Source organism: Pleurodeles waltl, chromosome 12 (assembly GCF_031143425.1).
Source record: "Pleurodeles waltl isolate 20211129_DDA chromosome 12, aPleWal1.hap1.20221129, whole genome shotgun sequence".
NCBI classification, from domain to species: domain Eukaryota; kingdom Metazoa; phylum Chordata; class Amphibia; order Caudata; family Salamandridae; genus Pleurodeles; species Pleurodeles waltl.
Genome location: NC_090451.1, coordinates 134,299,922 through 134,372,010, shown reverse-complemented (window position 1 = coordinate 134,372,010; position 72,089 = coordinate 134,299,922). Strand labels below are relative to the sequence as shown.

At 46.3% G+C, this 72,089-nt stretch overlaps 1 non-coding gene across 1 annotated transcript; it reads right to left on the bottom strand.

Annotated features, from left to right (window-relative positions):
* Nucleotides 1-48,062: 48,062 nt before the first annotated feature.
* TRNAI-AAU (transfer RNA isoleucine (anticodon AAU)) lies at nt 48,063-48,136 on the bottom strand. Its single transcript has one exon. It is a non-coding gene; the product is annotated as a tRNA-Ile (tRNA).
* Between the last annotated feature and the right edge of the window lie 23,953 nt (nt 48,137-72,089).

The window sequence follows — 72,089 nt, the reverse complement described above, 5'->3', positions numbered from 1 at the left end:
ATCTTCCAAGACGTTCCTTGGGGGGAAAGTCTCCATATGAGGTTCTCTTTGGGACAACTATGTATGTCCCCGATCTTGATGCCCCTGGTATGGTGGCAGCAGAAACACCATTTGACACAAAAGAACGTCTCGCTGTTTTACAGGAGCTTCAACAATTCCGTGATGATAAATCATCTGCAAGTGCTGCCACCTTGGGAATAAGGGAATTGGTGAAAACTTCGACTGGCTGGATTCCTAACGTTGGGGATCTGGTTTGTGAGAAGATCGCTGTGAAAAAAGAGTTTGGTCCATCATACAGAGCACCTGTACCGGTCTTGGGGATAAAAGGCACCAGGACTGTCATCCTTCCACCGTTGTCTGGTTCCAAATCAAACAGATTCATCTCCATTGATGACATCAAATTACACCATGTGGCCGATTATTCACAGTAGACCAGGAGGTCCCTTGGGTAGTTCCCGATCCCCTCTCACTACCCAACAGGACATCCATCTACATAGTAAGATGAATATCACTACTACTGACTATGCAACTATGTCGACTGCTGTTCCGGACACTTCCTCGACCAAGGGGAGGGCGGAAAATGAACTTTTGTTGGTTCCAGTAACAACTTCGGAGAACACCCCGCTTCAGGATTTGGCTGTATTTTACACGAACACTTCCACGACTAATAACGTTGTCTATCAAGAACTTCCACGAGCAGTGGATGAGAATTCGATGGGTCCTGTGTTTGCGGAGACTTCCTCTGGCTATTTTGTAGACATTGATGATTTTTCTTCAGATTCATCCTCAACTGAGGCTGACAAACTTTCAAGAGGTAGCAAATTTTATTGATGGCTTAAGAAGAACTATTTGATATATCCATGGAACTATCTCTGGTTCTGTTTGACATTTATTGCATTGTTTTTATGGATTGGTTTTGTGACTGTTTTCTTTTTACTAATTAATGGTCACTATATCGCTGATCGCTCCTATGTGGAGCCTGTTGATGTAATTTTAACTCCACATCATTCATCACATAATGTCCGACGTGATTTGTCCCCTGTCAATATTACAGCTATTCCGATTCCTGATGGGATTGTATGGGACAAAGTTCTGTTCGATATATACGGGCCTACAGAGATAATTCAAATACCATACGTGTTCAAAATTTCAATGTCTGATGTTATTACACCTAATGTTGTCTCTGATGATTAGGATGTCCAAACAGTTGATTCAATGCTAACTGAAATGAAGGACTACTCTGCTTTTGGAAGTGATGATGTATATGATTATACAATGAATTATGGGGAAATGTTCTGCTATAACAATTGGGGACAACACTACCTACACCGTGCAACTAGATATAGGCCTCTCATTAACTACACACAATGGGAACACTGTTCAACACCACAGGGGGGGGTCCAAAGTATTACAGTGACAAATTCACATACTTTTCTGTGCATGATACAAAGAAAGCTGAATCATATTATTTTTAATTACCTACAGCACAATTTAGAAAACTTTTGCTAACAGATACAAAACTGATTTATTCAGATCCCTTTGTTTCCCGACTCTCGATTGAGGGTTACGAATATTGGAAGAACACTATCGATTTGAAGAGTGTATGGGGAACACAAGATTGGCAAATACAGGGTAGGGAGGCTTTGTTTCGAGCTTGCTTAATTCCTGTGCAAATGATTTTTTTGAATGAAACTGTTGAGCAGACATCATGTCTGGGGTTAGCAAAAATCAAAGATCTAAACACGCCCAATATCCCTACACCGACGAAATTCAGGGATTGGCAACACTTTCTTAATGTTTCAGAGGACAGGCTAGATGAAATGGTTAAGGCTGGTGCTTATAATTCTTCACTTTCCCGTCCCGGGGGATGGTTGGTATGGCTCACCGACACTGATGAGTGTCAGAGGCGTTTTTTTAACTCTTCAGGGGATTTTTCCATTCATAGGCCAGACCCTCACTTTCTATCAGGTCAACATACTGGTATAATTACAATATACAGTGTGGGTAAGCTGTGCCAGCAATGGGTGCAGACAAACACTTTAACAGCGGTTAAACAACACCTGAACATTCTTTCTGACTGTATAGACTTACAAGATTTCCTATTAGGTCCTAGGAAACAACGCTCAAAACGGTTTTTATATGCTATGTATAATGAAATTTGGAAGCTTTCTCAAATTGAGGCTGCTGCACGTTTAAGGCAACTTGATAAGGAGAATTTGGAAAAAACATTGGCTGTTGTCGACAATGGCATGAACACGCTATCCAACAGGATTTATTCACTGTCGAATATAGTGTCATCTGCTATTGATATCACTCAGACTGATTTGTCCCGGTTATATCATGGACAAACACAGCTCCGTTCCATCATGCAGCTGGGTTGGGCATTGCAGACACTGAGAAGTGGCAACATTCCATGGAAATATATTAATGGGAGTGAACTATTTGCTGCTTTTAATTTTTCCAGGGAACAAGAGACAATGGCTAAAAGGGAGGCTCGTTTCACCTTGCTTCAAGTAGAGAAATTAGATAAGTTGCCCTTCACGGTAGCAGAGAGTCCTTCAACTATCTGACTCTTACACGGCATTATTAATTTACAGTTTTCGACCTTTCGTTTCTCGAGCTGCCTGAAACATCTTGCAGTGGGACGATATGAACGGCTAGGAGATAGCTTTATTAAGGAAGAGTGGGAGTTGCCCTTTGAGTATCGAAGTCTGAACGGTGAACATGAGGTCTTTCTTAGCGGAAGTGAATGTGAGACTACTGTTCGTCATTCCATGATATGCAAACAGATGTCTCTTCACGGTCTTTGCAATGCGGGGGTCGCGAATTTGGCCTGTTTTCTGAAGGGTACTCCCGCCCCCTTGATTCGTTCAGTGTTTCATGTACTTTCTAATGGGAGTTATGTTCTACTGACTGATGACAGCTGTTGCGGCTTGCGACCTGGAATTGCCTATGCAATCTCAGTCACGAAGGTCATTACGTGTTGTGGCCATGTTTTGTTTCCCCCCACACGAGAGATACAAGTATCTGAAATGTGGCCCCACATTGATACTATTAATGTGAACTATGACAAGTTGAGTAGACTAAAGGCGCTATTGTTTCAAAAACAGGTCGCCTTGACATCCACAAAAGAGACGTATGCTCTCCAGATTGCACGATCATCAGCCAAGATACAATCCCTTTTAAATACCGATTTCCCCAAACACTTTGGAGAGTTGGTATCCAGAATATTCAATGCTTCAAGCACAAATGGGATTGTTCATTTCTTTAAGGCTGTCGGGTCTAGTTTCGTGTCCATCTTCCAGACTGTCTTCAGAGTCATCCTATCAGCCATCCATTCTCTCTTTTCCAGTGTGTTTGGTGGCTTTCCAATTATTTTGGCTTTAATTGGCAGACTGCTACTGCTGTTTTTTCTGATTCACGGTGGTTGTTTTTTTCCAGCGACACAGAGCAATGGAGCCGCTCCCGTCAACCCCGCTGTGCCGTGAACGCATGGTTCGGATCTTCGGTACACCTTTGCTGGTGGAACTGGAGTTTGACTGGTCATTGTCATTCCGGCCTCTACTCTGGTGTGTACAACCGGTGTTCCGCTGCATATGGTGTCTCTTTGAACATCTGCCTATGGTCTGTCTTGCTGTTGCACCAACATCTCCTGTGGACCACGAACTGCTGATGTCCCCGATGAGGGTTCATACACGGTCATGCCCCTTGAGACTGAGGTTGCTCCACGAGGCCACCTATGAGCCTTCTGTTATACGATCTAACATGGATGAGGACGCTGCAGCGAGTGTCGATACACCGATGAATGTGGCTCACTTCTGCTCTGTGGATCCGTTTGTCCGTCAAGCTCTCGATTTCACTTCAGATGATGTTGACTCGTTTTTAAGATCCTTGAATGGTGATTACGATGACATTCTTCAAGATCCTGCATATAGCACATAATTTGATGAATTTGCTTGCCAGTTCCCGGTTCTAAAAAACTAACGATTATACTAAAAGTTTGCTATACTTGTCATGGTTGATATTAACATCTCTTTATGTTTTTTTTTAAACGAATTTTAACACACAGCATTTATTTTTGTCATTAAGTACATATTTTTAGCTTGAGTTTTCGTTTTTGTTTTTTGGCTTTTAGTTCAGTAGCAGCTTTTTTAGCGATTGGGTTTCTTTACCTTCATCATACCTGTTACGGCAATGGGGAGGGTGTAGTAAATCCTAGTTTGTTTTAACGGGATAACAGGAGTTAGCTTAGCCGTAGGCTTGTAAACTCGTGCCCCCGTCACCCAGTGACTTTTAGCCTACTTAGCTTGCTCTGTCTTAGTCCATTTAATTATTTATTTCCGTTAAGATGGCGGCCTTGTTTATAGTTAGGCCACTTGTTATGGGTACAATTATCAGTGTCACTGCGCCAAGGCGTCAAGATCAAGCACGAAAGACAAACATACAGTAGGCATTCACACTTAGGGATTTTCCCTCTCTATACTTTCGAGGGATTGTTGATATTAATTGCCGTCCCAAGCATGCCTGTTATCTATTGTTATGAATAACACTTATGTCAGGAGACCTTGTAGATCTGTATAAATACAACAAACTTTTAGACAGATAATCAGAGGGATTCCGACCAGAGGGCATCGCCACCATCGCTGATAACGCTGCAGTCATATTGACACTGACCCAGTCTTCGTGTCCCTGCGGAGTCTGAGATAGAGACCTCATTCCAAGGTAACAAGGGTTGGGGGATCCTCTCATGGACACGGCTTTGGCAGATTAGGTTTAACGAACCCAGCTCTCCTTTTAGGTAGGAGGTTAGACCTATTCTCCTTAGGGTATTAGGGCTTATTCCATCTTATACATATACATATATTTCTTTCATATATTGCACAATGGTGGGGGTCTTTATAACAATGACTCTCTTCTTCACAATACTGTTGCTTGGTATATTCATTATCCTAATCATTGCAGTTCATGCAACTTATCACAAATTGCAGTTATGTTGAATAAAAACTACTATAACTTCACTGCATCTGTGTTATTGCCTTTGTTTGTATGAGACATAATAAATCTGTGATAAAAGGGTAATTTCCGTTTAACCATGACAACCCTGAGAGATCTTACTTTGAGTCCATGCGTAAGCGACTGCTACAAATCACCTTTTACTATTTTGTTTCTGGTGAGGTACTGCTAGTAAGCCGGTAAGGTTTGGACAACAGTTACAACTAGTTGTAGGAAGAGACTTAGGGGGTCATTCTGACCCTGGCGGTCATTGACCGCCAGGGTCAACGACCGCGAGAGCACGGCCAACAGGCTGGCGGTGCTCTCAAGGGCATTCTGACCGCGGCGGTTTGGCCGCGTTCAGAAAGGGAAAACCAGCGGTCTCCCGCCGGTTTTCCGCTGCCCCCATACCGCCATCCTTTTCCTGGCGGTTCGGCCGCCAGGAACAGGATGGCGGTATGGGGTGTCGTGGGGCCCCTGGGGGCCCCTGCAGTGCCCATGCCAATGGCATGGGCACTGCAGGGGCCCCCGTAAGAGGGCCCCACAAAGAATTTCAGTGTCTGCTTAGCAGACACTGAAATTCGCGACGGGTGCAACTGCACCCGTCGCACCCTTCCCACTCCGCCGGCTCCATTCGGAGCCGGCTTCCTCGTGGGAAGGGGTTTCCCGCTGGGCTGGCGGGCGGCCTTCTGGCGGTCGCCCGCCAGCCCAGCGGGAGACACAGAATCACCGCGGCGGTCTTCGGACCGCGGAGCGGGCCGCCCGCCAGAGTTAGAATTACCCCCTTAGTCACCTACAAACTAAAGTACTGTCATCCTGAGACCAGCAGTCTTGCTCAGAGCAAGAGTCCAAACTACGACACGGTAGGCCCTATTACAGGTGACATGGCATACTAAGTACATATGATACAGTTGATGGTTTGGACTTAACATTGGTAAGTTGGTTCAATTACCAAATGATGATAAACATCTTGTCCAAAGGACTGGAAATGTGAGTATAATGGCACCTTTCCTCATCAAAAACATGTTAAAGATATGTTTACAAAACAAGATTCAAGTCAGTTCATGATGACAGCAGATAGGCATGTAGCCTTACTCCTTCACAAATGTGCATGGAAGCCAGTCTGTTTCAACCAGTATGAATTCAGTAGGAAAATGGTGCTGTTGAAACAGACAGGAATTTATCCACATTGTTGGCAGGGTCACATGTACCTCAAAGAACATTTTAGTGCTCTTAGTTATGCCCAGATGAGAAATGTATAATGTGGAAAAATGTGATGCTTAAAGGGACGTTTGCAGAGGGAAGGTTACATCACGTATATGTTGGAGTATCTCATCTTGAAAAGTCAATATCAGTAGCAAAACATGACTCTTTTAGAAATGTGAAAATATTTTTGGTCTCTACTGTAGTGGCTTAAAAGAGGAATAGAAGGAATACATCTGCCCCGGCATTTGTAAGATGTTCAGTTATGCCATTAATGTATATCAAGAATAAAAATGGGGCTAAAAAATAACCCTATCCTATGTATTTACTCATGCTGTTGAATCTATTTGTCAAGTCACCATAAAAGCACTTTACAAAATATTTTCAACATCAACAGTAGGTACATCATGCGTAATACATTGCTAAGCTACTTCATTGCAGACTCCATATAATACTTAGTATATTTGAAATATACTTTGATTACTTGACTTAAGTGTTACCATTGTGCAATGGTCAAACAAAGGAAACAGGCTTCCAGTTTATAGATATATTAGTACAACATTGCAGTATTTGTGGACACACATTTTTTAACATTTTACTGTTTGTGAACACAAACAATGCTGATTATTTGACCTAGTGAACACACTGTACAAATGTATTTCTGATTGATGTAATTTTGGGGACATAAGTCCACTGTTCTAATCCTCAAAACACTAGCAATCAGAGGTGTGAAACAGTTCCTGCAGAGAAATTACAATGGAGAAGAGACAAGGGCATACAAGATATAGGAGCTAGTGTGGTGAATTACAAAGCTGTGACAAAATGGTTTCAGAAAATGTTTCCTTCATGCATGAGAAACTAATGATAAAGAAGCAATGTTTGAGAGCCTTGAAGCTCGTGAAATATGTAGACTTGGCAATTGTTTTGTGAACAAAGTTCATGTCTAGGTCTATTTATACAGATACACTCAAACTGTTGTATCTGTCATTTCAGCATCATCACGGACCGGCAGAGGAGACACTGGTCACATTGGCGGGGAAGCAAATAGCCACTGTAGTCCCTGTGCTGACACCACTGACACCAAGAGACCCAGTGCCGTGGAAGGTGAGGGGACGGGCACTGAGGCCACAACTTCATCATCACCATCATTAGATGCCTCCACCAAAGACCAGTCCCTAGTGGTGGCAGATTCTACTGGGAATTTACCTTCTGCATCCTTGTCTGCTACACACATTCAAATCTCCACTCTCCCACTTGCTCCTCCCCAGTTGGCCAAACAAGCACGCCTAAAAGGGGTAGTGTTTCCTTCGCTTGCAGGTACCCCTTTGCTTCATCCCCTCTGCTGCTCTGAGAGAGGAGGATATTGACCTCTTGCAGACTATAGTGGTCATTCCAACCCTGGCGATCCATGACTGCCGGGTTGGAGGACCACGGGAGCACCGCCGACAGGCCGGCGGTGCTCCAATGGGCATTCCGACCGCGGCGGTAAAGCCGCGGTCGGACCGGCAACACTGGCGGTCACCCGCCAGTGTACCGCCGCCCATTGGAATCCTCCAAGGCGGCGCAGCTAGCTGCGCCGCCGAGGGGATTCCGACCCCCCCTACTGCCATCCAGTTCCCGGCGGTCCGCCCGCCGGGAACCGGATGGCGGTAGGAGGGGCCGCGGGGCCCCTGGGGGCCCCTGCAGTGCCCATGCCAATGGCATGGGCACTGCAGGGGCCCCCGTAAGAGGGCCCCTAAATGTATTTCACTGTCTGCTGCGCAGACAGTGAAATACGCGACGGGTGCAACTGCACCCGTCGCACAGCTTTCACTCCGCCGGCTCGATTCCGAGCCGGCTTCATCGTGGAAGCCTCTTTCCCGCTGGGCTGGCGGGCGGCCTGAAGGCGGCCGCCCGCCAGCCCAGCGGGAATGTCAGAATTACCGCCGCGGTCTTTCGACCGCGGAACGGTAACCTGACGGCGGGACTTTGGCGGGCGGCCTCCGCCGCCCGCCAAGGTCAGAATGAGGGCCTATCTCTGTAGAACACACTGCACTCTTGAAGGCCATTCAGGAACTTAATTGCCAGATGTAACAAATGTTGGTTTACCTGGAAGACATTCATAGTGCAACATCTGGCCTACAGAGGTCATTTCAAGGTCTGGCCTCCTCACTGACCACAGTCTCCTAACCTTCCCAACCTCATGCCCCAATTCCTGCCCTTCCCCATTCCAATTTCCTATTCCCAGTCCTGTCCAAAGCACACTCATTAATTTCCATTATCACACACACTAGCAGCACATCCACATGTAAACAGCAAAAAACACAGGCATACACAAACGTACAGACATCAAAGCTACCCACCACATCCACCGCCTCCAACAGACCTGCAGACACCATAACCACCACCACACCCACAAGCACCACTAGCACACAAGCTGACACCACAACCACCATCATAGCCACATGCACCACCACCACCAGCACACCAGCAGACACCGTACCCACCACTCCAACCACATGCACCACCAACACACCTGCAGACATCACTCCCACCACCACAACCACATGCACTACCACCAGCACACCTGTAGACACCACACCCCCATTCACCACCACATCTGCAAGCAACACATCCACACCCACAGGACACAAATGCCCACACTTACCTGAACAACAGACACCCAGTAAAAGCACACACTCAAACATACACCACTTACACCATACCCACAAGCAACTGCACCCTCAAAGGAGGTCCCACTAGGTCAGATCTGCTGATTTGGTAAATAATAAAGAGCTACAGGGATCTCTAGTCCAGCGGGAATGTACCTTCATTGGATCAGCTTAGCATATAGGTCTGCTCCCTTGTCAATTGTCAGAGCAAAATGTAGCCAAAATGTTTTTAAGTCCCAGATTTCAGGATTTGTTAGAATGAATATGATTTAATACAAGGCAAGGGTTCATGACCTTAAAGAAAGCACTTCTGTGGAAGGCAATGTGGGTCCCACATTTTGCCTGGCACCAGCCTGTGGGTGGGGGTGACTACTGACCCTCCCTAACTGATTGTGTTAAAGTTCACAGGGGCAATCCTACTCAAGAATTTCAACACTTCCTGTGTGTCCCAATGAAAACAATCTCACAGTGCCCTTCTCTGCTCAAAACCAATATGGTAGAAAATGTATTCCCTTGTGTCAAACATATGTACCCACCCAGGGAAGTGGCCATCGAAATGAGCAACCCCTCCCCTTTGGCCACTCTAAACAAGTTCTGGGGCAGCTCCTCTTATGTTGGGCATAGTACCTGACTGGCTAAGGGGACAAACTAAGGGGGAAGCCCCAGGTGTTACCTACATCTGCCTGCGACAGGGGAGGCCCCTTTGAAGCAAATTAAATTCATAGGCACAGCACAGATGGCCAGCCTGCCAAAGGAACAGAACACCTTGCCACATCCAAGACCTTTGTCTTAGCTGTGGGAGAAAGTTCACACCTCATCAAAGGTGCTATTCAGATTCTGGGTGACTACTGCAGTTTAAGCTATTGGGCTTCTAGAGGCTTTCGGCAGGAAACAGGCAACTTTCTAATAGTACATGTTCTAAAATATGTATAACACCATACAACTTTACCAATAAATTGATGCTGTAATAACTATTTTAAAAAGTCCAAGAATTACCTTTGTTGGTGTTTCCTAGGCAGAGATAACATTATTTAATTTTATTTTAATATCACAATGCTTTTCTGTGGACCAGCCAAACTTGCTAATGTGAAAATAGATCGTAGGGCCTTTTCGCTGTAAGGACATGTGTAACAGTAAACTTTTACATGTCCTATTTATAAAAAACATGCACCCTGCCTTAAGAGCAGTAACACCTACTTAGGGATCAAGTTAATATTTAAAAGGAATGTTTCAGCCTGTCAAAAGGGTTTTTGATAGGTCAGATTTTCAGTTTAAACCTGCACAGTGGTGCTACACTTGGCAGGCCTGCAGTCATGTTTGCATAGTCAATGCTGTGCACAATGAGTGCCACAGCCCACTGGTGACATTTAATTTACAGGCCCTTTTTACATTTTGGGCACATTATTATAAGCACTTATAGGTAAGGTAGATATAGAAATTAGGGATATGCCAATTTTATCATGTTTAAAGAAGAGGTACAGGAGCTTTGCCACTGGTTAATGGGGGGATACAAATCTATGGGAACACTTGCAAGAGATGGTCTTAACATTGAAGTACAGCTGAAGTCATATGTGACAGCGTTCTTGGAAACCATGGCCCTCATTATGAACTTGGCTACAATCACCACCGACCGCCGTGCTGATGGTGAACAAAAGACCGCCAGTAGTGGTGAACTGCACACCACCATATAATGATGCCAAAAGGACAAACCTCCAAATATCTTGCAACCTCCACCCACCCCCAGGGCCAACAACAGCGGATAAGCAGTACACATCACCCCACCACTGCCATGCAGACAAATCCCCCACCCACCAAATAATGATGCACAAATCAGCTCGGCGGACAGTGAATGTCGAACGACAATTGGCAGTACGGAACGCCACGGCCAGCAATGGGATCTGCCAACAACAAATGCACACATTGGCAAGTTCGAAAATCACACACACACAACACTTCAAAACACACACAAACACACCCCAAAATCCTTTGCAATGCCAATGGCACAACAGATATTGACCCCACCACATGCATACACTGAACTAACCGTCACATAAGTCACACACACAAAAACAACACCAAAACTCAGACATTGCACAGCCACCATCGCAAGCCTTCACCCCACCACACAACAGCACCCTCACAAACACACCTACAACACATCACCCACAACACACACCATGGCACCCCTTAAGCACCCCTGCGTCACCAACAGGGATTTAAGGACTACGGTGGCCGAAATACTCAGGTTCGAGCCACACCTATTCGGGGAACAGGTGCAGCAGGCACCCTTGGCCAGGAAGATGGAGCTATGGCAGAAGATAGTCAACAAGGTCAATGCAGTGGGAAACCATCCACGCACAAGGGACGACATCAGGAAGAAATGGAATGACCTTCGGGGGAAGGTGCGTTCCATGGATCCAGGCACAACATCACCGTAGAGATGACTGGTGGTGTCCCACTCCTTCCCCCGAATACACCGACTGGAAGGAGAAGGTCTTGGCTATCCTACACCCGAAGGGCCTCACTGGGCTCACTGGTGGACTGGATTCGGATAAGTCAAATACAATACCCCAACAGTCACCACATCTGGAATGCATGTATCACCCCATCCCTCTCACTACCACCAGGACCCCATCCCCTACCCAGACCACAACACCCACACACTCATATCCATGTCACCTGCATGCCCACAATCCCCCATGCAAATCACCATCCAGCCTCCCATGCACAGTCACCAACCCGTGCATGTAGTCTCAGGAGCACCACAACACCCATGATGCACCACCTTCCCACAATAAGTGCATCAAAGAGAACACAAAGGGACCCTGCATGCAACTACATGGGAATCCAACCACCAATTACTGCTGACCAGTGCTGCAAGTGACAAGAATGTGCAGGATACCCACATCTCTATTCTCTCACACACAGGCACCCCCTCCCATGCCACCCGGACGGAGACGTTAAGAAGTGCCAGTCCTCCACCTGAAGATGAAGGGCCTACTCAGGAGAGTGAAGTTGGATGTCTGGACACAGAGGAAATCCCTGGCCCATCCTACACCCCTGGACAGTCACCCTCCAGAAGCCCCACCCCGGACACCCCTGGTACCCATACCAACCAGCCACCACCATCAGCTCTGATCCAACGCCCCCACACCAGTGTCTCCAGGCCACGGACTGGCTGCCCACATGTACAGAGGCCTGAGTCCCCATCCACCACCACGCAGGATGATGAAGGGCCCATTTCAAGTGGGACTGCCAGACCTGAGCAGGGGACACAGGCACAGGTATCAGTGGCCCAGGGGGTTGGCCCAAGGAGGGATGCTGCTTCCCAGGAGGCCATTTCATAGGTACTGGAAGCATACCACCATACTTAGGACAAGATAGGCCAGATCCTGGCCACCTTGAAGGAGAATCAGAGGCTGCTGGTAGCACACCACCAGGTGGCCATGGAGCAATTGAAACAGCTCAATACTACCATGGCCACCATTGCAGGGGTGCTGCAGCACCAGACAAACATTCAGCCTGAGTCCTCCACCCACGTGCAGGCCCCTTGCACTAGCCAGGACACTGCCCTGCCATCTACATCTGCAGCAGCTACTGGACTCCTGGCACTGCCAGAGGACTCACAGGACAATCGCACCCCTTACCCTGTAGCCCAGCTTCACCCTTGCAAATGTGGCCTCAGACCTAGACAACCCACTGAAACACCAGCCAAGACCAAGCCCACTGCCAGGAATTGACACTGCTCTGAACTGTCTCCCTTTGTTGCCACTGATCTACCTTCTTGACATGCCACTGCCATTTCACCATCTTCCAATGGCCCTATGGACTGTGCCCCTGTGCTACCAACAGCTGTGCAAATGTACCTGAGAATGTTGTTCACCATGTGTCCACTCCCTTCCACTGTCCCATCACTCATGGATGTTTTGACTTGGAATAAATACACTTGTGCATCCTAAATCTGTGTCCTTATTTGTTATGAGCAATCAAATGTGATTGTGTGTGCAATAGCCAGTTACCATCATGATGCGGCTTGCATTGCAGGAGGAGGTCTAACAGACTGTAGTGTCTGAAGTATGTCACAATGTACATTCCATTGCACTAACTGACATCTGCCACTTCAGTCATGAATTTACTACGTCACTGGTAAGGGACACCACAGCACTTACCACATGAGTCACCCTGAAACAATGCAGTGAAGCATCACCATCATAGGAAATGTACCTGAGAGTCACTGGAAGTATAGCTGGATTAGCTGGGTCCTAGAGTTAATATCTTCCCCCTCTTCTCCACCATCACTCTCATCCCTCCTCTGAGGTGGCAGGGCTGGTTAGACAGCATCCTTCTCTTCCAGAAGTGGGATAGCTTTCCTCACAGCCAAGTTGTGCAGCATGCAGCAGGCCACCACTATCTTACACACCTTGCCAGGGACATTGCAAAGGGATCCTTTAGAGAGAAGCATGCAACAAAACCTTGCCTTCAGGAGTCCTATAGTCCGCTCAATCACCCTCCTAGTTTGACCATGTGCCTCATTACAATGCCTTTCTGCATCTGTCCTGGGATTTCTCACAGGTGTCAGGAGCCATTGCATATTTAAGTAGTCAGAATCCCCTGCAAAAGTGGGTGAAAGAGGGTTGAAACACACACTATCTAGTTGCATACAGCGTGCCTGTCAGCTATGTAACTGATCCATTGTTATGCACACTCACCTATGAGCCAAGCTCTGTCCCCATGGAGTTGTCCCATCATGTGTGGCGCACTGCTGTTTCTCAGAACAAATGAATCATGGACTGATCCTGGAAACCTTGCATTGATGTGAAATGTACTGATCAGCAGTACACACCAATTCAACATTCATGGTGTGATAGTTTTTACGATTCCAAAACGCCTGTTCTTTTAATCTTGGGGGTATGAGGGCTATGTGGGTACCATCAATGGCACCTATCACATGGGGGATATTTGCAAAAGCATAGAATACAGATTTGATGGCAGTGAGATCAGCCCTTCGTGAAACTGGACATAACTTTGCAGGTGTTGCATGAATACATTCAGGAAATTAGACAGGATGTGGCTGAACATTGGCTGAGATACCCCGGCAGGCATGCCTACTGTCACTTGAAATGAGCCTGTGGCCAAAAAATGGAGCATAGATAGTACCTGCACAGTTGTAGGTATGGCATGGTGATTCCGGTTAGCTGGCTTCAGAACAGGCTCCATTTCTGCACAGAGTTCCAGGATTGTAGCTAGATTCAGGCAGTAATTTATGATGATGTGACATTCCTCCATGGTGGCAGGATCTGCCAGGGGTCTGTAAACAGACGGGGCTCTCCCTCGTCACATGGGTGTACCTACGGGGGAGGAATGAAGATACATTGAATTGAGACATACACTTGCATCACATGGTGACAGGATTCATGTTTTCCATGCCACACAAATATACCCCACTCAGACACAAAGAAGGAAGTAATCCTGTCAGGCTAATGTGTGGTGAGGTGTCTCAGTCATAATGGCATCACAGTGTAGACACACTTGTGTATGGGGCACCCACACTGATGTATTTTTCTTTACTCTGTGTGTCCCATGCAGGTCAGCTCCCATCAGATGAGGGGGACTGTGGCACGCCATTGCCAAGGAATTGTGGACCCTGGGGGTCTACAACGGCAGAGCACCCACTACAGGAAGCAGTGGGAGGACCTGAGGCGGTGGGCCAGGAAGACGGGAGAAGCCCAGTTGGGGAAGGCCTCCCAATGAGGGAGGGATGCCCATCAGACATTGACCGCCCCTAATGGCCCAAATTCTGGCAGTGGCCTATCCAGATTTGGATGGGCGCTTGAAGGCAGCACAGCAGCCAGAAGGGGTTGAGTACCAATACTGTTGTGATGCCACTACGATGAATGTAGTTAGGTGCTAAGGGGTGCATGCATAGTGGTGCCAGGCACATAGACAGGTGTGCCCTGCAGTCCTGCCCCATCCACATCTGTGGGATTGTGTCCTAGGTATTTTTGTCTGGGTCTGTAGGCCTCATGAGGGTCCCCTGTTTGGGCCATTGTATTCAATGTAGCCTCATGGACTTGCAGATGTGTTGGCTTGGCATTGTCTTTCATTGGTTCACTTTACAAAGTGTATCAGAGTAGTGGGGCAGGATGGGAATGTAGTGTACTGTGGGGGCATGCCTACCAATAAGGGGCACATTCATAACGTGTTATGTCTGCTGAGGGTTAGTGCCTGAGCTGGGTGGGAGTGTATGTCGCCCAACATGTACATGTTTCCTGAAATTGACATACATCTTTCTTGTTTTGTTCCCCCGTGCTCTGGTGTCCTTCTGTACTTTAGCATCATCTGGCGAGGGAGCTGCGGAACCAGCAAGTGGCGATGCTTCAGCCCAAGGGACCCATGTGGCAGAGTTCACTGATGCCAAGGGGACCAGTGGGTTGGAGGGCAAGGGGAGTACCACTGGGGAGGCAACTACCACTTGAGGTAGTGACTCCGATACCTCCTCTGATGGCAGCTCACTGGTGATGGCGGACCCTACTGGGCCCACCCATTCTTTGCATTCTTCCGCCACCCCCATACCATCACCGCCATCCCAGTAGCTCGCCACTGAGTTGCCTATGCCCGTTCACCCAGGAGGGTGGGCGTCTCATCGCCATTGGCACCTCATCTCGACCTCAGTCAGCCTTACTGCCCTCACGGAGGAGACTATTGACCTCCTGAGAACCATTTCTGTAGGGCAGACAACCATTGTGAATGCCATCCAGGGGCTAGCATCCCAGATGCAGCAATGCAATACATACCTGAAAGGCATTCACGGTGCTATGTCTGGCCAACAGAAATCTTTTCAGGATCTTGCCTCCTCTTTGACGGCAGCCAGTGTCCCTGGTTTTTCCATCCCCCCCTCACCACCTCTACCCCTTCCAGCACCCCACTCCCTTCACCCATTCCAAGCATACATACAGACAGCCATGCACACAGATCAACACACAAGAAGCACACAGAGAAACACAAGCACCACACTTACCACCACATGCAGGCACACACCCAACAAACCAAAGCACACACAACAACATCCACCTCCCCCACTTTGTCAACCTCCCCGCCTCCCTGTCTGCAACTTAACCATGCATACCCACATGCACTGCACCCTCAGTCACTGCTGCTGCCCCATTCTTGCAGTCACCACAACAGCTGACATCCAGTCATGCACCCTAGGCACCACACCTGCACTCCTCATGGCTACATTCGCAGACACTTGCAGCACACTCACCAGACCTGCAGACACCCACACATCATCCATATACACTGACAGCTTGTCTTCTCCCATTGTGTCCACCCCCCTCCTCCCAAAACACTCAAATGCTCACACTCAAACACACAGCACACATCCACCATACATAAGAAGACTAAACAGGCACCTACATCCACGTCCAGCATACCTACACCTCGTACCACGACTCCTTCAACCTCCACTCCCAGACCTGGCTCCAAAACCCCTCCAAATGCACCTAAAAAGCTTTTCCTCTCTGTATTGACCTGTTTGAACCCACTGGCCCAACCTGTCTTGTCCCTAAAGGTTCCCATGCCCTCTCAGTCCACTCCTTCCTCTTCAAAGTCCTCAACGGTCCGTCCTTCCCATTCCTGAATCTTTCCCTAGGGAGGAAGAAGCACCGTTCTAACCCAGGTCCCTCTGCCGCCCCCGGTCCAGGCCCACTCCCCCTCCTTCATAGGGCAAGCCCAAACCCTCTCCACCTTAACCTCCTAAACCTAAGCCCAAGCCTCCCCCTTCCAAACATAACTCACCACCCCCACTACCCTCTGCCCCTGAGGTGCCTGGCAGCCCCATAGATGTCCCTTCTCAGTGGAGTTTCCTTTGCCATAGTAGGAGTCAAGTGTACCCTATATTTCCCCTTCAGGGACTTGTAGATATGGAGTGGCATATGGCCTTGTTTGTACATTTATATTTAATCTAGTTGGAGTAAATTTTATTGTGCAGTAGTCCTGTTGGCACAGTATTGCCCCGTTGTGCAGCATTTCACTGTGGGGGTGTGGTGTGCACAGGTGTGTGCATTGGTGCAGGTATTTGTTGGCTTGTGTCTGGTAAGTACATCTTGTTATGGTATGTATGGCTTGGAATGGTGGGAGGGGTTGGGAGTGCGTTGAGGTGTGGGTGGGGGGGTTGTGTAACTGTGCCCTTTCCTCTCATGTGTACTAGGCTGTGGTACTTACTGTTGTCGTCTTGGTCAGGGTCCTAGAGAAATAAACCAAGGAGAAGTACTAGGATTATTTCCAACTCTCGCTTCATGTCGGTATTTTCGTGTTCTGTATTCCTCCGGTGAGTGTTTCCCTTTATATGGGTTGTTTCCGCCAAGCTTTGCGTGGCAGTGGTTCCCTCCCCGGAACTCATGGTGCTTCATTATTTGGTGGGCGGGTAGGGCCTTTCCCCTGAGCTGAAGATGGCCTCCCCAGATGTCGGCAGGACTTCCAAAATGGCAGTAGGTGGATGGCATGCTGCCTGTTTCTCATGGGCTTCATTATTTGGCGGTCCGGACCGCCAGCATGTTGGTAGTAGTTACTGCCCCCACCGGCGGTGTGGTGTTTACCACCATGTTCATACTGACCACCTATGTCTAGGTACAACCTCTTCATATAGGGCACATTACTACAATTGCTAACATGTGTGAACACAGACATATATGAAATTGTGCTGGCTATTTGTGGCTCATTTCTATTCAAGCAGCTTATTTCAATGCTTTCTATGACTGTGCTCTGAAGTATAGTCCCCTAAATTGCAGTGCCATGAAGCAGGTTACACAGTGATATGACACAAATACTCTGTGAATATTTGAGCATGCCTGTCTTTGCCAAGGTTAGCACATTAAGGCCTCTATGAATGCTCAAGTTTCCCTGGTCTATGTATGAGTAGCTCACCCAGTCTAGGTTTCACTTTGCATTCTCTGACCTGTAGTCTTGTTTGCCCCATTATAAAATCAGGACTTCAAGTTCCAGAGTGAAAAGTAAAAATACTTGTACTGGCTAGACCACTTATACATGGACCTGGGAAAATTGAGAACACTGTAAGTACAGGCTTTGCCAATACTTGTTTTTAAGTGAACTGGGACCAACGTGTCCAGGAGGTGGAGCTCATAGTGCAGTTCTGGTACCTTCTCTGGTGTACTCTGAGTTCATTATAAGTACTCTCCTGGATCTTAGCTATTCAATCACAAACTGACTTACAAAGCCATTTAGGGCGTAAGGTCGACTTACATATGAGACGTTAAAGCCATTTGTGATTTATAGAACATAGTTTTCCCACTAAAAATATTTACTAACACATTCTCTTTCTTGGAAGTAAAATGTCTGAGGGAAGTGGGTGTTCTACGGACAGATAGTCTTGATAAGTTTGAAAACACCTACAACTTACTTGTTTGTGAGTGTTCACATACTTTTACTTTTCCGTTACATGTTGCAGCCTCCTGGTAAGGATGAGAGTAAACCTGTTTCTTGAGAGGGAATGGGAAAGGAGCACCCCAAGCTGGCAGCACTGCTGGGTAGAGGAGATCGGCAAGGGCAAAAAATATCTACCCCTTGAAGAATAAAAGAAAGTTATGAAGTGCAGTTGCACTCATGATAGACTTTTCCATTGTGTAAATAACGAATATGACATTGAAGCATGTGCAAACACTTTCAAATTGTGCAAACATATTCCAAGGCTGCACCTGTGAAACCTTGACTTTCTCATTTTGCCAGGTGTGCGCCTAGAAAAAAAAAAAAGAAATCTATTGCCAACTTTAAAGAAAGGGCGAAAAGGTTCGTTTTTTGTTACTAGGACGCCATGTGCTTAGAAAGCAAGATTGGGATGAGCAGGGAAGCTGTTAGCAAGTGAGAAACAGTTCCATTCATCGGGGACCCTTGTGGACAGCTCCTGGAAGCAGATACGAGCTGGACCGTTCCATGACGTCAAATCCACTAACGAAATGTAACCAACGAATCCACTAACGAAATTTAACCAACAGATGCATCTTTTACTCTTGCATCATTTTAGATGCTACATCTAGACCAGATATTAGAAAAGCACAATGCACATACAATCCACATTCCACAGTGAGTGGCTTTGTTTTTACGTTTTCAAAACGCCAGGTGTGGGTCCTGATACACTATTGAAAACCTCTCCATCCGAGAGAGAATTAACAGGTTGGGGTCTTGACACTGTGCCTTGAAGGTCCCACAGCGCTTTTGTGTATTAGAGTGACTGACACAATGGAAGAGAGTCATTTACGTTTCACCTACAGCTTTCTGCTGTCAAAACACCTACTGTGTACAATACCAATTCTTGCAGTGAGCTTTTAGTGACTCTGCTGCTGATCATTATTTTGCTTCCTGACCAGTCTCATCTGCTCGTTTCTCAGCTTTCCTTCCTATTCTTGTCTCTCCGGAGCACAGCTTTGTCATCATCCTTTGGATTGGATGACCTGTGTCCTTCTACAGCTGACATCAAAGAGATACGAGTTTCCTTTCGTTGCAGATGTGTGTTCGAGTGAATATGTTTTCTTGCTCACTCCATCGTGTGCTGCTTCTCTCCTCACGTCACCCACCTGTTCACCATTTTGCACCCCCCAAGCTCAACTAGAGCTTTCCCACCCCATCTATCTTGCTCCGCTTTTTTCTAGCACATACCACTCCAGCTCCTCCATTGCTCCTCTGTCGCGTGTCATGATTTCTCTACACCCCAACCTCCGTTTCTCCACTGTTGCCCTTCCAGACGCTGCCCAGTATATGGCAGTAGTTATTTCATGTTGGTCTTTGCCTTTGCCTACTGTGCTCTATTGCGCATCTTTTATATCTGCCACACCAAGGTTGTCATATGCAATTTTGAAGGGTAAATGGAATGTAAACATAATGGCTCCTGCAGTGTTATTACATGTACCTCTACATGCATGCTGGCGCACGCACATCTGTAGCCATGACAATGGGACCAGCCATCTTGCCTTTATAGGGCGGATGCTAACCAAGATTTTCGCTTTTACTAAAATATTATGGTGGTCATTCCGACCTAGGCGGGCGGCGGTTGCCGCCCGCCCGTCGGAAGCCGCCTGAATACCGCCCCGCGGTCAATAGACCGCGAGGGGTATTCTGACTTTCCCGCTGGGCCGGCGGGCGATCTGAATCAGATCGCCCGCCGGCCCAGCGGGAAAGCGCCTTCCACAAGGAAGCCGGCTCGGAATCGAGCCGGCGGTGTGGAAGGCGTGCGACGGGTGCAGCAGCACCCGTCGCGCTTTTCAGTGTCTGCATCGCAGACACTGAAAAGCCTAGTTGGGCCCTGTTAGGGGGCCCCTGCAGTGCCCATGCCATGGGCATGGGCACTGCAGGGGCCCCCAGGGGCCCCAAGACGCCCGTTCCCGCCGGCCAGGTTCTGGCGGTAAGAACCGCCAGAGCCAGGCCGGCGGGAAGGGGGTCGGAATCCCCATGGCGGCGCAGCATGCTGCGCCGCCATGGAGGATTCCCCAGGGCAGCGGGAAACTGGCGGGAGACCGCCAGTTTTCCCTGTCTGACCGCGGCGTTAGCGCCGCGGTCAGAATGCCCTTAGGGGCACCGCCGGCCTGTCGGCGGTGCTCCCACGCCCCTTGGCCCTGGCGGATTGTATCCGCCAGGGTCAGAATGAGGGCCTATGTGTGATATTCTTACTTAAATGGATTATCAGCCCTCTCTTCAACCATTGCGCTGTTTTATTTCTTTCATTCCTTCTATTCTTTCTTTCTTTCTCTTCTTGGTTTCTTTATATCCTGATTTTTTTTTTCCTTTTCATTTTCCTTCTTTCTTGGCTTCCTTCTTTCCTTTCTGTCTTCCTTATTTATTTCATTCTTTCTTTTTCTTTCCTCCTTCTTTCATCCTCTTTTTCTCTCCTTCTTTCATTTCTCTTTCCTTCTTTTTTCTTTCTTTCCTTCTTTTTTGATCACTTTTACTTTTTTCTTTCATTCTTTTGTTTTTTCTTTCTTCCTTTCTTTGTTTCTTTTCTTTTTCTTGCATTTCCTCCTTTCTAACACACCAGAGAATGCCAGAACAATTGACTTGTTTAGGTCTGTTAGCCAACACACATTGATTATATTAGAATTATTTATATAAATTAATTATTTATAAAGCTTATTAGCAGTACTTCACCCATTTGACTGTGGTTGTGTCAGTCACATATTTCTTCCACCCACTAAAGCATACATCAATGGACAATACGTCAGGCCTCTTCATCCATTTGAATGAATTACGTCATGCTGCCCTTTTACAAGGAGCACATCCCCTTACAAAGTATTTCCCTTCAGTGCCAGGGAGAACTACGGTAATTAGTAATGTATGCGTTCTTGAGACTGAAAAACATTTTTGCCTTTAGCCATTTTTAGGACTTGCTTGCAAAAGTGCATGGGCTACATGCCCTCTTGCATGAAAAAGATACTCTATCCAATAAGAGTCTTTCAGCTGGAGCATAGCTCAAGTACTGATTGCTCCAGTTTGATTGCTATCCTTCTGTTGATTGCACTGTGGCTGAGGTACTACTTTTAGTTTTTCTGCTTCCATGTCATTCTTGTTGAACCTCCTACCATTTGTAGCTGTTTTACTGTGCCACACACACCTCAAAGTAATTTTTAGGTTGAAGCCTACCAGAGAGCGCAGCTGTCTGGTTTTCTAAAGACAACTTGGGGATATTTGTAAAGATTCCCTAGGAATGCATTCTGCCGATTGCATACCATTGGCTTTGTGATTTGTAACTCACATTTGCTTGGTTTCCATTTGCTGGCTTTATTTGTTTTATACTGTCCTGTTTGAGTTTGTCCCTCCCATAGAGCAACCCTTGATTACTGTACCCTTCTGAGTACTCAATTTCTGTAAATAGGCCTTTAAATCATGCTCTTCTCTTCACGCTACACTACTTTACTTAAAACCAGCACTCAATTTCTATCTACTCTGCTCCACTGCAGTCTACACCACTCTGCTCCACACCATTGCACTAAATGTCACAGCCCTCTATGCTACTTTATTCTACTTTTCACCACTCTACTCAATGCCACTGCTTTCTAAGCCTCTCTAACCTGCTGTGCACCATTCTATGCCACTGCACTCTATGCCAATGCACTCTACATGAATGCATTGTACTCTACAGCAATGCATTCTATTTCACTCTACTCTACACCACTGTACTCAACCCTACACCACTCAAGTCTGCACCACTCTACTCTGAAACAATCTACTCTGCACCACTGCACTCTATGCCACCACACTCTACACCACTGCATTCTACTCTCTACCACTCACCTCTGTCACTCTACTGCACTCTCCACAAATGCACTCTAAGCCACTACACCCTACACCATTTCACTCTGCTTCACTCCACTCTATGCCATTGCACTCTACACCAATCCATTCTACTCTGCACTATTGCACTTTATGCCCTAGCACTCTATGCCACTCTACTCCACAACACTGTACTTAACTCAACACCACTCAACTCTATGCCACTTCAGTCTACTCTGAAACAATCAACTCTAAACCAGTGCACTCTATGCCGCTTTATTCCACTCTGTGCCACTCCACTCTATGACACTATTAACATGTCCCTCTATGACTAATTTATACACTTTGGGACTCGTTTTAGGCCAATGAATCTTTTGACCCTGATTGAAGACACCTTAGGACGAGATAGCTAATTAACATGTCAATCAATACATCAATAATATCATCAACATTTAATACCACAATGCATTTCACCTTAGTTAATGACATTTAATTAAACTCAAGACAGCACCATGACCGTCCAGTCATGAGTAACCACACCAGTTTAGTATGGTTTTTGTGATATTTATTCCCTATTGGTTACAATTCTACTAATAAGTTTATTAGTCTCAAAACCAGAAAACACATTAGTATAGTCACAATGTGGCAACTCTGATAAGATTTCATCAAGGCAAAAATCACAAACATCAGAATATAGCAAGGCGTGAACATAGACTATCCTTAGCAGAGTATCATTAGCACGTTATTCAACAAAGCGTAGATTCAGTCATTTGTCTATTTGCGTCAGTTTAATGAACCCCTTATTTAACCTCGAATTATCATTGTCATGTTGGGCTTCATGCAAAACAATTTAGTAACATCAATTTGGAAAAACATCTAGCTATGGTCTCTGTCAAAAGAAAAGCAGTTGGTACCTAGAAAGGAAAAGCAAACAAACAATCAAAATTTCATTGTCATATAGTTACCCTCCAAGTTTGGGTCAGCACTCAGTTTTGGTCTTCGTCTTCAGGACATCAGTTGATTCGCCATCAGTCAGGAACTCAGCTATCAGGTAAAGGGGCACTATCCTCATAAGGAGGTAAAGTGTAAATGGGCAAACTAAGGACAAGGACGGTTCTAACTAAAATTATCAAGTCACTAGCAAAATGACAAAGTGTCTGGATCATAGCAATTCACATCAGCATCTCCCCTAATCTCTCTCCTATCCCTCTTGTTCTCTCTAGTTCTGATTTACTTCCTGGTGTCAAGGGTTTTTATCTACTTTTCGTTGTACATTCCCCTAAAACTTGATTGGACAGGGGTTGCACCCTACTATCTTTAACCAATTAACTTTACATTAGGTCATTGAATTTGTCACCCTATAAGAGTTCTCAGGCATTTTATTGGTTCATATGATTGACATCTTTAGAGGTAGAATGTCTGGTATGATTTCATCCTTTTGTAATTCTTTGCGCATCTTTGGTCAGTAGCTCCATTGTCTATACCGGTTTGGGCGACCTTGTGCTTAACATTAATCTACACTGTTGCATTCAGTTAGTACATTTCTACAAGCACGATGAACTTCATGAGAACGGATCTACTATAGTTACATTTAGCTTCTAGTTTGGAAAAAACAAGAGTTCATGTCCTTTAGCAAGTCAGCACACTGTACGTTTAGAAAAAACACATTTAATATGAGAGTCGGGCAGCTAGGCCTCAACTCATGCTAACTAAGGCCTAGAAAATGATTTATTAGCAAAGCTTTAGAAGCTTAACCTTTAATAATTAGTGTGAAACCAATTAAATGCAATAATTCATCAACATTAGTCATTTTCATTAGTCCCGGTATACATTGGCGGCCACTCCACGTGGGCACATTTCAAGTGCACATTTTAGCAAAACATATTAATACAGTTTCTATGCAGCATTATTATAGATTAGTTCATAAACATTTCATGTTAATATTAATTATATAAGCTCTGCTCTCTCAACACTGTAATCTATAGTGCACCACTCGACTCTGTACCACTGTACTCTTCACCATTCCAATCTAAGCCACAGACCCTACTATGAACTGTTGCACTCTGTCACTAAACTTTACACCAATGCACTGTACACCACTTTACTCAAAAACAATGCACTCTACGTCACTGCATGCTACAACACTGGTACTCTACACCTGTCTACTCTGCATCACTGTACTCCTCGCCACTTCACTTTAGACTCTAAACCACTCTGCTCCATGACACTCCACTTTATAGCATTACACTCCAGAATACTCCATTCTGACATTCTAATCCATTAAACTCTATCCCACTTTACAACACTCTCCACTCTATGCCACTCTACAACACTCTGTGACACTGGACAAACCCCCTCTGTGACAATTCATGCCACTATTCAATTATATTCCACTCCACTCTATGACACTCTACTGCACTCTCCGCCACTCCACTCTGACACTGTTCAATCCTCCACTCCACTCTATGCCATTCCACTCTATGACAAACCACTCAGCTCAATGCCACTTTATTACTCTCTACTCCTGTCTAACAACTCCCTCTATACCACTCCACATTACTATAAACCATGGGTTCTCACAAACATTATTCCAGGGGCCAAAAGGAATTGTCTGTGATGTGACAGAGGGCTGCATTGATGCCAGCAGGGTGGCTGTACATAGGAGGCACTGATATAATATAATGTGATGTACTAAGGTGACACAGTTCTGCATGTTAATGAAATACTCTTTGGAATTTTAAATACCTTATTACATTTTTGCTGCAGGATGCCTTTAGAAACACATTTATTTTTAAAGTTAGCTGGTGCGGGATGACTTAGTTGCTTCCCTTTTTTAACTTCAATTAACCTTTAAATAAAGGCTTGTCTTTTTAGTTAACTTCCTTCTCAGTGTTAGTGCTGAGATAAGAAAGCAGCAGCCCAGTGCTCCTGACTAGGGTGCTGCATGTAAAGGTCACAAGGGCTACATGCAGCCCCCGGGCCATACTTTGAGTATCACTGCTTTAAACCAATCTATGCCATTCCACTCTATTTTAAGGCACTCCACTCTATGACATCCTATGCCACTCCACTCTACAACATTTTACTCCACTCTATGCCCTTCCACTCTACTACCTTTACAACACTCCACAACACTCTATGCTCCTCCACTCTACACCACTCTATGCCACTCCATGACACTACAACATTCCACTCTACGATATTCTATGCCATGCCGCTCTACACCATTCTGCGCCACCCCAAGTCACTTCCTTTATGCCACTAACCTTTAGCCATGCTGAACAGTAGCCACGCTGGCATACAGCGTGGCTACATCACATTGGCAAAGCCAATAGTTTGGATAGGCAAGACCTACTGGTTTTGCCTATACTTGCTCTCCTTTGAAATGGATGTTTATTGTAACAACAGATGTTATCTGCTTTTATTGTGACAACAGATGTTATCTGCTTTCCAGTGTATTTTCACTAAGGTGAAATTGCTCTCTTTATGTGATAGGATGTTTTGCCAAATGTCATATTTTCTTTCTTTATCACATGAGGAGATTAACTGATTTGCTCAGAATCACAGAGATGGTGTGCTAAAACATATCAAGCATTGACAAAGTCAATAAGCCTTGCTTCTGAGACTATTGGTTCTGCCATTGCCTTTTGTTCATTCTATACAGCATGGCCATTGACAAATTTGGCAATGGTGTGCATCCATGCTGTATAGATGCGTGGCTGCTGTGCCGAATGGCTAAAATAATACTAAAAATAGTCTATGACGCACCCAGTGTGAATGCACATTAATGAAAAAAGTACATTCTCAATGACTGTGTCATAACACTTTCTTAAACTGGTTGTAGCAACAGTGGAAAACGTCCACACTGCTGTACAGCCTGGCTACAAAACATTGCCACAGCTAATAGTTCTCATAGGCAAGATCTATTGGCTTTGCCAGTGCTTGCTGTTTTGTTGTTTCATATTAATAAAGGCCCAGCAGCGTCTAGAACAATAATGTTTTGGAAAAACAATGACAAAACAGAAAAACAACTGCCAAAAGGCTGGCGACTAACAGCAGCCCTATTGGCTTTGTCATTGCTTGTTTTTTTCTTGATGCTGATGCTTCTCATCATTGGCAGCAATAATTTGGCAAAGTTAAAAGATTGGATAACTCCATTTAAATGAGAGACATATTGGTTTTGACAATTGTTTTGATAGGGAAACCACCTGGCCATCATATGCATGGACAGTTCGTTATTTTAGGAGGTTGTCCGTAGTTAAGAGCCTGATTTAGAACTTGGCGGACGGGGTATTCCATCACAACGGTGACGAATATCCCATCTGGGGAAATCTAAATCCCATTGGATATAATGGGATTTAGATTCCAGTGGATGGGATTCCCGTCACCATTGTGACGGAGTAACCCATCGGCTGAGTTCTAAATCAGGCCATAAGTGTATTATGGACGGCGTTTGTCCAAAATTTTAAAACCCCATTTAGCAGCAGGTAAATAAACCAGTGTGGGGCAAACGGCAATAAACCAGCACAAACCAAACAACAGGGGTGTCATGTTTTCTATGGTTGTCTCCGTGTCTCGGGGGGACAGCTGCAGAAAATCTGTCAAGGTGAGGAACTTATTGATAGCAGAACACAGCCCTTGTTGCTCCAGGCATTGAGTCATGCCATTAACAACATGGATATTGGTCAATATTTTTATTATATGAAGAGCAACATTATTGACTTTTAAAAGGATGATCCCATGTAGAACAAAAACAAGGGTTCTTTTGCCCTACCTTGCAATTCTAAAGATCAAGATCATCTGTTGTAGGAGGCTGGCCTGGCTTATAGTGGGTACCTGATGAGACTTACACCTTGTGCCAGGTCCAGTTATCCCTTATTAGTAGATTAGTAGTGTTCTAGCAGCTTAGGCTGAGAGGGTTAGCTATAGCAGAGCAATTTAGGCTGAACTAGGAGACATGCAAAGCTCCTACTATACCACTTATATCATATATGTACTATATCATAAGAAACACAATACTAAAGGTATTATATTTTAGTGACAATGTGCCAAAAATATCTCAGAGGACACACTCCCTTAGGAGGTAAGTAAAATACACAAAATATACACACAAACCAAAATCAGGTAAGTAAAATACACAAAATATACACACAAACCAAAATCAGGTAAGTAAAATACACAAAATATACAAACAAACCAAAAACAGTCAGAAAGTAGTGCAAACACTGAAGAACACAATAGGATGCAATAGGCCTAGGTGCAACACAAACCATATACTAAGAAAGTGCAATGCGAACCACAAATGGAGCCCTAGGCTAGTGTAGTGTGTAGAGGGTCAATGAGTGTGTAAGAAAACACTAAGGGTGTCCAAGATACCCCACCCCAAGACCCTGAAAAGTAGGAGTAAAGTGCTACTACTTCCCCAGAAACACACTAAACTCGTGATAGAGGATTTTGTAAAGACCACAACAGACTGCAAAGCACTGAAGACTGATTCCTGGACCTGAGGACCTGCAAAGGAAGGGGACCAAGTCCAAGAGTCGTGAAAGTGTCCAAGGGGGGGGCAGGAGCCCACAAAATGGCTGCCTCTGGATGGAAGAAGCTGAAGATTCTGCAACAACGAAAGGTGCTAGGCACTTCTCCTTGGTGCAGAAGATGCCCCACGGTGTGCTGGAGGACGCAGAGTTGTGTCTTTGGCAAAAGACTGCAAACAAGCTGTTCTAGCTGCAAAGGTCACAGTTGAAGAAAAAGGGTGCTTCCCGGTCCCAGGAAGGACCAGGATATCGCCACTTGGGAGAGGAGACAGAGGGGGCACTCAGCAACACAGAGAGCCCACACACAAGAAGGTATCACCTGTAGAAGTCCTTGAACACGGGTTCAAGAAGACTGAAAATGTTGTTTGTCTCAACACTACCAAAGAGGGTCCCACGAAGCTGGAGGTCAACTCAGGGAGTTGAGCAATGCAGGATGGAGTGCTGGGGACCTGGGCTTGGCTGTGCACAAAGAATTCCTTGGAACTGTGCACAGGAGCCCGAGCAGCTGCAGTTTACGCAGTACACAGGATTACTGTCTGGAGAGGGGATGTACGGACTTACCTCTTCCAAATTTGGACAGTTGGACCACTGGACAGTCTGGGTCACTTGGGTCCACCACCTGTGTTCCAGGGCCCCCACTCATCAGGATGAGAGGAGTCCCAGAGTAACGGGAGATTTCTTTGTGGCTTCCAGTGCAGGATGAAGGCAGGCAGCCCCAAAGCATGCACCACCAGGAAAAAGTTGAGAAAGCCGGCAGGATTAGGCGCTACAATGTCTCTGGTAGTCTTCTTGCTACTTTGTTACAGTTTTGCAGGCGTCCTGGAGCAGTCAGCTGTCGATCCTTGGCAGAAGTCGAAGAGAAAGGTGCAGAGGAACTCTGGTGAATTCTTGCAAGTCAGTATCTGAGGAAAAGCCCACTGGAGAGACCCTAAATAGCCCTCAGAGGAGGATTGGCCACCTAGTGAGGTGACCACCTATCAGGAGGGGTCTCTGACGTCACCTGCTGGCACTTGTCACTCAAAGGCCTCCAGAGTGCCCTCACACCTCTGGATTCAAGATGGCAGAGGTCTGGGACACACTGGAGGACCTCTGGGCACCGCCCCTGGGGTGGTGATGGACAGGGGAGTGGTCACTCCCCTTTCCTTTGTCCAGTTTCATGTCACAGCAGGTACTGGAGGTTCCCTGAGCCGGTGTAGACTGGCTTATGCAAGAAGGGCACCATCTGTGCCCTTCAAAGCATTTCCAGAGGCTGGGGGAGGCTACTCCTCCCCAGCCCTTAATACCTATTTCCAAAGGGAGAGGGTGTAACACCCTCTCTCAGAGGAAATTCTTTGTTCTGCCTTCCTGGGACTCGGCTGCCCAGACTCCAGGAGGGCAGAACCCTGTCTGTGGGTTGGCAAAAGAGGTAGCTGCAGAGAAAACCACAGAGAGCTGGTTTGGCAGTACCCGGGATCCATAGTGGAGCCCCGGGGATGCATGGGATTGGCAACTCAATACCAGAGTTACCAGTGTGAAGCTACAAATAGGTTTTGACCTATATGTAGTGCACACGTGTAATGGTGTCCCCGCACTCACAAAGTCCTGAGAAATTACCCTGAACTATGGGGGGGAACCTTTGCTAGTGCAAGGGTGCCCTCACAGTTAGTAACTTTGTACCAAACCTTCAGCAAGTGAAGGCTAGACATACAGGTGACTTATAAGTTACTTAAGTGCAGTGTAAAATGGCTGTGAAATAACGTGTACGTTATTTCAATCAGGCTGCAGTGGCAGTCCTGTGTAAGATTTGTCTGAGCTCCCTATAGGTGGCAAAAGAAATGGTGCAGTCCATAGGGATCTCCTGAAACCCCAATACCCTGGGTACCTAGGTACCATATACTAGGGAATTATAAGGGTGTTCCAGTGTGCCAATTAGAATTGGTGAAAATGGTCACTAGCTTATAGTGACAATTTTAAAGGCAGAGAGAGCAGAAGGTTTTGGTTAGCAGAGCCTCAGTGACACAGTTAGTCACTACACAGGTACACACATTCAGGCCACAAACTATGAGCACTGGGGTCCTGGCTAGCAGGATCCCAGTGAGACAGGCGAAAACAAACTTACATACATGTAAAAATGGGGGTAACATGCGAGGCAAGATGGTACTTTCCTACACAACCCCTCCCCCCCCCAAAAGAGGGACAATAAGGCTAACCTTGCCCAGATGAGTCGTCATTGTCTAAGTGGAAATATCTGGAGAGTTCATCTGCATTGGAGCAGGTACTCCCAGGTCCCTGCTGTATAGTCCATTCCCTGTAGGGAGATGGACCACCTCAACAATTTAGGGTTTTCACCTTTCATTTGTTTAAGCCATAATAGAGGTTTGTGGTCTGTCTGAACAATAAAGTGAATACCAAACAGGTATGGTCTCAGCTTTTTCAGGGCCCATACCACAGCAAAGGCCTCCCTCTTTATGGCAGACCAATGCTTTTCTCTAGGGGTTAACCTCCTGCTGATAAAAGCAACAGGTTGATCCTGGCACTCAATGTTAAACTGTGATAGAACTGCCCCTACCCATAATTCAGAAGCATCAGTCTGGACTATGAATTTTTTGGAGTAACAAGGGCTTTTTAGGACAGGTGCAGAGCACATGGCCTGTTTGAGCTCATCAAAAGCCCTTTGACAGCTAGCTGTCCACAATACCATTTTAGGCATCTTTTTGCTGGTGAAGTCATTAAGAGGGGCTCCAATGGAGCCATAGTTCTTAATGAACCTTGTATAGTACCCTGTGAGGCCTAGGAAGGCTCTCACCTGGGTTTGGGTTGTAGGGGGAGCCCATTCCATAATGGTTTGGATCTTCCCCTGCAGTGGTGCAATTTGTTCCCCACCAGGTAGCCCAGATAAACTACTTTCCCCTGCCCTATCTGGCACTTTAAAGCCTTGATATTGAGGCCTGCCTTTTGCAGGGCATCCAAACCTTTCCATAGGTGGAACAGGTGATCATCCCAGGTGCAGGTAAAGACAGCTATATCATCTAGATATACCGCACTAAAGGCTTCCAAGCCTGTATTCACCAAGCTCTGAAAAGTGGCAGGTTCATGTTTCAATCCAAAGGCCATAACAGTGAACTGATAGTCCCCTTCAATGGTGGAAAATGCTGTTTTAGGTTTAGCATCTTCTGACAACTTAATCTGCCAATACCCTGCAGTTAATTCAAAAGTGCTTAGATACTTGGCAGAAGCCAGTGTATCTATTAGCTCATTCGCCCTGGGTATGGGGTGAGCATCAGTTTTGGTTACTTGATTGAGACCTCTATAGTCAACACAAAACCTCATTTCCTTTTTACCATCTTTACTATGAGGTTTGGGGACAAGCACCACTGGGCTAGCCCATGGGCTTTCAGAATGCTCAATCACTCCCATATCTAACATTTTCTGTACCTCTTGTTTTATGCAGTCTCTGACATGGTCAGGCTGCCTATAACTCTTACTTTTGACAGGTAAACTGTCTCCAGTGTTGATTGTGTGCTCAGACCAGGTAGTTGTACCTGGGATCAGTGAGAAGAGGCAGAGAAAACTGATCTAAGAGATTTATGCAGTTGTCCTTCTGCTCAGCAGTAAAGCAATCTGCAAGCACAACTCCTTCCACTAAGCCATCAGCTTCAGTGGCGGAGAAGAGGTCAGGGAGAGGGTCACTCTCTTCTTCCCGACCCTCATCAGTTGCCATGATCAGGGTTAAGTCAGCCCTGTCATGGTAAGGTTTCAGATGATTGACATGGAGCACCCTAAGGGGGCTCCTGGCAGTGCAAAGTCTACCAAATAGGTGACCTCACCTTTCTCTTCTACAATGAGGTGGGGTCCACTACATTAGTCCTGGAGTGCTCTTGGGGCCACATGCTCCAATACCCACACCTTCTGTCCTTAGTGGTACTGGGTCAGCCTTCTGGTCATGCATTGCTTTAGGAGCCCTTGGCTGGCCTGAAGGTTTGTACTGGCCTTTTTCATGTACTCAGCCATCCTAGATCTTAGGCCAAGTACATAATCCACAATATCTTGCTTGGGAGCTTTTAAATCTTGTTCCCAACCCTCCTTTACAAGAGCAAGGGGACCTCTTACAGGGTGCCCAAAGAGAAGTTCAAAGGGGCTGAATCCCACTCCTTTTTGGAGTACCTCCCTGTAAGTAAAAAGGAGGCATGGCAACAGGACATCCCATCTCCTTCTGAGTTTTTCAGGGAGTCCCATGATCATGCTTTTGAGAGTTTTATTAAACCTCTCAACCAGACCATTTGTCTGTGGATGATAAGGAGTAGTGAACTTGTAAGTTACACCACACTCCTTCCACATAGCTTTGAGGTATGCAGACATTAAGTTACTACCTCTGTCTGACACCATTTTCTTAGGGACACCCACTCTGGAAAAGATTCCCAGGATGGCTTTTGCCACTGCAGGAGCTGCAGTGGTCCTTAAGGATATAGCTTCAGGATACCCAGTGGCATAGTCCACTACCACAAGGATAACCCTATTGCCTGAAGCTGTTGGAGGGTCAAGGGGGCCAACAATGTCAACCCCTACCCTCTCCAAGGGCACCCCAACAACTGTCAGTGGAATTAAGGGGGCCTTGGGTGTGCCACCAGTCTTGCCACTGGCTTGACAGGTCACACAGGAGTGACAACACTCTTTAGTGTCCCCTGACATGTGAGGCCAGTGAAACAATGGAACAAGTCTGTTCCAAGTTTTACTCTGGCCCAAATGCCCAGCCAAAGGAATATCATGAGCCAAAGTCAGAAGAAACTCCGTATACTTCAAAGAGATGACCAATCTCCTGGCAGCTCCAGGCTTAGGGTCCCTTGACTCAGTGTAGAGAGGGTTATCTTCCCAATAGACTTTATGGCTATCAGTGATATCCCTATTCTGCTGTTTGACAGCTGGCTGTCTTAAAACCTCTAGTGTGGGACAGGTCTGCTGTGCCACACTCAGATCTTCCCTAGCAGGACCCCCTGCACCCAAAAGCTCAGCAGTGTCTGCTGCCAGCTCATCTGGTGTAGGTTCTGCACAGGGAGAGGATTCCTCTTCCTCAAAAGGGGAATCTTCTGGAGAGGGAGGGATAGTGGGCAAGGATTTACCCTTTCTACCCCTAGCTTTTGGGAGCACATGGTCCATTGTTCCAGGATCCAACCTTCCCTGTCCTCTTTGCTTCTGGGCCTGAGCCCTTGTGAGAGCAAAGATATGCCCTGGAATGTCCAGCATTGCTGCATGAGCCTCCAACTCCACTTCAGCCCAAGCTGATGTCTCCAAATTATTCCCTAGCAAGCAGTCTACAGGTAAGTCAGTGGCTACCACAACTTTCTATGGACCAGTAACCCACCACTCCCCCAGTTGAGATTCACAACAGCCATGGGATGGCTAAGAGTGTTGTTATGAGCACTAGTCTCTTGGTACTGCTGACCAAGCAGGTGTTGATCAGGGTGAACAAGTTTCTCAATTACCATAGTGACACTGGTTCCGGGAACCCTGTAGGCCTCACCCTCAACACCATTTAATAGGGGAAGTTGCTTGTACTTACCCATATTAAGGGGACAAGCAACCAAGGTGGCAAAGTCAATACCACCATCAGAGACTAAAACAGCCTCTGCGGTCTCCCTAACAAGACCAAGCCCAACTACATTACCAATAGTAAGCCCAGCTACACCCTTTGATTGGCTATTTGCACTATTCTTCCCACCACCACTGCTATTACTAGGGGCACTAGGGGACACAGTTGGGGTTGTGGTAGTGGGAGCCTTGGTGTTTTTCTTTGGACAAGTGGAATCACTTGCCCAATGGCCTTTACTTTTACATAAATAACACCATGGCTTCTTTTGATTGTTAGAAGAGGATTTGTACCCACCTCCCCCAGAGGATTTTTGTGGGCCTGATGAAAACTCTGAATGCTTTTTATCTTTGTCCCCACCGTTGTCAGAAGACTTACCATCCTTCTTCTTGCCATCCTTGTCACCACCTGTATGAGCTTTCCTGCTCACTCTTGTTCTGACCCATTTGTCTGCCTTCTTTCCTAATTCTTGGGGAGAGGTCAGATCTGAGTCTACCAAGTACTGATGCAACAAGTCAGACACACAATTATTCAAAATATGCTCTCTCAAAATAAGATTATATAGGCTTTCATAGTCAGTCACCTTACTGCCATGTAACCATCCCTCCAAGGCCTTCACTGAACAGTCTACAAAGTCTGTCCAGTCTTGAGAGGACTCTTTTCTGGTATCTCTGAAATGTATCCTGTATTGTTCAGTGGTTAAGCCAAATCCATCTAAGAGTGCATCTTTCAAAACTTTGTAGGTATTGGCATCACTCTCCCTGACAGTAAGGAGCCTATACCTACCCTTGCAGTGAAAGCTAGCCACAAGATAGCAGCCCACTGCCTTTGAAGGACCAACTGTACCATACAGGCCCTCTCAAGTGCAGCAAACCACTTGTTTATGTCATCCCCCTCCTTGTAAGGTGGGAGAATTATGTGCAGGTTTCTTGAATCTGTTTCTCTTACAGGATGACTATCAAGGACACTGCTGCCGTACCACGGGGAACTAACCCCAACGTCTGTCTCTCCGTCTCTACATCTAGAGACTCCCTGTCTAAGGCTAACTGCTGCTTTCTCTGCTTCAGTCTAGCCTCTTCCAACCTCACCTTTCTGAGTTCCCTGTCTAGGGTGTTATCCTCAGGGTGGGAGGCTTGGGAATTCTCTGACACAGAGATTATGTGGGAATTGGCAGTAGTGGACCTGTCTCTAACTGCCTGAACTCTAGTTACCTGGCCTTTTGGAGTGAAAGGTGCCCTACTGATGTGTGACCTCCTCCCACTACCAGCTTCACTAGATGGCCTGTTAGCTGTCAGGTCTTTGGAGGAACCCTCCCCATAGTCTTCAGGGCCCTCCCCTGAATCTACCTGGGTACCCTTCTCCTCTACCTCCTGATCCTGGGATGGGCCAGACTGGTTCTGGTCACTTTCTAGGAGAAGGCTAAAGAGAAGATCATTGGTAGGGTTCTTACCAATACTTAATCTTATTTCTATGCAGAAACCCCTCAAACTTTTAGAGTTTAAATTGCCATAATTTGTCTGGATAGCTTTGGAAGTGGCCTCTACTACAGACATAGTTGCAAGAAAGAGTTTAGGATAGAGAAAAAAGTTTAGAAACTTTTAAAGAAAAGAGAAAAACGTTTTCAAACTTTTTTAAACTTTTGAGAAGCTTTCTAGAAAGTTTTTAGAAAGAGAGACTGTTTAGGTTAAATGTGTATATTTTTAAGTATATGGAATATGTTTTTCTTATGAAAAGCACCAATTACAAAGTGGTAAAGCAGTTACAAGTACTTATCCCACCGCTGCACCACCAATGTAGGAGGCTGGCCTGGCTTATAGTGGGTACCTGATGGTACTTACAACTTGTGCCAGGTCCAGTTATCCCTTATTAGTAGATTAGTAGTGTTCTAGCAGCTTAGGTTGATAGAGGTAGCTATAGCAGAGCAGCTTAGGCTGATCTAGGAGACATGCAAAGCTCCTACTATACCACTTATATCATATAGGTACTATATCATAAGAAACACAATACTGAAAATAAAGGTACTTTATTTTAGTGACAATGTACCAAAAATATCTCAGAGGATATACACCCTTAGGAGGTAAGTAAAATACACAAAATATACACACAAACCAAAATCAGGTAAGTAAAATACACAAAATATACACACAAACCAAAACCAGGCAAGTAAAACAGTCAGAAAGTAGTGCAAATACTGTAGAACACAATAGGATGCAATTGGCCTAGGGACAACACAAACCATATACTAAGAAAGTGGAATGCGAACCACGAATGGACCCCCTAGGCCAGTGTGTAGAGGGTCGCTGGGTGTGTAAGAAAACACTAAGTGTGTCCAAGTTACCCCAACCCAAGACCCTGAAAAGTAGGAGTAAAATGCTACTACTTCCCCAAAAACACACTAAACTCGTGATAGAGGATTTTGCAAAGTCCAAAACAGACTGCAGAGCACTGAAGATGGATTCCTGGACCTGAGGACCTGCAAAGGAAGGGGACCAAGTCCAAGAGTCGTGAAAGTGTCCAGGGGGTGCAGGAGCCCACTAAACCCTGGTTGAAGGTGCAAAATGGCTGCCTCTGGATAGACGAAGCTGAAGATTCTGCAACAACGAAAGGTACTAGGAACTTTTCCTTTGTGCAAAAGATGTCCCACAGCATGCTGGCAGACGCAGAGTTGTTTCTTTGGCAAAAGACCGCAAGAAAGCCTTGCTAGTTGCAAAGGTCGCGGTCAAAGAAAAAGGGTGCTGCCCAGGGCCAGGAAGGACCAGGATGTTGCCAATTGGGAGAGGAAACAGAGGGGGCCCTCAGCAATACAGAGCCCATGCACAAGAAGGTAGCACCCACAGAAGTCCTTGAACATGGGTTCAAGAAGACTGAACATGGCGGTCATCTCAACACTACAAAATAGGTTCCACGAAGTCGGGGTCAACTTAGGGAGTTGAGAAATGCAGGATGGAGTCCTGGGGACCTGGGCTTGGCTGTGCATGAAGGATTCCTTGGAAATGTGCACAGGAGCCCTAGCAGCTGCAGTTCACGCAGAGCAAAGGATTACTGTCTGGAGAGGGGAGGCACAGACTTAACTCCTCCAAATGTGGACAGTTGGACCACTGGACAGTCTGGGTACTTGGGTCCACCACCTGTGTTCCAGGAGCCACACTCGTCAGGATGAGAGGGGTCCCAGAGTACTGGTGATGCTGAGGTTTGGTGCCTGCTGGAGCAGGGGGAAGATTCTGTTGGGACATTTCTTCATGGCTTCCAGTGCAGGATGAAGGCAGACAGCCCCCAAAGCATGCACCACCAGGAAACAGTCGAGAAAACCAGCAGGATTAGGTGCTACAATGTCGCTGGTAGTTTTCTTGCTACTATGTTGCAGTTTTGCAGGCGTCTTGGAGCAGTCAGCAGTTGATCCTTGGATGAAATCAAAGAGAGAGGTGCAGAGGAACTCTGGTGAATTCTTGCAAGTCATTATCTGAGGGAAAGCCCACTGGAGAGACCCTAAATAGCCATCAGAGGAGGATTGGCCACCTAGTGAGGTAAGCACCTATCAGGTGGGGTCTCTGACGTCACCTGCTGGCACTGGCCACTCAGAGGCCTCCAGAGTGCCCTCACACCTCTGGATTCAAGATGGCAGAGGTCTGGGACACACTGGAGGAGCTTTGGGCACCACCCCTGGGATGGTGATGGACAGGGGAGTGGTCACTCCCCTTTCCTTTGTCCAGTTTCGCACCAGAGCAGGGAATGGTGGTTCACTGAACCGGAGTAGACTGGCTTATGCAAGGAAGGTACCATCTGTGCCTTTCAAAGCATTTCCAGAGGGTGGGAGAGGCTACTCCTCCCCAGCCCTTAACACCTATTTCCAAAGGGAGAGGATGTAACACCCTCTCTCAGAGGAAATTCTTTGTTCTGCCTTCCTGGAACTGGGCTGCCCAGACCCCAGGAGGGCAGATCCCTGTCTGTGGGTTGGCAGCAGCGGTAGCTGCAGAGAAAACCCCAGAGAGCTGATTGGCAGTACCCGGTGTCTGTATTAGAGCCCCGGGGATGCATGGGATTGGCACCCCAATAACATATGTGGCATGGGGGGACAAGTCCACGATCTTAGACATGTTACATGGCCATATTCGGAATTGCCATTATGAAGCTACATAAAGGTATTGACCCATATGTAGTGTATGTGTGTAATGGTGTCCCTGCACTCACAAAGTCTGGGGAAATTGCCCTGAACTATGTGGGGGCAGCTTTGCTAGAGCAAGGGTACCTTCACATCTAGTAACTTTGCACCTAACCTTCACCAAGTGAAGGCTAGACATATAGGTGACTTATAAGTTACTGAAGTGCAATGTAAAATGGCTGTGAAATAACAAATGTGTTATTTCACTCAGGCTGCAGTGGCAGTCCTGTGTAAGATTTGTCTGAGCTCCCTATGGGTGTCAGAAGGAATGCTTCAGCCCATAGGGATCTCCTGGAACCCCAATACACTGGGTACATAGGTACCATATACTAGGGAATTATAAGGGTGTTCCAGTGTGCCAATTAAAATTGGTGAAAATGGTCACTAGCCTATAGTGACAATTTTAAAGGCAGAGAGAGCATAAGCACTGAGGTTCTGGTTAGCAGAGCCTCAGTGACACAGTTAGTCACTACACAGGCACACACATTCAGGCCACAAACTATGAGCACTGGGGTCCTCACTAGCAGGATCCCAGTGAGACAGGCAAAAACAAACTTACATACATGTACAAATGGGGGTAACATGCCAGGCAAGATGGTACTTTCCTACATCTGTTATTCAATGAAGTTTCTCTGTTTGATGATAGCTCAGTTTATGACACTTTGTGTGACATCATTTACTAGATGGCCAGCTTGAACCACATGTAAATGGTGTTTTCATGTTGCACACCTTCAGGGCTGAATTTCTTTAAGGTGGTCTCAGTTTTAACACTCTGCAGTAAATGGATTTGCATAGAGTAGGGTCACGTTCCCATTAGAGACAAGGACTTTGCCCTCTTCCAGGAATATTATTGATAGCGACATTATCACCATTGTCGCAGATATATGGCGGGGTTTGTTTTGCGCATAAAAACAGTAACAATTGTAATTGTAAATCTGTTTAAATAGTGCTTATGACATCTGATGAGGCATGTGGCGAGCAGCATGCTACTACAGACCCCAAGATAAGTAAATAGGCAATGAACTTTTACTTCAGGGTAAGGTAAAAATTCTTCAGCTGAAGAACCCAGTGGTGGCATTGTGAATATCGGATAGGATAACAAGACATAGCGCAGATGTTAATAAAAGGTTACTGCTGCCCTGAAGCATACATCCATGTGGATCGGCACAATTTCCATTGTCTTTCAGCTTAGCAACCTACTCGCCACCAACACATGTATTCAAAGACCCTTATTACCAGTTCTTCAGGTTCTGGTAAGCAGACATTTGATAGCTCTGGGCCCAGGTGGCCCACAGTCGGCAGATGTTAATGTGCCTCTGGGACCCACCATGAAGTTTCTGCCAGTGTCCCTGCTATAGCAGGAATCTAGAGAACCCCTTAAGGGCTAAGAACATAATAGTGGGTTTTAGCATGTCTTGAGTGGGACACTGTCACACCAAGCTTTCAGAGAGTTCCAGAAAGGCCGTGCATCAGTGCCAGTTTAAAAACTTTAAGTAAAGCCCTAGCACAGCTGTCAAATTTTCCTTTCGCCATGTGTAACATTTCTGTGGGGCTTGTGAGTGATATTTTAATGCCTTACGTACCCCACTTTGAGTAACACTTAATAATGAGTAGAAAAAGTGCTTATGTCTAAAAAGTGAAAAATAACCCCTCTGCGCAATTTAACACACTCCTGAAGTGCATTTGCAACTGAGGTCTTTAACATATGCTTGGAGGGGGTTTTATCCAGACTAGCAACATTCTAGTATGTACCCTAGATTGCAAAGTGCAGTAACAGCTACGGTCTCAGATTTACCTCATACTGAGTGAACATAACGTCAACATGGTCCACTTTTTTTAATCCACACTGACATTGTAAACCTTAATTCCAGACTAGCAACAACATGCCCCAGTACAGAGGAGGTGCAGAGAGCAAACTTGCTCTTAAAAAAGGGACTCAATGAGTATATTCCTGTGTAATACCTACACAAACCTTTTTTTGTCAACAGCAAGTACTTGCATTCTGGGACCTGTAGTCTCACTTTTCAAACACCCCTCAGTGGTACAAACAGTAATGCTGCAAAGGGAGAACCTCTTCGTGCAGCAAGGCATCCCCTATACATGGAGGCTATCCCTCAGTTTAGCATTGAGTAGAGCAGCTTTCATAGGCTGGAGAAGGGATACTCACTGCAACACTGTGTGGGGTCCTCTCGTCTTTCCTGTCCTGCTGCACAAACTGGTCATCACTAAACTGCCCAGAGGGGAAAAAGAAAACTTCCACAGAAAAAACGTTTTTTGTTAGAAAAACCCACACCCACCAGGGTTACCCATTGGTGGCATGCTTCATCATTGGATTTCTTACCATTCTGCTGCAGAACGAGGCATGCTGCGATCAACGGAATATGTTGGAGCACTATTGGTATCAGCGATGCGGATACTAGAAAAGGATAGGAGTGGTGAGGTCTTGGCAAATTAAAAATACCCCCCCTCTGGATGATATTACTAGTTTAACATGTCTCACGGGGTGGTATGATTAAAAAGGGGTGTCAGGAGGGTGGGTATATTATGTACCTGTCCTCCTTAGTGGTCTTCATGTTTCGGAGTTTACCCCTAAACTCCTCTTCAGGACCAAAGTGATCTCCCTAGTATCACTCCTCGTGCGCCTTACACTAGTAGAAGTACTTTTACTATTTACTGTGGTAAGGTGATATATACCAATTAAATTACATTAAATAAATACTGCCCATCATTGTCAATGCTCTGCTGGGCAAATCTCTGAAAGAAAAGAGAAAACATTAGATGTAAATGTATCTCTAAGGCGTGTAGTGGAGTTGTCACCATCACTCAGCCAAATGGCATCAGTAGTTTATTCATAAAAGTGAATACAAGACAAGACCCTCCCCTTTAACCCTCCTTCTCCCCCTTTGTTTAGCACATCAGTAAACTGCAACAGGCACCTGGTTTTATTTTTCACTTTCGCTGGTGACCTGTTCAGGCCACGAGGAATAGTCTGGCTACAGGGTTAGGCGGAGATGAGTGTAAACATTTTTTCTTTGATAGGACTCTCTGGACATGGAAAGCAAATGTTCCAGTCCACAGACTCCAACTAGCAGCTTCCTTAGGTTCGTGAATGTTTGCTCTAGAGAGCTGTCTATCACACAAACCAAAGAACACCGTAAGCCTATTTTGACTTGCAGTTTATTTCATTCCCTTTATTTTACTGCTTGACTGCCCCAGATGTGTCCATAAAATGTACTTTTTGACCGGAATGTTTGTCCTAAGTGTTGACCCTTTGTCCTGAATGTTTGCAGTCACTGTCCAGAAATTGCTAGTTTATGAAAAAGCATGTGAAAAAAAAGAGATCGCTCTGCAGCAAAATCCTCTGAAGTGAGCAATGAAAAGGGGTGAATGGGAAGCGATGGCACGAGGCAGGAAGTAAATAAGGACGGGCTGGAATTACATTTATTTTGTAGGAAGGAAAGCAAAGGAGTTTTGCATCAAATCTAGCATTTTCACTAGGTGAGGTAGGCCATTTTGTCAAATTAACCCAAGTTTTAAGTCCCTTTTTCCTGCAGTGAACGTGAATGTCACCTTCTGAAGGTTTCTGGTTCCATTTCCTTGGGAATAAAGTAATTTAAAGAGATAAAGAACTGTAAAGTTACTTGATTGATTCAAGTTACGCAAGAGGAAGTGCTACTGTGCTGTTTGTTCTTTAAATACCCCTATGCATTCTGGGAGTTGCAGTCCTGGATAACTTACAGTTGCTCCAATTTCACAAACGCCCACGGAACAATGATTTGTAAAACAGAAGCCCAGGACGTGAGCATTGCGTCCTTCCTGCTTGGAGGTATCGGCTTCCATATGCGAGTGAAGGTTCAGTATAATGTGTGCTGCAGCTTCTGGATGGGAAATGAAAACGTGTGGTAATGAAATTCGGTTCCTCTTATTTTTGCAAACATTGATGTTGGTATGGTGTAAAGGTGCAATCTGTAGATAGTTACAGAATGAATTTTCACATTGGGTAGGCGGCAAATTTGATTCCATCAGGGATCGCTATCACCAAATACCAGAGGAATGTTGAGTTGCAGCAAGGAGGAGAAATAGAAAAGGGTTTACTACAGAGAGATTGAATACAATCCTCGTTCAACTAGAGCTCTCTCTTTCTCTTGTTTATGAGAATGTGGAAAGCGGCGTCAGACATGATGAAAGTGAGACGTGGAGCAGTAGAATCTGAATCCCAAAAAGAGGGCTGTCTTATGTGAACTTAGTTGTAATTTGCACAGTGTTTCTAAATCAACAAAAACAACAGCACACGGCACCAAACACACCAGCGACACCATCTCAAGGGTTTCTGGAAGCTTCACCGCTGCAGTTCCTTGTTAGTATAATGGTTCGTATCCTTGCCTGTCATGCAGGAGACCAGCGTTCAATTACCTGATGAGAGAGTAATTTTTTGTAAATACTATTTTAGGTGGCAATTATTTCATTTGCACAGGCAAAGTAGTTCATTGGTGCACTGGTTCTTAAGAAACAGAAAGTTATTTTAATACATTTAGGGCCATATGTACAAACACATTTCCCATAGACACAGAATGGGTAAAACCCTTTGATACATCTGGCCCTTAGTTCCCATTGCATCGGCTTGCAGATGGTTCCTGCCCTTCACTGTGCTTTTAACACATCATGTCTACCTGCTCTCACGGGCAAATCTGACATGAAAGTGCTTTCCTTTATCCATTACAAAAGGTTAACAGGGATCGAAACCTTACCAGTCCGATCTAAAAAGCATGATCTTATTAGAACAAAGGTATAACACCTGGTGGCCCAAGCAGCATTCGAAAAGGTTGGAGAAACTTATTTACATCAAATGCAAAATGTATTCAATACAATGTAAGATTGCATTGCGCTGTGAGGGATGCTTACCCTTTAGACGATATAGCTATCAGACAATTCTTTGTTTCTTAAACAATATCGCTCTCTAGAAGCTCTTATCTGTTCGGTGGCTATTTCTTTGCATGAAAGGGGGCTGCATAAACAACTGACTTCTACTTCGATGTGAATAAAATCTGCTTTAAACAGGAGCGTATTACAGAACAAACCCTAGGCCTTTGCCTTTCCAAACCAAGGGCCAGATGTAGGAAACTGTTTGCGACTCGCAAACGGCAAAAATTGCCGTTTGCGAGTCGCAAACCGGAGTTTCCTATGCAGAAATGCATTTTGCGAGTCGGGACCGACTCGCAAAATGCATTTCCGAATCGCAAATAGGAAGGGGTATTCCCTTCCTATTTGCAATTCGCAGTGGTATGCAATACGCGGTCGCAAATGGAGTCGCAGTTACCATCCACTTGAAGTGGATGGTAACCCACTCGCAAATTGGAAGGGGTCCCCATGGGACCCTTCCCCTTTGTGAATGGACCACAAAATATTTTTTCAGGGCAGGTAGTGGTCCAAGGGACCACTACCTGCCTACCTGCCCTGAAAAAATTTCAAAACTAAAGGTTTCGGATTTTTTTTTAAGTACAGCTCGTTTTCCTTTAAGGAAAACGGGCTACACTTAAAAAAAAAAAAACTGCTTTATTGATAAGCAGTCACGAACATGGAGGTCTGCTGACTACAGCAGGCCTCCATGTTAGCGAGTGCCCATAGTCGCTATGGGGCCGCAATTTGCGACCCACCTCATTAATATTAATGAGGTGGGTCTTTGCGACCCCATAGCGACTTGCAGACGGTGTCTGAGACACCGTTCTGCATACCAAATTGCGAGTTGCAATTTGCGAGTCGGAAGGACTCGCAAATTGCAACTCGCAATTTGGTTTTTTGCTACATCTGGCCCCAAACCTCTCTATACACAAAGCACCTACAGTCACTGCTTCTCCCACCCCTAAAGTACCTGCTCCCTTTACACATTTATCTTACAACTTCATAACTCCTACTCTGCTGTTCATATTTGACATTTAACACTCCTACCACGTGACCTTCCTCTATCTAACTAGGTACCTTCAGTGTAATTTTTAACTCCTTGTTTCTTCCATGTTTAACTTTTTTGACACCCCCCAATTTTCCTGTTTGCCTATGGGAACAACACTAACCTGGCTCTAGAATTACATCAAGTTGACACCAACTGCCTCACACCTGCATCAAGGGACAACATACAAAAAACATCCAACCCCTGCACACCTGACACCACTTAAAGCCAGTCAAACCTAAATCAATCACATGCCCCAAGATGATGCCCCAAATTTCGGGGAAGAGGGGTGGGGAACAAATAGTGCTCCAGCCACCGGGACTCCTATACCTTTGGCATCATTTATTCTTGGGCTATCTATTTCTCAAAAGGGAAGCTCAACTGTAGCCTGGGCTGAAGCATTCCCCCAATCAACCAGGGGGCAGGCCTCCCTCCCATCAGCTACCCCTCAAAACCTATTATGATGTACTCTTGTCCGCAGCATTGCCAAGGGGAGAAGAAATCTGCTGTAGTGGGTATTAATTCCTCTGTATTCTAACTCAGATGGGTATTTATCATTGTTTTAAGAGTACTTTCACCCACTATGGCTTCATAATTGAGTCCTCAAGCAGGCACCATCAGTATCTGGACAGGCTCTACCCTGATCATCAGGAAAGCACATTTGAGGATGGGGATCTAAGATTGTAAGTGCCTAGGGGGTGCCCCAGTTGTTACCTCTTAATCTATTAATGGGTCTACTGGCAAGATTAACAAGCATTGGCAAAGCCAATACGTCATGCCTATTGCAATTCCCCTTAGCTCTGTAACTTTCTTTTCAAACTTAGACAACATCCTTCTTTTGCAATGTAGTGTGATCACGTCAGTGTGGTTGTTTTAGATTGTTAGCAGTGATGTTGAAGTTATTCTAAAAGGTATTGTCTGTAGCTCACAGCATGAATGTAATAAAAAACGCTTCACCGACTTCACCAGGTATTTGTTTTGGCTTGAAAGGGGACTCAAAATAACTTATGTTGCTAGTTGTAAAACTGTGCCATAGTCTTTGACTCACAGAACGAAGCAGGGAGATGTGATTACATGGGCAGAGCTGGGGACTTTGAAACCCAGAATCTTGGTTCGAGTCTCAACATGAGCTGAGCATCCTGTGATGCTGGACACATCATTTAATCTCCCTGTTCATAAAACTTAAATGTGATAAACCAACCCAACAGCTGTTAAAATTATTTAAATCCATGCCAACAGTGTGCATGGGAGAACAGCACAAGCCTCATGGTATGTGAGGGTGAGATGTTTTATGCTTGCTAGAGGATTCCAGTGGCAAGTCAAAGGTGACATGTGTGCCCACCAGTTTGGTGGCTTGGCGCTCTACTGGGGGTTAGCTGGAGCAATTAACATGCCTAAGTAGGTGGGGATATTTCATGCATATACCTTTGTAGTGTGGTGTTTAGAATTACCACATTGTATCCGCACTGCAAACGTATCTACATTTCAAAGTAAATGGTGTTGCACTATGAGTTAAACATGGTAAAAGATAAACTGTATTTAGTTGAGATTGGCATCTCATCATTAGCACAACTACAGTAGGGTAAAGAGAAAATGAAGAGGCACTGTAAAGTGAAGGCTGCTACATTAATCATGTGCATCTCTGAGTGCCCCAAGGCAGGAACCAACTGCCAACAAGCGTTTGCAATGCAATGGGACTTGTGTTTGCTCCAGTTAGAGCTATTGGCTTTGTAAATTCCTAACTGGACTTATCTTGCCACATAAAATGAAAATGAAAAGTCAAAGAGTTGACATAAACAAGCCGATTCAAAGCCCCCCAGTCGCCATGAGCGCAAAGGAGAGACAAAAAAGGAAAAAGAAGTTTGCTCACAGTCAAACGTATTGGCAAACATGCAATTATCCATGTAACAGGGTCAATGGCCAAGGAGGTAACAATACTGCCCCACGGAGGGACAAACATAAAGCATTTACCAATGATAACAAAGATTTTTTTAAAGATAAGCCCATGAACAAGTGATAGTGATGGGTGTGCCGTAGATGTGGTCAAAAGCCCACAGATAGATTACAACAGGTATATACATTGTAGAGGCATGAATGATAGAGGTTTTGTGTTGTAAACACATTTCATAGTAAAGGTTTCTTGGAAAAGGCATTGCATTGTAAAAATATTGTTCTAAGGGATGTCTTTCACTAGATATCCAGATATCACAGTATAAATACAACATAATGCTGTTTTAAAAAGGAGAAATTTGAAATAACTTAGGGCCTGATTTACAGATTGGAAGAGGTGTCACTAGTCACAAATATTATGCGACTGATATCCTGTCCGCCGTATTGCCATACCATAATAGTCTATGCGGCGGACGGGATATCCATCACGTTTGTGACGAGTAACCCATATGCCAAACTCTAAAACAGGCTCTTAAATTTCTTTTTGGTTTGCAGGGTCTCCGATTACTAATGACAGCGTCACGGTGCCACCTAGAGGACAGACTGTAAACTGTCTATTTATTGTATTGTACATTTTCTTAAGAAACTGAGCTAAGTAAGATTTTACTTACTTAACACATGAAGGCTGCAGAAAACAAGCATTTGCAATGCAATGGGTCTCTCGTTTGGTCGAGTTAGAGCTATTAGCATTGTGAATTCCTAACTGGACATTTTTTGCCACAGAAATTGAAAATTTAAAGTAAAACAGTTGACATAAGCAAGTCAATTTAAAGCGCCACAGCCACCATGAGCATGAGCGTGAAGGAGAGACAAAAAAGGAAAAATAAGTTTTCTTGCAGGCAAATATATTGGCAAACATGCAATTATCCTTATAACAGGGTTGCTCCCCAAGGCAGTAAGAAAACCGCTCTAATGCGGGACAAAGGCAAAGCTTTTACCAATGTCATCAAAGGATTTTTAAAAGGCAAGCCCATGAATGAGTGAAAGTGATGTGCGTGAGGTGGCCGTGGTTAAAACCCCACATAGATACCAACACGTCAGAAAAGCAGCGCTTGCGTGCTGCTATGCTCGACCTAAAAATGACTCAGTCATTTGTTCAAGATTGCTCGAGGGGCAGGCTGTTGATATTAGGAAGAGAGCCCACAGACTAGGATTAATAGAGCGGCTACTCCTGCTCCTGTCAGTCTGCAATTCTTAAAATACTTTACAGAGACTACTGAAATCGGAGGAATTGACCCTTAATCAACGGTTTAAGAAAGTAAAACACTGGGGTAGCACTTTCTATATTTTAGCACCATCAATGCAATGCCCTACTGAATGTCCTATGTCAGAGAAGTAGTCTGCCTGTTTTCTTTTAGGAAAGAGTTGCAAATATATCAGTTTTGCTGATATAAGCGGCTGACTCGTTAGAAAATCTTTCTCAAATTTCTTTGTAGCGCTGAGGAATGTCAGAGCATACCTTTTGCGCTTTATAAGTGTTTCTCTCTGGCTTATTCATGGGTATAAGATACAGAAAAGTCAACAGAAAGGGAGGCGGTGAAGGCAGTATGGGACTATTTAGTAGACTCCATGAAGGGACAGACTGTGCATTTTTTCTGCACAAAGACTTACAGGAGTAATGTCTAAAGAATGCGAGGGTTCAGCCCACAGAGCACCCCTATAAATCTATCTGACAATCACATCTTTGGAGGTAGAAGTTTCCTTTGATCTAGCAGGGAGAAGGGAGGAGCATGGAATGCCCCCCTGATTAGTGCCAAGTAATTCACTGAGAAAGAAAACAAGCATTTGCAATGCAAAGGGTCTCGGGTTTGCTTGAGTTATTGCTATTAGCGTTGTAAATTTCTAACTGGACTTTTCATGCCACTTAAATTGAAAATGAAAAGTAAAACAGTTGACATAAGCAAGCTGATTCAAAGCGCCATGGCCACTATGAATGTGAGTGAGAAAGAGAGACACAAACAGAAAAAGAAGTTTGCTTGCAGTCAAACCTATTAGAAACCATGCAAATATCCATGTAACAGGGTCATTGGCCAAGGCGGTAACAAAGCTGCCCCAAGGAGGGACAAACGTAAACCATTTACCAATGATAACAAAGGATTTTTGAAAGGCAAGCCCATCAACGAGTGATAGTGATGGGCGTGTGTCGGGTGTGGTTAAAAGCCCACAGATTGAGCTCGTGACCTAAAAAGCCACACTGTGCCTCCTGTCCTGATGTGATTGTGAAACACCACACATTTTTCTGAAAATAAAAACTTGATATTTTTCACCATCTCTCTAGAAAAAGGATAACAAAACCTGATATAAGAATAGAAAGACTGCAAATGATGTCATGGTCTGTATATATTTTGAAGTATGAAGACCATACTCTGGTGGAGGAAGTGCTCAAACATATTTTAAACGAGCAAGCACTGATTTAAATGTTACCAGTATCATGCATGCTTAGCCATGTGCTCTTTCCTTCATCCCTTGTGACCTCTGGACATCCCACCTACAAGCCGAGGAACCGCCACTCTCGGGGTCAAAGCGTGATCGTTAGTCACGCAACCGCCGGTTCAAACAACTCTTCAAAAAGTTCACTTTGAGAGCCCCATGAAAGAGGGGCGGAGGCCGGTGTCCCAGCAGGAGGAAAGGTCCTGTGGTCAGCAGTGTCCACTACATGGCAACAGCAACAGTCATAGCTCTCCTGGTTGAAACATCAGACACCGGAGCCACTTATTTACTAAAATAAACAAACACGTATTATACTGAATGCACGATGTTCTTTTGTGTTTACTGAAAAATGAAAAAACACTGGCCAGTACGGGGATCGAACCCGCGACCTTGGCGTTATTAGCACCACGCTCTAACCAACTGAGCTAACCGGCCAACAAATACACATTGTACAATATCTAACCCTTTTAGTGACTCAGACAGGCAACTCGTGATGTTTTCATTTTTATGGACATTGATTAAACATTCCCAGCCCATCATAGTTTCACCGCCGAGACATTCAGGAGCTCGAACAGTCTTGACCATATCAAGAACGTGCACACTCAAGGAACGATCACCATAAAACACGTACATTATTTCATGAATTACACTGAACGCGCTTCACTAGGAAGAGCTACACGACCGTCCATTCCTGGAAAAGCTGGACTGAAGATCAGAGTCTCTCCACAGCCCCCTAAGTCCCGCCCTCCACCCAGAAAAGGACTGGTCTCAGCGCTGAAGCACCGCGCATGCGCCATGTTCTGCATGTTCTCCGCACTCCGGAGCTCAAGCCTTACCACTCGATATCACAAACCGGGCTCTCCGTCCTTAACCCTCCTCTTCCTGTACACTCCCCTCTTCCCCCAACACACGTTCATAGACCTTGATCACTTGCTGCACTTGTTCTATGATCCCCTCGAGTACACAATTTACACTTTTCCAACCCTATGCTGTGCCCCGTAGCCCATTATTTGCTGCGCCGACCATTCATGAATTATCCGAGCTTTATTCTCCTTTAAATACCGGGTCACAACACATCAACTATATTATTGTGTAGTTACAGGACAATGGCAGGTGGGTGAGGGGTTAAGGCGATGAGAAAACACAGTTGTTGGGGTGTTTACAGGTTCGTGACTTGCCAACTGCGGTGCATTTTCAACGAATACAGCACGTTTTATATTATCAGCCACATTCTCTCCAAAGATAAAAACTATTATGGAGTTTACTTTTTTCAAGTTCAGCCTTTCGTGAATTCACTTACCTCACGTCTGTAACGTACATTGAGGTTACAATGTGACCCCGAGTCACGAAAATGTAATGCTTCAGTCCTGGAAGGTCGGGTGATATTGAAATGCATTTTAGGACTCGAAGTTCTGGCTCAATCACTTCAATTATTCCAACTGAACGAACACACTTGAAGCAATTATATGTAAAGGAAAAGCTTTGACATGAGCCACTTGTCCTTCGTGAGGTGGAGTCCTCTGATGGCTTTACAGATACGGCACAGAAAGCATCACCATTGAGTGAGTACATTGTACGGTACAACTATAGAGCACATCGCATGCAGGTGCTGCCTGAACAGTTGTCGACCACTGAGGATGAGTTCGTGGACGACTGAGGATGTTTGTGGACCACTGAGCATGGGTTCCCGGCCTTAAAAGTCTGTGGTTATGTGTGTGGGTTTCCGGGCCAGGATGAGGACAGAAACAACTCTTGGGTTTTTTGTTTACATTCTGGTATCTGCTGAACTGTTGACCCGAAACATAAAATGAAAGATTACAAGTCAAAAAAGGCCAAGGAAGCCGTAGAGAACTAAATTGCAGATTTGGATTTTGCGTAATTACTTGTACTGTATTTATCATAATGAAATAAAAGCACATTTTATGACAAGACCGGAGGCTCCTACTATGCTTACTTTTCCTGCTTTAATCACAATAGCAGCTGCAGTCAAGAACAATAATCAATCCCATAAGTGTAGCAGAACAAGCTACCAATGGGAAACAAAGAGATAGAAAGGACCAATCAGAACACAATACACCTAAAGATATACCAGGCTTGTCTGCAAGCAGCCCTCTTTTCTTGCTGCTCGCAGTCAAGATAAGTATATCTCTTTGCGTTCAACCTATTTTACTAAACTTTTAATATTTACAGTGTTTTCGTTTACTAATTATATTGTAACATTTCAGCGCGTTCATGCGCTCGATCTGTTTTATCGCATTACGCTTAGCACTACTCTTTTCCCACCCTTCGTTCGCTTATATCGGTCGTCGCGACCGTTCTTCTTGCACTTACATCGCTACTGCCTTTCTGCCTTTCTCCCAACGTTCTATTGTAGACGCCTTATCAGACTTGCGTCTGCCGCGCTTCTGCTCAACGCATTCTCTGTCACCTGAAGCGCGCCTTATTTTGAAGCTATTTTTAGCATTTTCTCTGCATGGATTTCACCTCGCTCTGGTTACTCTGCCAGCTCACCGCCCTTCTCTGAAAACCTCCCAGAGGCGTGGCTTTTCTCTATAACAGGTTTCTGGTTGACAAAGACTTTGTTAGTCACACATCCCTCCCCCTAAGCCCTTCCTCTCCAAATTTAACCCTTTTTCTACCAGTTTATTCCTGTTTGACCAACAAAATTGATTTTTCCTCATTTTTTTAAGAGAATAATGATTCTGAAGAGTTTTTTTCAGATAATTTAAATAAGTTTATTCAATCCTCAGTGGCAAAGGCAGTTTCTGCCTCTATATCTATATTTTCGAAACAAATTGAAAATACCGTATCACCCTGTCTTTCACAATCACAATTGGCCCAGTCTGCGGGGGAAAGCAGAAAGCGCAACGCCACGGAGGCTTCTAATATTAATCAGTCCAATGCCTCTTCTGCGCTGTTGAGCAGTGAGTCTAGCTCACACAGGACGGAGGATGGAGTTCCTCACAGGCCTCCTATCTCTGAGTGGAAAAATTCTTTGGGTTCTAAGAGTAAGATAAAAACAGAACATTTACTCACAACCCACAAGATTGTGATTGACAATATAAAGGACACTGATGATGACATGGAGGACATTGAGTCTGATAAAGACTTGGATAATATCAGTAATTCTAATTTTTGGATTGGACCACCTTCCAAAAAAGTCAAACCAGCGACAAGTAATCAATTCTCTACTCTTGAACGACTGGATGGTTTGTCTAGACTTTCAAGATGCTTATTTAACAGTACCCATTCATCAGACTCACAGGAAATTCCTTCGGTTTTAATGGCTCCACCAAACCTATCAATTCACTTGCCTACCTTTCGGTCTTTTTTCAGCTCCCTTGTGCGTCACCAAGTTAATGAAACCAGTCGTAGCTCATCTCAGAGCTCAAGGATTCAGATTAATAATTTACCTAGACGACATACTTCTTATGCATTAAAACATGTCAGAAAGCCACCGTAGTGCTAATAGTCCCATTTTGTCAATCCCAAGTTTGGTTTCCTCCGCTTCTCGAGTTATCAATAGACTTCCCAGTCCTTCTCCCCTCCTTCTCATCTCTTCTTCTCTATCCTAAAGGACTTCCTCATGATCGGATCCTCAACACATCCCTCCTTCTATCAGCCTGGAAAGTGTCAGGTCTTATTCCTCCTATCCAGGAATTTCACTTGAAGCTTCAACCTATATTAACAACTCCTGAGCCCCAGGTACATCCAAAGCTTACAAGTCCGCTTGGGCAATCTGGTCCAGCTGGTGTCTGGGAAAATCTAGTGATCCCTTTTCAGCAGATCTAAGCTTAATAGCTAACTTTCTTGCTTCCCAAGCTAGCTCTGGTAAATCCTACACGACTATCAACCTGTATCGGTCAGCTATTTCCCTTCATCATCCCTTCATAAACGGTAAACCTGTAGGCGAACATCCTATTATTTGTCGGCTATTAAAGGGAGTAAAATTGTCCAATCCTCCTCTTCCTAAGTATACTGTTTTATGGCATGTTAACCTTGTTCTACAAATGTTTCTATCTTGGCAAGATAATGACTTGTTGTCACTAAAAATGCTTTCCGCTAAGTTAACAACGTTGCTGTGCCTAGTCTCTATTAAACGTCTTTCTGATGTCAATGCTCTAGATATTTCTGCCCGCCACTTTACCCCTACAGGTGTTCTTTTCAATGTTTCCAGACATACAAAAAACAATTTCTCTTCTGTGTTCTATCCTTATTTCCCCAAATATCCAAAGCTATGTGTGGGTAACTGTTTAAAAGTGTATGAACAAAAGACTATTGATCTCAGAATGTCTTCAGCCACCCAACTTTTAATTTACTTCAGGAAACCCTATAAACCAGTTTCTTCCCCCACTTTGGCTTGTTGGGTCAAATGCATCATGTCACTTGCAGGTATTGACACCTCTAGATTTGGAGTCCATTCTGCTCGGGGTGCTATGGTGTCCAAAGCCTTCTGGGCCGGTTCCCATTTAGAAGACATTCTGAGATCAGTAGATTGGTCAAATGATGTTACATTTTATACTTTTTATTGTAAACCTGTTAATACTGCATCTTCAGTAGTAATTGATATGCTTTAAAGAAGCATAATAGGAGCCTCCGGTCTTGTGATAAAATGTAGATTTTCCAAATAATTTATGATGGAAAGTCTTAATTTTATGAAAGACACAGAGGTGAGTATTATCCCACCGCATTTATTCTAACTTTATTTTCATATCCCTCCCTTTAGTCTCTACCAATGCTCCAGCGACTACCTCTGGATGAATAACTGAGTTCATCTAACATTACGAAGCTCACGTTCTCTCAACCAACGTTCCCTTTGTATTGTCATCATCTTTATTCCATCAAGACTACGCCTACGTTTTCTATGGATTGGCTTCAAGACTTGTTTGCTTTAATTTTAGCTGCCTGCATAATTGCTTGCATATTTCCAATGTTTAAATCCTTTTAATGACTTTCTCGCAGAAGAAAAGAGGGCTGCTTGCAGTCAAGCCTGGTATATCTTTAGCTGTATTGCGTTCTGATTGGTCCTTTCTATCTCTTTGTTTCCCATTGGTTGCTTGTTCTGCTACACTTATGGGATTGGTTATTATTCTTGACTGCAGCTGCTATTGTGATTAAAGCAGGAAAAGTAAGCATAATACTCGCCTCCATGTCTTTAATAAAATTAAGACTTTCCATCATGAATTTTTGGGAAAATCTACATTACACAACATTTGCACACTGGAGTACTATTTTTGTTTCACTCATTTCCATCTATCTGTGCTCAACCTTTATTCTTTGCATCATGTCTCTCTGAGGAGGTCTCTATTCACTGTGTGTTCCCCAAGGATCTTCATTGTCTTCACTCTGTTGTACCATCCATGTCCACCCCCTATCACAGCTGATCAGATCCATTGGGCTAAAAGATTGTTTGTATGATGATGACACCTAAATCACTACTGGACTAGACCAGATTTCCTTAAACTCATCAATCAGACTGAAAGGTGGTGCACTCACAATATGGAAATGTATGAAGTAGAACATAATAAAACTCAATTCAAGCAAAACCAAACCACTGCCTTTGGGGAAAATATCACATTCGATGCAGCAACATTCTTTGCCCCGTTGAACAGGGGCCCCCTCCACGGCAGAACCCAAAGCTAAAATATTGGGTGCCACCATCAATAATGACTCCTATTTCTGTGCAAGTCAAATTGTTGCCTTTGCCTGCTTAGAAAGGTTCTTCCTTTCAGATCGGAAGAAATACTTTCCACAGTGGTATCCACATTCATCTTGTCATGATTGCAGTACCACAACATCATTCATGAGGAGCTTTCACGATTTCTACTGAAGAAACTCCAAGTCATTCCGAATTTCACAGTTCGGATCTGGTGCATGTTAAGCAAATTCAAACGTGTCCCACACTCTCCTCTCCTGACACAGGCCCCAGACAGGAGAATGCTGATGTGAGATGTGAGGCGTGCACAAGACGCCAAGAAGCTGGTAAAAGCCTGCAGCCGGAAAGCCGTAGGTCATTGGCCATGGGCTCCGTGCTGTGGAAGCGGGTGCTTCGAGTGGGGCCACTAGGGTGTCAAATTTTACAGTTTGATGGTTCTGACCCCCAACAACTACTATGGCCCGCTACTGAACTGTGTATGTCGTGCCGATGGTGAATTTTGCCTCCGACGTGGCCCGCTACCGATGCATGCTACCGAGGGACATGGAGGTAGCAGACAACAGGCCACTGGCCGCAAGCTCCGAGCTGCAGGTGAGAATGAGACCGGCCCCTGCACGGGAAGTGCATCTGGTGGACCTGCCATCCAGTGCAGCCCGCTATTAAAGGGACCGAGTGGAAAGTGAATTTGACATTCAGCGCGACCCACTACCGTAGGAGACACGAGGATGAGTGAGCGGCAAACAAGGCATCTGGCACTGGGAGCAGCGCATCTGGGATGCCGTAGTGTAGCCCACGGGCAGAGGAGTTGCTGCCTCAAAAAGGCGTGTACTGGAAAGCCAGAGGAGTGCTGGGAGCACCGAGTGGCACTCAGAGCATCACCCAGAATGACCAATAGGAGGCAAAGAGAGCTGGGAGTGCCGGGAGGCACTCTTAAGTGTCACCCCGAGTGATATGCAGGAGGCAGCAGGCGGGGGCAAGAGTCAAAGAGAAAAGGAGTCATCTGCTTGCTCACACCCACATCTTGGAAAAGCATGTTCAAGCAGAGCCGAGTAGAGCCGAGCCAAGGTGAGGAGGTAGAGGGTGGAGAAACCTTGAAGGAGGAGGAGGAGTGGTAAGAATAGGGTGAGAGCTCCTGAGAGTTCCTGCTCTCTACCCTCCCACTCCCTAGAAACTACGCTTCATCCGCTCCTGATGGTTCTGGTACCCTGCCGCTGTCTACTGTCTATAACAATGTAGAAGGTCTCATGAGAAGACGCACTGCTGAATCATTGGGCTGCAGTTGCCTCTTGCAGTGTGCTTTCAAGGAACATATCCGTGGTTAACCAGCGAAAAGGAGAGTGGAGGCAGGAACCGTTCAATTAGATTGATAGTTCTCCTTAGGAGAACAGCATTATTGGCAATGGAAGCAGCCACGGGTCGTTCGTGGTGCGGCTTGTTGCCTTTTCCTCTCCTTCATCTTATCCACACTGCCTCCCTTGCCCAGAACTTTGGTCATTTAGAACTTTGGACACTAAGAACTCCTTTCTCTCCTTTCTAAAGATGGAATTCCTGTCCTTGTTGTAAAGCTACTTTTCATAGGAAGCTTCAAAGTGGTGCATCTTATCCTTGATTGGATTGACACGCCCTAAGCATTTTACAAGTAGAAGTATCTGACCATCAGAAAAATATATTGGTACCCAAGAGAAGTCGGAAGTATTACTAGTGTTTGATTACTAAAAGCATTGGAAGAGTTAAATGACTGCCAAAAAATTGAGATTGGGTTGTTTGCTTCTGGGGCAATCCTGTTTGAAAACTAAATCTAACCCTCTCCGCAATAAGGATGCTGCAGATGCAGGACTGAAGTGCAGAAATCAAAATTTTACCTTTTGGGAAAAGGAGAAGGCCCCATCTAACCACATCAAATTAGTTTCTTTGGCAACAGGGACATACATAATGTAATACAGCTTGGAGATTCACAGCATTCTAGCCTCAAAGGTTTAGCTTGTCTTGATATCCCCGAAGAGGCCATTCAGGAACGTCTTGCATCCAAGGTAGCACTTTCCCATACAGAGGAGCATGGCTTAAGAAAAGCATCTTCCCCACCCCATAGCATTATTCTTCTCCCAGCTTGTAATTCTGGGGGTTTAGCCTTAGAAAGGATGGTCAGGTCAGCCGGAGTTGGGGAAAGAAGCTCACCCACAAAGTTCGAGAATGGGACACCGGATGGATGACTTTACACTCCCGGACTTAGACATAGAATTATATAATAGATATGGGACACAACATGGGGTGTATACACCGTCTATGGGCCCTGCAGTTCTTTAGTAGTACTCCTTCAAACCATCCGTCCTTGTTTTTACATCTCTCTGTGACTCCTGATTTGGGAATAAACGTTAATCTCCCAAGTAATCCCCAAGATCAAAATATGCAGGTCTCTGCCTCTCTTCTTAGTTAAGAGATACTTCTTTCTTCAGAATTATGTAGACACTTTGGTTTTAGATTTCACTCTTATTTTTGATACAGATTTAATTGTGAATAGATCTTGTCTTCTAAAAATGTTTAATGAGATAAAGTCACTCAGGTTAATTGAAAGAAATGATATACATTTGGCATCCATGGAGGATTTTGGCTATGGTCCTAGAACAAGGGTGTCCTTTTATTCAAAACTTATAGTTAACAAACTTTTAAATAAATCAGAACGGTTGCAATGTAAATGTCTCAATGTTGTTCAAATTCCGTGGTGAGGCAGGGATTACGTTTGCTGGCAGAGACATACAGCAACCCCAGGAAGGTATCGGTAGGCAGGCTTCCATTCCCCAATCTCTATGTAATATCAACAGCCTCCCTTTAAGTCAACAAGGACTAAAAATCTCTCTAGGGAGGCACGGCAGGCAGGTGACGTTCAAGGAACACCAGAAGTGTCTACCCCAAGGATCAAGTGCCAGCATCTACTCCTAGAATTGGTTACTGGTGTTTTAAGCAATTCTTCCTTAAAGTCTCATCCATCAGTATCACCATACTAGCAATGAGCTTATCGTTGCCTCCTGGAATGTTGCTGGCATAAAAAATAATGGGGAAAAACTGAAGTTTCTGAATTCATTAAATGCAGATATAATCTGCCTGCAAGAGACTTGGGGCCTGATTCTAACTTTGGAGGACGGTGTTAAACCGTCCCAAAAGTGGCGGATATACCACCTACCGTATTACGAGTCCATTATATCCTATGGAACTCGTAATACGGTAGGTGGTATATCCGCCACTTTTGGGACGGTTTAACACCGTCCTCCAAAGTTAGAATCAGGCCCTTGGTGTGATGGGGAGCTCTTGTGCAATAAATATTATTCGTTTTATTGTAATGCCACCCCTTCAAAACAATGCTCACTCAAAGGGTGGGGTAGCTTGCCTGCTGATTAATAAGCTTAATGGGCATTATGCATGCTTTAGAGACCCCAGCAATCTGTTTATGGCTATAGTCTTATACAGTGTAGAAGAGGGGTCTGCTGGAGCTCCCTTGGTATTGGTATGGGTAAATTCTTATATCCCCCCTGGTGCCTCACATGATGCCCTCTTAGATAAGGAATGTTTATTTATTAATGAATTCTGTGATAGACAGACTCCATCTCAATTATTCTGGTCGGGGACCTAAACTGTAACATTTCAAATCCTGTCCTACTCCAATTCTGAGATGAGGAAAAAGAGGGAGCTATGGAATTCCCACTTGTATTTTTCCCCATAAAATAAGAACAGATAAGAGAGGGAAGCTCCTCCTTTAGCACTGGAAGATGAGTGACTGTATCATTGCGAATGGTAGACTTCCCTCTTATTCACCAGCTCAATACACACACAAATCACGGGGAAGCAGCAATTTTAGACTATTTGGTGGACAGTTATCAGGCATTCTCGTTGGTACACAATATAAAAGTGATAGAGACAGTGTTTAGTGATCATTATAGTCTGGTAGTGTCTCTTAACCTGAAAGTGATCCCCACTAACACCTGGGGTTTTCATGGGTCAAAATCAAAATTTGATATTAAAACTGGAAGAACACATTGGGCCCATGGCAGGATTAAAGGGCTGGAATGTAAATTAGAGACTGTCTCAGGCAATCTTGAAAACTGGGCTGGAAATGTTCTGGAGAAATTCACAGAGTTTATGCAGCAGCTGCCTGTGAACACCCACCAGAAGGCCACGGGCAAGGCTATGGCCACTTACTTTTTTTGAATAGAGAGATCAATGCCCTTATCCACAAACAATTTAGAGAATACTCTCTGGAAAGCAATATTCAGTTGTCCTTATTAAAACAAAGAAGGAGACGCTTAAGAGCGCATTCAAAAAGAGATGTAATTGACAGATTTTGGATTAGTGTAAGGGAAGCAGCCTTAAATGGCCAATCTAGACGTTTTTCCTCATTGGTAGCTGAAGGGTGTGGTTCAAGAAATAGATCACTTCCAATGGTCATCAACGAAGCACGCTGGTCCACTTTTATATCAGGACTTTATGCAGCGAATGGGATTACTGAGGCCCAACCTCTAGCTGGTGATGATTCTTCCTCATATACTTCCCACTCTGTGAAAGAAGTTGAGGAGGTCATTAGAGGCATGCATAGTTCGGCAGCAATGGGACAAAATGAAATTCCTATATTGGTTATAAAACATGATGTTCTTAATTGGAGTAAAATCTTGCTTCAGGTCTTTCAGTGCTGTTATGAAACCCGTTCCGTTATTTAAGAAGGGGGATCATAAATGCCCTAGGAACTATCACCAGAGCACTCTACTCGATGCGTTTGGCAAAATATTTGCTAAATGCTTGCTATCCCAGATTAGTGACTGGGAAGAAAGAAACTAAATTATCCCTCTGGAGCAATCTGGCTTCAGAAAGAAGCACAGCACAATTGATAACATCTCGGCATTCCAGGTAATACATGAGAAATATGTCTCCATGAGAGGGGAGGGAGACTTATGCAGCCTTTATTGATTTATCTACGGCATTTGACAAAGTAGATCAGGCCACATTATGGAGAAAGCTCCCAAGATTAGGTATGCCAAGTATCTTGCTAGATCTGGAGATCGCCCTCCATTCCTCCACCTGGCGTAGGGTGTTGTTAAGTGGTGATGGTGGCTTGTCAAATAAAATCTCAACCCAGAATGGCTTAAAACAAGGGTGTATGTTGGCCCCGCTGCTGTTTTCCCCTGTATATTTCAGACTTACCCAGTTATTTAACCCAGAGTGAGGGTTTCACCTCCAAATTGGAGGGAAGGCCAATAATCTGTTTACTTTATGCTGCTGATATAATCATTTTGGCTCACACCCAAAAGGGTTAAGTAATAACCTACAGGCCCTACAGCAGTTTACAGAGGCCCACTTTCTGAAAATAAACTGCTCTAAAAGTAAAATGTTGTGCTTCCACTGTAAGAAGAAATTTAAGTATGACAAATTCTTCTGGTCAGTGGGAACACAGAAGATAGAAAAGGTAAACTTGTACCTTTTTTAGGAAAAATAGTTTTTGGGAACCTCAGTGCCAGTGCACACATAGAGCATAATTTAAGCAAGGCACAATCTCAAGCTAATGGCCTGATCGCCCTCTATGAGCGACAGGCAGGAGACATTTTAAACACCTCTTAGAGGTATACCGGGCAAAGGTACCATCCTCTTTACTCTATGAATTGGAGCAAGTACGGGTCTCTAAAGGATTTGGTTTTAGATGAGCTGGGGGGCTGCGTCCTTAGAAAATTAACATCTGTTAGCTCGTCTTCCTCAGCAGCAATTTTAAGGCTAGAGATGGGTCTAAGAAGCACATTTGTGCAAGGACTGGCAAGGGCTGTATGCTGGGTGGTTAGTTTTGAGGTGAGTGGTGATGATTCTTTGAAGTCTTTGTTAAATAAAGAAACCTTGGCTGGCAATATGACAAAATGTACTATTGGTAGGAATTTCACATATGCCCTAGACTTGCTACATTTAGATCCTGATTCTATTTTTACACTTTCCCCTTTACAGCTAAAAACCATCCTTAAACAGGCAATTTGGTCTGCAAGCTTTTGCTTGGATAGAAAGGCCTGTGCACACAGGCAAGGTTTCCAATCTGTAATAGATTCTGTACTATTGAAGGAAATGCAACCCTTTCTTATTTGGAACCTACCATATGGGATCCATATGGGATTAGATGGTTCTGGCTCCTATTACGGCAGCGGCTGCGTCCGCTTAATGTATTATGGGCAAGATGGTATGGATCTCCGGTGATTTGTAATTTTGTCAAAATGGCATCCAAGATTTGAACCATGTTCTTTTATTTGCCCGGCCTTGATGTCATACCGTTGTAGATGGTTACGCTCCAATCTGCCTTCAACTTTTCTTACTTACTGTATCAGAAGTATTGCAGGCCGTTTATGTTCTTCCAAATGAATTATTTTGCTATAGAATTTGTAACTTTTTAAAGTGCTTTTTTAAAATTGTATTAATTACATTATTGAATTATTTTGTAAGAATTGGGGTATGTAAACTGTTTGGAAGGTTTGTATGTTACTTATTTTATGGTCTCTCTCTTATTTTTATACTATGTTTTACGTGGACCTCCGTGGGAGTTCCTTATCATAAAAAATAAAACTGAATTGAATTGAATTGGTTACAGGCCCTAGACTGAGCAATAGGTGCCAGTTTAAGATCCTTAGGTATTTCATATAGGATGTTCTACAGCCACGAAAAGGCAGCCCACATTATCTAGGGACACATAACAACTTCCATTGCCCCCTACACTTCACCTGTCTAATATTACAGACACACCGTTTGTTATTAATAGGGGTTGAACACTTAATATCATCACTTTAGAAAGCCATATGTGTTTTAGATGAGATCTGAAAACTCTCCTCTTTTCATACAACCCCTGCCTCTCCTTTCTCGTGTCTGCACTACCGCTTTGCACCAGGAAATCTCTCCTTATTCACGCGTTTTATAAATAAAAGTAATAATAACACAGGGCTCACTTAGGTTCCTGTTCACAGTTTATAATATGTGGCAAAGTGCACTTCAATGAAGAGTCCCCTACTCTTTGCATCATTTCTTGGGACTTCACATAACCGAACGGGTAACATTAGGGGACACTTTGCTTTGTTTAAAACAACTGTGGGGTTTCTTACAAACTCTTGTGTTAAGTAAGGACTGGCATACACAGGCGTTCAGCTGGTGACAAGAGCTTTTTAGAGCACATTAAGGTGCCTCTCTGTAAATATAATGTGCTTTACATATCTCTTCACAATACCTTTCTACTTCTCGTAACCTTTGTAAATACAAGGCAGTCCTCTTACCCCATACATTAATGCTCTACAGAAGGGGGCTTCAAACTAGGGAGCTCAAGTAGGAGGGGGCTCCAGGCTCTGACCAAAAGGAACATTATGCTAATAACAAGGGTGTGTTTTAAGCTGAAACCATGAGCAGGAATAAATCACTCTGTAATTGGCCATCATTAGCATGTTTTGTCATTTATATCCAAGCTGAGAGTATGTGTCAAGAGGGAACGGACTCCAAATACTCTTCAAAACCCCCACCCTCACTTCTAATAAACACACTGTGGATACTTTTACCTGTTATAAGGCCTGCCTGACCAGAATAGTATGTTTGACATCATGTATTTGAGTGTATTTTTAAAACAGTAATAGAACTTAACTGCATTGTTTAAATAGGTGTATACAAATGTAAACATTGCCAATTTAATAGAATAATTGTGAAATATTCAGAGGGGGCCCTGATGATTTTTTTTCCACTGTGGGGACACAGCATTAAATAACTTGAAGACCACTGCTCTAGGGGCACTAATGTTGCAGCAGCAGGTTGTTCATTAGAAATTATTCTTGGTTTAGGGTAAGATAAAATAAATTGAAAGCATATTCAAACTACAAAAGGTAAATAAAGTGGATTCATTCTTAAACTCTGATTAAATAAAATGACAACACATAAATTAAAACATCCCTTAGCAGAGAATATTTTCGATCCATGGACCTCTGGGTTATGGGCCCAGCACACTTTTGTTGCGTCACACTGCTGCAGATTCTCATGCTGCTCTGCCTTCTATATTATACCATAGTACTGTACAGACATCAGTAACTATTTACAAATTACCTAGTGTTTAATTCAAGCTCTGAACAGAGGCTGGAGCTGTGCAACTGGAACTGCTGCCGTGACTTATCTGCTCACTTCATACTCTCAGGCAATGTGGGGGACCCCATGAGTGTGAAAGATGGAAAGGAGGATTCACACACTTGCTTCCATTTATCCACTTCAAGAAATGTTCTTCCGGCTCGCACTATCACTCCAAGGCATGTGGCACAATCAGAATACAATGCTCCGTTATACTATACATATCTAGAACTGTGTCGCTGGGGTAAAAGACCGGATTCAAACTGCCCGCAATGAGGGGACACCAAGTCAGATATAGTGCATGTGGGTTATTCCTGTGTTAAATTAGGGATAAAGTGCATACCTTTTATTCCTGTGTTAAATTAGGAATACATTACATGTGTTTTATTCCTGTGTTAAATTAGGAATAAAGTGAGTGAATTTTTTTGTCTGGTACTAAACACCCAGGTCTGCTGATGCTATCAGGAGAGACTCGCAGTAAGGGAATGATGGATGTAAAGCATATCCAATCTTTGTTGACATTACTGATCCACACATATGCTTTGCACAGCTGAGGCTGAAACCGGAACCTCCCTGTTTCATGAGTGACTATCTAGATTGATGGTCTTAATGCGTCCCTCTATGATAATTTATTACACATTAGGACTCGTTTTAGGCCAATTAATCTTTTGACCCAGTTGAGAGACACCTTAGGACGAGATAGCTAATCAATATGTCAATCAATACGTCAATAATGTCATCAATATTTATTATCACAATGTATTTCACTTTAGTCAAAGACAGTAATCAACTCAAGACACCACCACCATGACCTTACAGTCATGAATAACCACACCAGTTTAGTAGAATTTTATGAGTTTTATTCCCTATTAATTACAATTCTAAAAGTAGATGTGTTAATCTCAAGACCAAGAAACAAAACAACATAGTCACAATATGGCAACTCTGATAAGATTTCATTGAGGCTAGAATCACAAACATCAAAACATAACACAGCGTGTACATAGATCAATTTTAGCAGAGTGTCATCAGCGCATCAGTTCTACAAAGCATAGATTCAGTTGTTTGACTATTTGCGTCACTTTTAGTGAACCCCTGTCCTAACCACTGATTAGCATTAGCATGTTGGGCTTCATGCAAAACAATTTAGAACACCAATTTGGAAAACATCTAGATATGGTCTCTGTCAAAAGTAAGCAGTTGGTACCTAGAAAGGAAAAGCAAACAGACAAATCCCAATTTCATTGTCATGGTTACCCTCTAAGGTTTAGGTCAGCACTCAGGTTCAGTCTTCGTCTTCAGGACATCAGTTGATTCGCCATCAGTCAAAACTCAGCTCCGGGGCAAAAGGGGAACTTCCCTCATAAGGAGGCAAAGTGTAAATGTGCAAATCTAAGGAAGAGGATGGTTCTAAGTAAAATCAGCAAAGTCACCAAACAGAGTGACAAAGTTTCTGGATAAAATCAATAGCATTCCCTAACCCACCTAAATGGCTCCCCGTGTCATGAGTTTTTATCCCTTTTTCGTAGCACATTCCCCTAAAATGTCATTGGTTCATGGTTATACACCACTATCTTTACCCTATTAGAAAACAGATTATGGGGGTCATTCTGACCTCGGCGGTAAAAGGCGCTTACCGCCGGTCAGAAGACCGCCATAAAACCACTGCGGCCGCGGTAAACCGCCACGGTCATTCTGACCCGCAACTTGCAAACCGCCAAAAACCCGACATCCACAAGAGTCCGCCACACCAAAGGTCAGCGAAAAAATGGCGATGACCAAACCTCCACCGTCACGCCAACAGAAATACGCCCATACCATTCCGACCCACAAATCCACGCAGCGGTCTTTCAAACGCGGTATTCCATTGGCGGTACACACCGCCGCGGTCAAAATACACACACACATAGAAAACTCAGCCACATTGGTCAGTTTGAAACACACACACCTGATACACATACTAACCCCACTCCCACACACCCAAAACAATATAAAACACACACCCACATCACCCACAAACCCCTACGACCCGAAATTATTGACGAAGGCTAGAGAGAGAGCACAGAATAGACAATCCCACAACACAGAGGCACACAACACCATCACCCACACAGAATCCACGCACCAAACACCACACACCACCACACGCACCACGCTCATCACCACAAACGCCACCCCACACCTCATCCACACCACCCCATGGCACCCCAAAGACACCCCAGGTTCACTGACGCAGAACTCAGGGTCATGGTGGAGGAAATAGTCCGTGTAGAGCCCCAGCTCTTCGGGGCACAGGTGCAGCACACCACAATTGCCAGGAAGATGGAGCTATGGCAAAGGATAGTGGACAGGGTCAACACGGTGGGACAGCATCCACGCAATCGAGATGACATAAGGAAGCGCTGGAACGACCTACGGGGGAAGGTGCGTTCCATGGTATCAAGGCACAACATTGCGGTGCAGAAGACTGGCGGCGGACCCCCACCTACTCCCCCAGAATTTACAGCATGGGAGGAGGAAGTCTTGCACATCATGCATCCTGAGGGCCTCGCAGGAGTAGGTGGAGGAATGGACTCTGGTAAGTCAAATCTTCACTACTGCTTCCCACCCCACCTGCATGCCAAATCATACCCCCACCCTCACCCCCACCCCCTTCACACCAACTCCTTGCAAATGGCTCACCATCACAACCCAAGCCCTGCATGCGACCACAAAGCATGGACACCCATCACCAAAGCATGCCCACTGCACACACACATCACCCCCACAAGCCACCCTCACAAAAGCCCCCACAAGGGAATGCCTGCACTTGGGTACACGGACACCCACCCATCACACGAAATGCCACACACAGAAGCAATAACCATACCTTTATACCCCTGCAGGACCCGAACGCCACCACACCGCCACGGAGGGTACAGAGATGTCCATCCCACCCCCAGAAGAGGCCCCCAGCGATGACAGCAGCTCTGTCTCCCTGGACCCAGATGACCAGCCCGGCCCATCGGGGACCTCTGGACAGTCGGTTCCCCACAGACAGCCACAGGCTACACCAGACCCAACCCCCTCTGGGAACACCAGCACAGCTCCCACCCAGCGGGCCCATGCCTCTGTCTCCAGGACACGTCAATCAGCGGTGTGTCCACCACTACAGGGCACCCAGGTTGACCCACCACCCCAACAACAACAGGGACCTGGGGGCAGTGGTAGTGGGCACACCGTCCAGGGGACAGAGACCCAGGAACACAGGGGAACTGGGAGGGCTGCTGTGCGACAGGGGGGGGACAGGCCCAGGGAACCAACTCTCCAAGAGGCCCTCTCCTCACTCCCAGGAGACAATGGCGACGGTACTGGCCCGGTTCCAGGAGATCCAGGCACTGCAGGAGGAACGGTACATGGGGTCCAGAGAGGAACTGAGGAACATCGGTTCCGCAATGGGGACCATCGTCATGGCCCTTACCCAGATAGTCACCACATTGCGGGACCATGTGGCACCCCAAAGGGCCCCTGTCACTAGCCCAGGCCAGGAACAGCCGACCACCTCCGCCGGCGCTAGTGGACAGGACGCCCCCACACAACAACAGGCCACCAGAACCCCACCTCCTGCAGAAGAAGAACCACCCCGCAAGCGGAACCTGAGATCTCACAAGAAGACAGAGTAGGATTGCAAGACCCCCGGCGGCCTAAGATATCCCCTGATGTCATCCCACTGTCCCACATTGTCACCCTGTCCAACCTTTAACTGCCCCTGCTCCATCCTTCCACAGGCATATGGACAATGCACCTGTGCGACTGAGAACTGGACTCTGCCATGGACATTACTCCACCCCCACCCATCACCGTTTCCCAATCGTGTACCTATATGTAGCACTTAAAATAAATCACTTATTGCACTTAAAATAACAGGAGTCTGCTTGTATTCTTAACAAATGTATTACACATAACGGTGCAATAATGTCCAGTTACTTTGTGATGACAACATACCAATTTCAATAAGCTTTAGTCCATGGGCAAACAAAGCAGAAGTCACGCAGTGGGTCATACAGCTCTGAAAAGGGAAGGGAAAGTCACAAATCAGTTAACAGGAACTGGGGGGAAACACAGACAGTGGAGACGCATGAGGCCTTAAGTAAATGTAAAATGGCGTGGGTGATTCTTACCTGTGTGCTACTGAAAATATTGTTGTATGACTGTATCCCTGTTGTCCGTATCGTCCCCGTCGTCTTCCTCCTCTTCACTCTTCACAGCTGCTACAACACCACCATCTGGACCATCCTCCTGCAGAAAAGGCACCTGTCGTCGCAAAGCAAGATTGTGAAGCATACAGCAGGCCACGATGATATGGCACACCTTCTTTGGTGAGTACATTAGGGATCCCCCTGTCATATGCAGGCACCTAAACCTGGCCTTCAGGACCCCAAAGGTCCTTTCTATGATCCTCCTAGTTCACCTATGGGCCTCATTGTACCGTTCCTCTGCCCTGGTCCGGGGATTCCTCACTGGGGTCAGTAGCCACGACAGGTTGGGGTAAACAGAGTCACCAATTAGCCACACACGGTGTCTCTGTAGCTGTTCCATCACATAAGGGATGCTGCTATTTCGCATGATGTACGCGTCATGCACTGACCCAGGGAACTTGGCATTTACATGGGAGATGTACTGATCAGCCAAACAGACCACCTGGACATTCATCGAATGATAACTTTTTCTGTTTCTGTACACCTGCTCACTTTCTTTGGGGGGAACCAAAGCCACATGGGTCCCATCAATGGCACCAATGATGTTGGGGATATGTCCAAGGGCATAGAAATCACCCTTTACTGTAGCCAAATCGCCCACCTCAGGGAAAATAATGTAGCTCCGCATGTATTTCATCAAGGCAGACAACACTCTGGACAAAACCTTAGAAAACATAGGCTGAGACATCCCAGATGATATGGCCACTGTTGTCTGAAAAGACCCACTTGCCAAAAAATGGAGTACTGACAGAACCTGCACCAGAGGGGGAATCCCTGTGGGTTGGCGGATGGGGGACATCAGGTCTGGCTCCAGCTGGGCACATAGTTCATGTATAGTTGCTCTGTCAAGCCTGTATGTAAGTATGATATGTCGTTCTTCCATTGTCGACAGGTCCACCAGCGGTCGGTACACGGGAGGATTCATCCTTCTCCTCGCAAGTCCCAGCGGACGGTGCCTAGGAAGGACAACATGGAGCACAGAGTCAAGCAACCCACGGGTTCGTTCACACAGCTTGCACAGTACATGAATCGCTATGCATTGAAAGGCTTGTATGAGTGGCAATGCAAGGCCTAGGCCTGTGTGACGCAGTAGAAATTCAGCCATGTGGGCCCTTGAAATGGCGGCTGCCTCACCTGTGAAGTGTGACAGTGGGATGTGAGGTCAATGCGCTGGCGTGGCACACCGTGGCGGTAGGCGGTCGAAGGCCGCGGTGCTAAGCCGCATTGGTTAACATTGCACCCTATGGGTTTCAGTAGCCAATGAGGATGGGCGCCTGCGGTCGCAGAACGCACCGCCGCGGGCGTGACCGCCATTTTCTATCTGATTAATCACTCGAGACCTGATCATCCACAGGAGAGGACCGATACTGCAAGTGCTGCTGTGACCTCGGTCTGGGAGATACAATGGCTGCTGCGACTGGGGAAAGGGCCCCTGCCTTCACTTCCGAAGAATTGGAGAAACTTGTTGATGGGGTCCTCCCCCAGTATGCGCTACTCTACGGTCCTCCAGACCAACAGGTTAGTACACAGGGTGCACGTTGAATGGGCTATGCCTGTGTTGAGTGGGGTGTATGTAAGATGGTGGGGAGGGGAGCGAATGAGGAGTGCAACGCACGAAAGATGAGAGCATGTGCCACATGGCAAGGTTGGGGAGGGGGGCCACACACATTGACCAGGCAGAAAACTGATGCGATTTCCTTTACCACCCTGTACATGTCACATAGGTCAGCGCCCATCAGAAGATCGACATTTGGCGTTCCATCGCCAAGGACGTCCGGGCCCTGGGGGTCCACAACAGACGGGGCACCCACTGCCGAAAGAGGTGGGAGGACATCCGCCGCGGGACCAGAAAGACTGCCGAGTCTCTGCTGGGGATGGCCTCCCAACGTAGGAGGGGTGCCAGCCGCCAATTGACACCCCTGATGTCCCGGATCCTGGCGGTGGCCTACCCCGATTTGGATGGGCGCGTGAGGACATCACAGCAGACACAAGGGGGTGAGTATCAGCACATTCTGCTATTTTTGCGCGCAGTCAAGGTGTCTGGGTGGGGGAGGAGGGCTGTGGCTATCTCTAGGCCAGGGTGCATTCTGTAGGCTAGGCCCCTTCGTTAGACACGGCCCTGTGCCCCCGCCCCCCACCTCTGTAGGGTGCCAAGTACAGCTATCCATGGTCCGGCCTCACCCATGTGTGCATTTGTCATCCATAGACCTGTAGGCCTAGTCACAATAACTGAGTAGTGTACCCCGATTGCGCGGCCTAGTGCATGCACTCAACTTGTCTTCATTTCTCCCCCCCCCCCATTTTCTTTGTCTTCCTGTTCATGTGTGCATTAGCATCATCAGGCGGAGGAGAAGTGGCATCGGCGCACGAGGGAGCTGCATCTCACATGGCCCCGGAGGGCCATGCAACAGACTCCGAGTACACCAGTGAGACGGAGGGCGAGTGGAGCTCCACAACGGGGACCCATGGAGACGTCAGCGACACCGACACGTCCTCGGAAGGGAGCTCCCTTGCGGTGGCGGCAACATCCGTGCCCACCGCCACAACAGGTACAGCCGCCACCCAGCGCACCAGCCCCGCCCTCCCAGCAGCCCCTCAGCCTTTGCTCCGTGCCCGCTCACCCAGGAAGGCGGGCATCTCCTTCGCCCCAGGCACCTCAGGCCCTGCCCCAGTTACCCCTGCTGCCCTCAGTGAGGAGGTCATTGACCTCCTCAGGACCATCATTGTTGGGCAGTCTACCCTTTTGAATGCCATCCAGGGTGTAGAAAGGGAGGTGCATCGGAGCAATGCATACCTGGAGGGCATTCATTCGGGTCAGGCTGCCCATCAGCGATCGTTCAACGCTCTGGCCTCAGCACTGACGGCAGCCATTGTCCCTGTCTCCAGCCTCCCTCTTCTGACTCCCTCCACCCAGTCCCAGTCTCCTGTTCCTCTGCCTATCCCATCCACACCATCAGACCAGCCTGCACACACCTCTACACCCAAGGGCAGCTCATCCAGACATAAGCACCACAGATCCCACAAGCATTCACCCAAGCAACATCCAGATGCAGACATGCCAACAGTCACTACCACCTCTGTGTCCCCCACCTCCTCATCTCCCTCCTCCCTCCCTGTGACGTCTCCACTCACACCTGCATGCACACCACCATCAGCCAGTACTTCCATCACCAGCACACCCTCCATTACAGTCCGCACACGTGCAGTCACCACCCCCACTGCCATTTACACGTCCCCTGTGTCCTCTCCCAGTGTGTCTGTCACCCCCTCTTCCAAACCACACAAACGCAGGCAGCCACCCACCCAACAGCCATCCACCTCACGACAGCCTCCGTCACAAGCACCTGCACCCAAAGACAGCACACTTGACTCTCCTACAACCACATCCTCTTCCTCCACTCCCATACCCACTACACCTACCCGTCCCTGTCCTTCCAAAGTGCTTTTCCTTTCCAACCTTGACCTCGTTCCAACCACTGACCCACCCCCTCCATCTGGTAAGAGTAAAAAAAGCACCTCAGCCACCACCAGCCCTGCATCTACTGTGACCATAGTGCAGGGCTATTGGAGTCCACCAGCTCCTAGGGCAGGAACATCGGCCAGCAGCAAGGGGACAGCCAGCCCACCCCCTGGGAAGAGGACAAAAAAAAATAAGGGCCGGCGCGACAAGCCTGAGACGGCTGCCACCAAGGATAGTAGCCTTGCCCCGTCACCTGCCACATCATCAAAGGGAGGCAAGGGCCACAGAGCTTCAGCGAAGGAGGGCAAGGGCAGCAGGGCGGAGAAGTCAGGCAGCAGGCAAGCTGCCCAGGAGGGCCCCACCAGCCCCATTCCGGTTGTGACGGACGACACCCACGGGCCCAGGACTCCATCACAGGAGGGCCCCGCGACTGCAAGGTCGGATGGCGACTGAGCGGGAAGTCTTGGCCAGGTCTGGCTCCCTAGAAACACAGGACAAGCACCGCTGAACAGGGCCCCGCCGGGAGAAGCACCGCTGAACAGGGCCCCGCCGTGAGAAGCACCGCTGAACAGGGCCCCGCCGGGAGAAGCACCGCTGAACAGGGCCCCGCCGGGAGAAGCACCGCTGAACAGGGCCCCGCCGGGAGAAGCAACGTTGAACAGGGCCCCGCCGTGAGAAGCACCGCTGAACAGGGCCCCGCCGGGAGAAGCACCGCTGAACAGGGCCCGCCGTGACAAGAACCGCTGAACAGGGCCCCGCCGGGAGAAGCACCGCTGAACAGGGCCCCGCCATGACAAGAACCGCTGAACAGGGCTCCGCCGGGAGAAGCACCGCTGAACAGGGCCCCGCCATGAGAAGCACCGCTGAACAGGGCCCCGCCGGGAGAAGCACCGCTGAACAGGGCCCCGCCGTGACAAGAACCGCTGAACAGGGCCCCGCCGGGAAAAGCACCGCTGAACAGTGCCCCGCCGTGAGAAGCACCGCTGAACAGGGCCCCGCCGGGAGAAGCACCGCTGAACATGGCCCCGCCGTGACAAGAACCGCTGAACAGGGCCCCGCCGTGACAAGAACCGCTGAACAGGGCTCCGCCGTGAGAAGCACCGCTGAACAGGGCCCCGCCGGGAGAAGCACCGCTGAACAGGGCCCCGCGGTGAGAAGCACCGCTGAACAGGGCCCCGCCGGGAGAAGCACCGCTGAACAGGGCCCTGCCGTGAGAAGCACCGCTGAACAGGGGCCCGCCGTGACAAGAACCGCTCCGCTGGGCCCTTCATCTCAAGCACTGCTCCGCTGGGCCCTTCATCTCAAGCACCGCTCCGCTAGGCCCTTCATCTCAAGTACCGCTCCGCTGGGCCCCGCCGTCTCTGCACCGCTCCGCTGGGCCCTTCATCTCAAGCACCGCTCCGCTGGGCCCTTCATCTCAAGCACCGCTCCGCTGGGCCCTTCCTTTCAAGCACCGCTCCGCTGGGCCCCGCCGTCTCTGCACCGCTCCGCTGGGCCCTTCATCTCAAGCACTGCTCCGCTGGGCCCTTCATCTCAAGCACCGCTCCGCTGGGCCCTTCCTTTCAAGCACCGCTCCACTGGGCCCCGCCGTCTCTGCACCGCTCCGCTGGGCCCTTCCTGTCAAGCACCGCTCCGCTGGGCCCTTCATCTCAAGCACCGCTCTGCTGGGCCCTTCCTTTCAAGCACCGCTCCGCTGGGCCCTTCATCTCAAGCACCGCTCCGCTGGGCCCTTCCTGTCAAGCACCGCTCCGCTGGGACCTTCATCTCAAGCACCGCTCCGCTGGGCCCTTCATCTCAAGCACCGCTCCGCTGGGCCCTTCCTGTCAAGCACCGCTCCGCTGGGCAACGCCGTCTCAAGCACCGCTGGCCCATTGACAGTGCCGGTTCTGTGTCGAGCAGGGCTTCACGAAGCACTCTGGGCACCATGCCTCCTCCATTAACAGTGGAGTCGGTAATCCATCTGATGGACTGTGGCTTGGCACTTCCCAGGATGGAACAGTGGGCAAGCCACACACTGTAGAGACTTGAGAGACTGTGGCTTTGCACTCCCCAGGATGGCACAGTGGGCAAGCCACCCACTGTAGAGACTTGTGAGACTGTGGCTTTGCACTCCCCAGGATGGGACAGTGGGCATGGAGGCCCCTCGTGGATCTGGCGTCGTGGACTCATGTGGCTGAGGTGCCCCCCCTTCCCTTCCCCCTGAGGTGCCTGTAGTTTTATCATCTGATGCCCCAGCAGTGTTCTCTCCAATGGTATCTGGTCTCCTGTGTGGGCTTTGCCCATGTGTTTGTGCACATTGGCCCACGGACTATGGAACTTTGACAGAATGGGCAGGACTTATTGCCTATGTATATATTTTTGACTATGTTCATTCCTTATTTTGTATCTTTCATATTGCATATTTCCCATACATTCAATGGAGCTATTTATACATATATTTTAGAGATCATTTTAATTGTGTCTTTGCATTATTCCGGTGGGTTTGGGGGGTGTCACTCTGACTTGTTGCTCTGCATTGGGGTGTAGGTATTTGGGGTGGGGGGGGGTGGGTGTATGGCGCATGTGTGTGCCCGTAAGCTTTCCTCCTCCCCCTCCCCTGTGTGTAGGTGCAGTACTCACCGTTGTCATCTGCGCCGGCGTTCGTACTCCTGGTAGATGAGCAGGTAGACAATAGCTGGTAGGATGTTTAATTCGGGTTCCATGCTGTCCTCCTTCCTCGTGGAGTGTGTAGAGGTGAGCGTTTTCCTGTTCGTAGTCTGTTACCGCCGTGTTTTTATCGGCGGGGCTCCCGCCCCGGAAAAGGTGGCGGATTGGTGAGTTGTGATAGGGTGGGCGGTACATTGTCTGCCGCCTGCCTGTTGGCGGTGACCGCTGCGCTGTTTGTCTGTCCCGCCGTGGCGGTCGGAGTGTTAAAGTGGCAGCCTGTGT